The sequence below is a fragment of the Tasmannia lanceolata genome, unplaced genomic scaffold (assembly GCF_043159265.1).
Source record: "Tasmannia lanceolata isolate RefF3 unplaced genomic scaffold, GAP_Taslan_0.1 ptg000037l, whole genome shotgun sequence".
Taxonomy (NCBI): Eukaryota; Viridiplantae; Streptophyta; class Magnoliopsida; order Canellales; family Winteraceae; genus Tasmannia; species Tasmannia lanceolata.
In genome coordinates this window covers 6,159,294-6,223,091 of record NW_027518714.1, presented here as the reverse complement: position 1 = coordinate 6,223,091, position 63,798 = coordinate 6,159,294, and the positions used below count along the sequence as shown (strand labels likewise).

The window sequence follows — 63,798 nt, the reverse complement described above, 5'->3', positions numbered from 1 at the left end:
TCACCTGAAATTTCATGATTTTGGCTAAACTTTCGTTTTCGGTGAGGACCGAAATTACCTCCGAAACCGAAATCTAAAACCTTGCTTGTGACCCATCCTTTTAGGTTCGCCGTACATGTGGATCTTTATACTTCAACAGAAATGATACATTAGCCCATGTTTCTTCCCCGGGCCACCTCCTTGTATTGTAAAAAGAGTATTAAAAATTAAAAACTACACTAGAGGGGCTGGCACGAGGAAGAAAAGGGGAGCGAATATATCACTTCCCTAATGATATATGCACCTATACCAGACCCCACTCATAAGTGGGTGGCGGTATCATTCCCAAAGAGGTTTGAAGAATAATTTCTCCAATTTTTTTTTTTAATTTTCAGAAGTAGACACGAATTTGATGAATAATTTCGTCAATTACTCATGTATTATTCTGTAAATCTCATGAGAAATCCAAACATTTTGAAAAAGGTATTATAATAAGATTGAACTAATAGTTTAATTTGAAAACACATGCACTCAAGTACTCAGCCACCGTCCCACGCTTTAGAAAACATAAACATCCACGAAGTAGATATATGTATATGTGGTGTAAATAGGTAAATACATGCATGCATATTTTCCGACATTTTCCCAAACTCTGTCTTAAATATTTCTCTATTTTTTAGTAATTACCTTACCGAATTATTCCCGAATCCCAACTTTGTAGACTGTAGTTACGGTGATTTGGGCCATTTGATTTGGGGACCACCTTCTTAATAAGTTATTTTCTAAAACCACACCAATTGGTAGTCCATCTACTAGTGAGTTGCTGGCAAATTGAGAGCTAAGAAAAGCTGAGCAAAGCAAAAGTACCCATCCACATTCAATTGATAAGTATAGTAGCGATTAGGGCTCCACATGGTTTAGTCCGGTTCAGTCTAGGGTGGTTTTTTAAACCGAACCGATCCCATCGGTTTGGAGGAAATCTAAACCATAACCGAACCGATGGGGGGGCATAACTGAACCAAACCGAACCGATTTTAAGCGGTTCGGTTTGGTTCGGTTCGGTTCACGGTTTATCTGGTTTTTTGTTCAGCTTTAATACGTATCCAAAGCAAGTAGTTAAATAAGTTTGTCTGTTAAAAAAAACAGGTTTATCTATCAAAAAAAAAAAGGGTTTATCTGGTAGGGTTGATACCCTTAGGGTGATTACAGTGACTAAATTACCCATAGACTACCAAAATGGCAAAAATGCCCTCTAATGAGAAGACGGAAGAAAGGAGGTGCAATTTTGAGTTAAAGAGAAAGGGGGGGAGTTGCCAAAATCGGGTGTCTACAATTTCCCATCGGTTCGCTTCAGTCCATTTTTGGATTAAAACTCAAAAAACGTCAACTGAACCGACCATGGAATCGGTTTGGTAAAAGTCTTAACTGTGATCGAACCAATGCCTAGAAAAACCAAACCAAAGGCCCAGTCCGGTTCGGTTTATCTGTTGGCCGGTTTTTTGTTCAGCCCTAGTAGCTATTGAGGTTGTGTTTATGCGGAGCAATATTTAAGTAATTTTTTATTATTGTAGGCCTGTTTAAATTGCAAGAATTTTTTGGGAAGTTTGGAAAGGAAAACTATTTCTAAAATTTCTTACTTTTTTGACATGCGAAAAAAGCAAACTTGGACCACTTCATACAATTTTTGCTTAGAGGGACCTTCTATTTAACGATAATATCCCTCTAAAGTAATCATAGTCATAACTATATCATTTCCCCATAAATAGTGAAAAAAACATTTTCTTAAAAAAATTCCATTAGAAATGTTTTTCATGCACTCCAAAAAGAACCGTAAAGAATGAAAAAAAAATTGGAGAATGGCATCGCTAACTCAAGCCTCTTTCGTGATAGGAATAGTGTTTTGTATTCTGATTGTAATATCTTTCTCATTCTAATAAACACGTAGGGCCCCCCACCAAACCCTAGCTTACCTAAAAAAAGCTATTCTCCTCAGCTCGTTTCCTTAATTGGTTTAAAATGTGGAGAATGAAAACGTTGAATAACACGCCATAGGCAGTTTAGAATGTCCAATGACCATAATTATGGAGCTATGAATTCATCCATGTGATGTCCCACCTGATCAACAGAGGAAACCTCGCTAGTACTTTCTTTTCTTTTTTTTTGATTGGCAAGCTGGGGTTAGGCAGGACCCCCACCCGATATATTAAAACAGAAATGAGAGTTACAAGGGGGGCCACAAGGGCAGCATAAACACAAAAGGAGAACCAACAAAAGAGAACGAAGAACAAGCTTGGGGGAACTGTTACAGGCGCAGATAATGGGATCCTTTTCCATCTTCATCAATAATGTTGGAAAGCTCATAAGTGGATCTCGAACCAGGCACATTCCAACATTTTATAGGACAATTCCTCTTTGAGAAGTAATCAACAGTAGAGTTTGCCTCCCTCCAGATGTGGGTTATCTTGTGACGGATGAAAGCACATAGAGCAGATTTAATTCTTCTGGTTCTCATTGTCTGTCTCCATGGGATTGCCGAGGAACCATTTAAGATATCAACTGCGAACTTGGAATCAGATTCCACCCAGATATTTCTTGCATTGAGGGTAGAAGCCAGTTGAATACTTTTTTCAATAGCAGAGTTCAAGCTCGTAGATTTCTTCTTTGTTCACATTTTGCAAGAAAAGAGAAATGCAGGTGCCTGAATTGTCTCGAATCAGCCCATCGATACCTCCTCCATCATCATCCAGAGGAGCATCCACATTAATTTTTAGTTCATCAAGACAGGGGGAATCCAGGAACATCATTTTTTACTCAGGTGAGGGAGATTTAATCTACACCCGAATAAGGATGCTATTTTTTTAATTTTCTGCATAATCTGTATCAGTAATATTCAGAGAATTGATTTTAAGCTTGGCTTCGAAGAGAATAGATGATGAGGGATTTATGCTTTCTTGTACCTTCAAAGATTCGAGAGTTTCTTTCTGTCCAAATTTTGGAATGCCATTGGAAAAGAAGAATTTAAGCACAATAGAGGATTGACTATTCCCACGACATTTCTTCTTGAGCCAATTTGCTTCTTCGATCAGAGAGTTCTTTAGGTTTCTGTGATGCCCAGCTCTCCAGAGAATTTGTCTCCAAACCCAAGCAGAATACCTGCATTTAAAGAACAGGTGGTTCACTGATTCAGTGGCCGTATTACATAGAACACAAGAGGAATCATATTGGGTGCCTCTGCTGAATATTCGATCTCTAGTGTTCATCTTATTAAGGAGAGCCTTGCATGATGTGACGGCATATTTAGGGACATGACCTTTGAACCACACAATATCAGTCCAGGGATGATTTGAGTTGTGGACTCGAATAGAATTTCAGGCACTTTTGGTGCTAAAAGCTCCATCTGTAGAGGGGATCCAGATAGGATAGTTTTTATTATCCCCATCTGTGATTATAAGTTGGAGAAGCTTAAATTCATCTTTAAGAGTCTTTTTTTTATGGGCATCTTTAAGAGACTATTTGCGCATAGAGTTTGCAGAGGCTAGGGACGATGCAGTACGAGCTCTCGAGAATAGGGAAGAAACGATGCCTTTGGGGTGCCAAGGCTGATTCCAGAGGTCGCTAGTACTTTCTCCACAAAGGGCATGCAACAAAAGCAGGGTTGGGCATATAAGGTATTTCTGTAAATAGTCTGGGACGGTTTGGGTATATAAGAAATTCAAAGCATGGCAAGTGGGCACCCCGTCAATTCCCAATTCCCACTCCATGCCATTTAAAATAATTTTCTACGTATCGCATGTCTTTTGACTGACGATTAAAAAATAAACTGTTGAAAACTCGCACCATCCTGTAGGATGACTCCCACCACTTCTAGCGTGAATTGTGCCAGACTTTAACGCTTTTTGACATTGATCCACGTTAAAGGGTGCGAATTTATCATCGCCCAAACTTTTTTTAACAACATTGTTCAACGAGAGCTCCTTCGAAGACACATCACCGTGTCACGTCTGCCACGACACCCCTCGCCCCCCAACCATCTACTCATATTTTGAAGATTGTTCTCATTAAAAAAACACCCTTAACATTCAATAAAATGACAAATATATCCTCACTTTGGTGTACCAAGGCAACTCAGGAGACTGATTGAGATCAACCCACGGATTTAAATATCAGGATATATATATGTACATACATATTAGTATCGACACCCCTCCGATATGTCGAAATATAGGGAATATTTTTAAAATATTTGATTTCTCAAGTTCTAGAGTCTCTTCTTCTCACTATCCTCATAATCAATTGAAGTCATGTAGACTTGATTATGTTCATCTGCCCAGGATACATTCTTTATTTTTTTTATTTTTTGGGATCCTATGCGTTTGTTTGATTGTCCTCCTTTTCCGAGGAGGATTCTAATGAGGAAATCTCTTCAGGGTCAGAGAAGTCTTTTGATCCAATCTCCTCTTCACTCTCTTCATTATCTATCTTTGCATCTGAGTCCTGATTATCACTGTCTTAGATGGCTTCCAAGTTCAGGTCTTTAAGAATGTTGAATGAATTTTCTGCCTTAGATCCAAAGGAGTATGATACGTTTTAGACAATTAATATTGTGACCACATTTAAGACACGCACTAGATTAGACCTAGCAAACGGGTGGGTCGGGCCGGGTCAACCCGCGGGTGATGTGGGTGCGCGTCACACGGGTCGGGTCAGGAGATGACCGGCATTTTTGCGGGTTAGAATTTTGGTGACCCGCACGGCCCGCGGGTGGGCGGGTCAACCCGCGGGTCACCCGCAAATTCAAACAGTTGTTTATTTTGAAAAATGTTATCATTGGATTTTGATGAGGGTGGTATGGCCGGCACCGTGGGATGATCCAAACCGTCCATTAGATGGCCCACAGCCTAAATAGGTTGTGCCCCAAAAATCATTTCAATAGGTTGATCCTATCCCTCCGATCTATAGAGGGTTAGGATCAAGTGATCAACCCTCTAACATTCAAATCGGAGGGTTGGGATCAACCTATGGTGCTAGCCATAACCTATTTATATTCTATGGTGCCAGCCATAACCTATTTAGGCATCAAACCCTTAAAAATAGATTAGCATGAAGCCATCTAACTAGATTAGCATAACAAAATCACCACCCTTAAAAAAGCCAAGTGACTTGCGGGTGCCCGCGGGTTGACCCGAACCGACCCGTGTTTTTGCTGGTAGGGTCACCCGCGGGTTAGTTTTGACGGGTCACTAAAACTCAGACCCGTGCCCGCAAATTTGCGGGTGGGTCGGGTCGACCTGCGGGCACGGGTCGCTTTTGCCAGGTCTACACTAGATGCTCTTTTTTACTGCTATTGTTTTTCTTCACCGAAGGTGTAAGATGCAGTTTTTGGGTCCTGTACTTGGCAGTATCTGAAATCGTGGCTATTGATCTCGTGCAACATATACAGGGACACATGATCTTTTTCTTATCGATAATGGACATCCAATGGGGCCATTGTTAAAATGGGATGAAAGGGCGCCCCCATTGGTTGTATAATCAATGTTCTTTGACTTTTGACTTTTAGAGATTATAAATGCACATTGGTGATGTTCAACCAATGTGGGCGCCCCTTCATCCCTTTTTGCAGTTGCGCCCTTGACTTTAGCATCCCTTTTAAAAGAAATGCAAAAATCAATGATTTATCTTTTATGGGCTTTTCGAAAAAGTAGAAGAGGAGTGTTGCGTTGAACCATTAAAAATCAGAGACAGAGAAACTCGGACAGAAATCAATGGCGGTAACCTGTAAGTTATTCCAAATGGATTAGTCTCAACTTGGAAATTGGAACTTGGAAGTTGAAGGGTGGTTTCCGGGTCAAATAACAGCGGCTACCTGATAAGCTTAGTTTGGAATTTGTAAACACAAGTCAAATATTGTTTTTGAACTATTGTCGTTGCAGTACAACATGGAATGTAAAGTACAACATGGCCTGTTATTCTTGCCTTGGGATCTTTTTTGCTCAGAATATGAACTCCCAATTTAATAAGTGTTTCCCAAATCATATTTAATCATAGAAAAAAAAGGTTTGGCACAATATCAACGATGGAAATTTTTTTGAAAGGTTAAAGTTCTTGGCTATTTCGTAAATTTCTATGACTAACCAAACCTTTTTTTTTTTTTTTTTAATGGCAACTACCTCAACGTTTCTTAGGCCAGTTGGTTTTCAATTTCGAGAATTGATTTAATATAGTTTATTATTACATTGGGTCAAAACCTGAGTCCCTGTCTATCTCTATCTCGCTTTTAGTACAACAAGAATACAAGATCTCGTGGTTCCCACGTTGCCGCCGCATGGAGGGGCAAGATGGTCCACGTTGCTTCCACATGGAGGGGAAGATTGTTGAGGTCCCAAGCAAAAGCAAATAGTCCCACATCAGTAAAGTGATGGGCATGGGGCTGGGTTATAAGGGAATGGGCTCCCTCCCTCTAACAGCTAGCTTTTAAGGGTGAGTTCTACCCAGTTAAATTCCCTACAGTTTTGTAGGGATTTCTCATGCTCTCTCAACTTGTGCCTCATGAGTTATCTCTCCTCCATCCTTTTCAGTTCATCTTTTAGGGCACGTTTGCTACCATGAATTTTTCTCATGATAAATTGGGGTTTCGAAATGGAGACAAGGGTGAAGTGACTAAGGAAACTAGTGTCTCCGGTGATGAGAAGCGGCAAAAAATCAATAAACCAAAAACTATACTCAAAATCCGATCGATTGTTTCCTGATTTTTCCGCTTCCCTAATTTTTAGCCATTTCACCCTCATCTCCATTTGGAGACCCCATATTTATCATGAAAAAAAATTCATGGTACCAATAGGGGTGTTAATGGACCCAGACAATCCGATAGACTATCCGAATCCGAAGTTAAATGTACAGGACCTAGACACACTATTAGGATCATGGACATATATTTCGGATCCTAATCATAGGATCTTAAAATTTTGCGGCTTGGATACAGACAACTAATAAAAGCCTTCATGACCATCCTAAATCTGAAATTATTTATATTATTTTACGAAAATATCCTCCAATTTTATAACATCAAGTATTATTTAAAGGGTATTTTAGTAATAATAACCCATATCCATTTTTTCGAGTGATTTCTGTTTTCAGTACTTTGTCATTATCTGTCTCAAGTCTTGAGTCACTCTCTTCTCTTCCTTCTCAAACCATTGACTTTAAGTCCCTAATCTGCTGCATTGTCGCCGCTGCAACTCGCGCTCGCCCTCATTCAATAATTTTTACTGTGTACAACGTAAGTAAGATCTACTATGACACTCCGATGGACGGTCCGATTTAAAATGGATCATGACCGAGACATGGGTAGTAGGATCCGGAGAACACTCCGAATCCGATCAGACCGATAAGGGATTTGAATGGATTGTGACCTAGACGTAGGTGGATCCGATCTGAAGCGGATCCGTTGACACCCCTACTAGCCAGCAATCTAGTGACGTGAGCAATCCATTAAGTATAAGGAAATCATTAAAAAGTGGATTTTTCTTTAATATTCTCATTACAGGTCCCTTTTAGGTCCTAGTCTAGTTCTCCATATCATTTTCCTGTTGGGAAAATACTGAACTATACAGGCTTACAAGTTACACCATATAAAATCTCATATTTAGAGACTTTGGAAAATAAAGACGAAATCCCACGCTGTGACAGAGTTTTTATATGGTGCCCAACCGTCAAGTACAGTCAAAACGGTACAACCCTTGATATTTGATCCAATAGCAGCCCACTTTTTAAGAAGCTGATGTTGGATCAAATATCAAGGTTGGCACTTTTGAGGTACCACCTTCATGGGACTTGACGGTCGGGCATTATATAATTTCTCCGTTGTGACAAATGCCGGAGAAGACTCGGAAATGAGCTCGAATCCCTATGAAATGCAAAAAATGCTGTGTAAATGGTCGTCAATTTCGCGTTCAGTTCTATTTTCCAAAAGAAATCCCGTTTTTGGAAGTGTTTTCCAGTAGTGTGGTATAAAACCATCCTTCTATAAAATTATAAGATGATGGGGCTGTTAAATCAAAATTTGAAAGAAAAACCGTGTCATGACTCACAAATTACAAACAAAACAAATTATCACTTTGAAGAATTTCTGTGAAAAACAAAAATTATATGCCTTGTCATCATTAGAAGTGCCGAAACTCCTTAGGTACTATTCGGTTTTTTATTTTAAGAATTGATTTTGAGTCGAAAACTGATAGTTGAGCTCAAAATAGCCTTCAATTTTGAGCTCAACAAAATCACATTTGGACTAAAAATCAATTCTCAAAATCCAAAACAAACGGAGCTCGGGACATAATTTGTCCTTTGTTTTCGGTCTTCTACGCCCCACATGACAAAATTAAGAGAAGACAGTGACTACGCAAATAATCCCTCTGGAGATCAATGGTAACAAGCAATTTGTGGGTCCCACAACAGACATGGATGCAAAATCAAGAATCTTGTAGAGCATCATTAGCAGAAACGAGCAGCATGTTCTTTGAAGATATTTTCTTATGATTTAAATGAATAAGACAAAATCTGCTGAAAAAGTGAGCTGTGTGGCTGGTGTCAGGTGCAACAGCCCATCCGTGAAATGCCTTCTACGATGGATGCTAGCAAATCCCTTTACCAAAAATAGTTTTTACTAAACAAAGAGGTAACGCAAACGGCAAACCTAGACAATTTATTTATCGACAATTTATTTTTCGTGGAAAAATAAATTAACGAAAAACATTTTATAGCTTCCAAAAGGACATGGTTGTTAAGCTCCTTCCTAACAGAAAGTTTGTGGGTGTTAAAAAAATAATATTTTCACAGAAAAATATTCCAGCCAAAATAAAATTCCAAGGTCCAGTAGGTTTACAGTTCTCTTTGGAAAATAAGAAAAAAAATTATTTTAAAAAACCATGAAAATGAGTTTTTCTATATCAAACTGAAAAAATTATTTTCCATAGAAAAATCCAAATAAAAGTTTCCTGCATTCAAATAACATAATCCATTATTGGGGGCTCACCAGTAGGGGTGCAACTTGGGTTGGGTTGGGTTGAACCCGAACCCGACAGGTTGAACCGGATTTTTGGGCGGGTTGGGTTGGCCAATTTCAGGTTGGGTTCGGGTCCGGGGTGGGATTTGGCAACCCGACTTAAATTCGGGTTGGGTTGGGTTGGGGACCAGGCTACCTGACCCGACCCGTGAACCCGCCAAAGATAAACACAGTTTGTCAGTATACATGTTTTTTTGGTAGTTTTTGACCTTTTGTTGACTTTTTTGTTTTTTCTTTCCATCCTTACAATTATAATACTTATTTAATATTTCCTATTAACTTATATCCAAAAAGTAAAGGCAAACAACAAACTAAAGTAAAAAGTAAACTGCTGATTGTCATGGTCAACCCGACCCAACTTGGGAAATTGGGTCGGGTCGGTTCGGGTTAGGAAAAAATTAATTTGGGTTGGGTTGGGTTAGGATTGGGGGTTGAAGTTTTCGGGTTAGGTTGGGTTAGGATTGGGGGTTGAAGTTTTCGGGTTGGGTTGGGTCGGTCCAACCCGAGTTGCACCCCTGCTCACTGGTGTCTCCTGTATGTGATAGGATCCATTATTAAAAGGACCGCAGATCAATTAGTCAAGACATGCCATTGAGAATACTTTGATTGGATGAATGACCCTACACCCTCTATCATCAAGCTACTTTTAAGATTCAATTAAGAAAAGCTAAAGGTGTTAAATTTTATGGGAAGTTATATATTCGCTCCCCTTTTTTCCCTGGCCAACACCCTTGAGTGTATTTATGACTACTCGTTTACATTAGACGAGGGTGGCCCAGGATAGAAAGGGGGGTGAATATGTCATTTCCCACGCCCCCTTTAGTGATTGGGAGCGAATAGTGATTTCCCACCCCTTTGGTGTACTTACGACTACTCTGAGACGATGAGAGGAGCCGAGGAGGGGTGAGAGGAGCTGAGGAGGGGTGGCCCAGGAAAGAAAAGGCGGCGAGTATGTCATTTCCCATATTTTATCCAGCTCAACGGAAAGGCAAACGGTACGGGCGTGTACGGGAACTTTTTCCGAATTTATTGACGTGGCAGATATGATTTGTGCATATTTTTTAGAGTTTTTATAGGGTGCCCGACGGTCAAAATCTCAAGGGCCAGGTGGCTTCGAATTTTGATCGGGTCAAAACATACCTTTTTTAGGTGTTTTGACCGGATCAAAGGTGACCACCTAAAATCTCTATTTTTTAACTCAATAGAAAAGGAGTCCAATAATAGGTTAATGTGTTGAGATTAGCAGAATAAACACGGGTCATGGAGAAGTACATATCACAGTCATATTCAACAAAAGAAAATATTAGTCTTCCAATCAGAAAATTATAATTAAACCAGTCTTTGTCGACTGCCGCTTTACTGTTTTTGTTCTCTTCCTTGAAATAGAACATTTCAAAGGAGTTTAAAGTTTAAGCTCACATTTCTCATTTGAACGAGTCTCATAGTCTCTGATACCTTCATCAGAACTTCCAGCTTGGTTTCACCAAGTAGAATTGAAGACACAGATGGAAGCAGTTGTTCCGATTTCGAAGAGATTTTCAATTCTTCTTCTCATCTGTCTGACGTTTAATTGTATTGGAAAGCTCAGAACCGAAGCTCAGCTTTTGCCTGATCAAGAAGGTACTCTATTTTTTGCTGAAGTCGTTTTAGTTCCTCTGTTTTTCTAATGGATGAGATGAAATTGACAAAAATTCATATTTCTGCTCAGCTTGTTTTTATATTTCTCTTGAATTGTTGAAATTACTTTGTTTTAGATAAATATGATTTTGGAGATTAATGTTTTGCTTGCCTGTGGTCCAGCTAAAATGTGTAAAATATTCGAGTCTATTGTTGAGCATAATGGAATGTTATTCGTGGAACTATTTTCAGCTTCTCTTGACGAACTTCGCTTGAAATTCATCGGATTTGCATGGTTCTTCTTTCTCCTTTATTTTCATGACTTCATTTCGGTGAAAGAATTCTCTGAACTTGTAGAAACTAAACTGTTTTAGCTACAGATGTTAGCGAAATCGCCAAATCTTCACTTGGTTTTTTTTTTGCTTGACTCCATGAAAATTCTTTTGAAACTGCTTGAATTGCCTCGTTCTGTGTGAGCATCCAGCGGAAGTCCATCAAAAGTTTAGTACGTTAATTGAAGAAATGGCCGAAATTTGGCAGAAGATGTTGTGTTGAGCATGCTTCAAAAAAGATATAATCCGAAATCATTCACGTTTCTCTTCTTCTTCTTTTTTCAGCTGCGGAACCCTGTTTCTTTGACGTGGTTTTTGGAATAAATATGCTCTCTGACCATATCATTTTTAAATAACCTGAGTTATGTTGTAACAAGTTCTAAAAATTCTTGCAATTGCCGATCACGTGATCACAGTCACGTGCTAGAAACAACTAAAAGGCAAATTTAAAGTCAAAGTCTTTAGAAAAAAGAAATAAAATCTTTCAATTAGTAATGGAGAAATGGTATTTTGACGAGGGCACTCCTCACTTTATAAAAAGTATGGTATGGCCTGCACCATAGGATGATCCAAACCGTCCATTAGATGTTTAGGTTGTGGTCCAAAAATCATTTCTATAGAGGTTGATCCTAACCCTCCGATCTATAGAGGGTTAGGATCAACCCTCTAACATACAGATCGGAGGGTTCGGATCAACCTATGGAAATGATTTTTGGGGCACAACCTATTTAGGCTGTGGCCCATCTAATGGACGGTTTGGATCACCCTATGGTGCCGTCCACACCGTACCTTTAATAAAGTGAGGAGTGGCCTCATCAAAATATTGTAGTGATGATAACATTTCCCTATTTGTAATCCCATGTTTTTAATCATGGCACATACGCGCAGAGAACAGGAAATAAAATATTAGCCACACACAATGAAGATAAGAAGTTCATGTTGTAATGAGGGATTATTTTCCACTATAAGTAACAAAACTAAGGGTTTACTAGAAGATAATCACCAATCCCTTAAGACAATCATTACATGCTCAATGCTCACAACCTACAATATCAAACCCCAAGAGCACCCGGAATTCAAGTAAAACTACAATCACATTCCACTTATTCAAGCTCTTTCTCTGTTTTAATAGTTGCGGCACTTAAGGTCATAGCTACGAAGTTAAGAAAGACCGGCTGGAATTTCGATGTAAATCCTTGCAATAAGACGAGAGAAGAATGGGTCACCCCAACCCCCCCAACCGTGTCGGGCCAAAGAGAGGGGACGACCAACAATGTCACCTGTGACTGTACTTACAACAGCTCCACTGTCTGCCATGTCATCAGCGTGTATGGCCTTATTGCCCTTCCCATGCCTCTTCTCACCTATTTAGGGCAGTGATAATTCACCCCCTTGAAAGAAGAATACACCCCCTTTTTAACAGAAATCGTTAAGCGTTAACTCAAGAAGCATTAAAACTTAACGATTTCTGTTAAAGAGTGTGTGTTCTTCTTTCGAGGGGGGTGAATTTATCGCTGCCCCTATTTATTTATATTTATGTTTCTTGTCTTTTATTTGAATTTCAGTCAGCTTAAGCGTCAGAACTTAACTGGAGTCCTGCCAGAAGAATTCGCAAATCTTACCTTCCTACGAGTGCTGTAAGTGTGATTAACTCATGTTTGGCTTCCTAGTCAGTATTCAGATTGACAAATAGCCTTTTAATTAGAGATTTACATGTTGATTACGATCATATATGCACTTTTTCGTTGAATAGTGGTTTGTAGAACCCTTATTTTTCAATGTGGGCATTGTGTTATCTAATTATCTGAGAAAAGCTAAAATGATTCAGACCCTGTTCGTTTGAGAGTCTGAGAATTTCAAGTTTTATTGAGAGGGACCTTCAATATATAATGGCATCCCTCTAAATAAGACACAATTAGATCATTTTCACCTAAATAATGGAGACGGAAAAAAAAAAACTTCCCAAGAATTTTTTTTCACAAGAAATGCTTTTCCTGCAATCCAAATGGGGCCCACTATAGGATTTCACGGGGTCTAACAATGGAAGCCTGTATAATTGGGAAATGATATATATGTTCTTCCCTTTTCTTCATGTGGCCACCCACTTCTAGTCTTCTAAGTATAATAAGTGGTTGGCCCGAGGAAGAAAGGGAGAGAATATATCATTTCCAATATGATTTAGTTTTTGTCTTTGAAAGAGGGCTTACACTATATAAAAACTCTGATTTAGTATTGTATGGTGTAAGCCCTTACGGTCCCGTATTTTTTAAAATGTATTGTATGGACTACAGTATAAGATGATCCAAACTGTCCATGTGTTGGAGCACAACGTAAATAGGTTGTGCTCGAAAAATCATTTCTACAGGATAAACCCAACGCTCCGATCGATATAGAGGACTGCATATTATGGAAACCTCTATAGATCAAAGTGCTAGGATCATCCTATTGAAATGATTTTTGGGGCACAACCTATTGACGTTGGGTTCCATCACATGGACGGTTTGGATCATCCTATAATGGAGTGTGTACAGTACTTTTTTAAAAAATACGGTACAATAAGGCTTACACCATATAAATGAACCTTTTACCTGACCTCTCTACAAAGCCCTTTCGAAATCGGCCTTACAGAGGGCGAGTCTAATCGTTTCTTTTGTCCATCAGAGACCTTACTCGCAACTATCTCAATGGCACTATCCCTGCAAGTTGGGGCTCTCTTCCTCTCACTGATCTGTAAGTTAATCTTCTTCCTTAATACCATCCATAAACATCTTCTAATTAAACTATTGAATCCTTTTAACAGACTTGCATACCTGAACTTGTTTATATAGGTCCCTTGTGGGAAATCGCATATCTGGACCGATTCCAGAGGAACTTGGAAACATTACCACGCTTACGTCACTGTATGTTGTTCAAAACTTATCACAAAAGTGGACAGATTAATGCCCTTTAATTACGATTATTTATGGTAATTAACTTTTTCAGGGTCATTGAAGATAATGAACTCCGGGGATCTCTGCCTCCACAGCTTGGCAACTTGATCACATTGAGAAGATTGTAAGACTCTGTTTTCACACTGCCCTCTTTTCTTTATTAATAGTAAACCCAAATATCATATGGAATCGTGTAAAAATCGTGTAAAATTACAGAATCATATGGAATCATATACTAATGATAGAATTATAAGATGAAACCTCAGGAAATACTAGAATAAGCACGAATACGCACTTAAAAGACCATCAAATTTGCGAGACATCAAATCCACATTGGTTTAACAACATCGATTACTTACTGACATGTGTTTTCGTGAAGTGATAGAGGATGGACGATCCTTTTTGAAAATGATTCAAACTAGTGCAAGTTCAACTGATATGTTAACAAAGTCGGTCAACCAAGAAAAGTTCATTTGGTATAGAGCTTATCTTTGCCTTGATGTTGCTTGACAATAGCATGTGGGTGGCGATCTCTTGGATATGGTTTCTAGTAAAATGTGCAATGTGTCTTTAAGTGGACGAATGTTAGAACTTACAAAGTGAAGACTTATAAAGAGTCTTCTCCTTGAATTAAGGGCAACTTCCTTTTGTTTTTTGTTTCTTAATGGGGCCCTATTTGGGTTGTTGCAACCACTAGGTCACACACACAGACACACACTCTTTCTCCTCTTGCTTAAAAACTCCACGAAGAAAACAATGGGAGAGGAGATATTGGTGTTGGGGTTTCCACGCAAAAGCAAAACATCCCGCATCAGAAAAGTGAATGGATGTGGATGGATTAGAAGGACTTGAGCACCCTCCCCTTAACGGCTAGCTTTTGAGGTTGAGTTCTACCCGGGTCCCAAGTGGTATCAGAGCCGGGGCGGGGTAACCCCGGTGTACCCTCGAGGATGGAGAAAATACCTTGGGGAAGATCTCGGTAACCACAGTGTACCTTCGATGATGGTGAGATCCCCTCGGAGTTCCCACGTTGCCGCTTCGTGGAGGGGCGAGATTATCCACGTTGCTTCCGCATGGAGGGAGAGATTGTTGAGGTTCCACGCAAAAGCAAAACATCTCACATCAGAAAAGTGAATGGATGTGGATGGACTTATAAGGACTTGGGCACGCTCCCCTTAACGGCTAGCTTTTAAGGGTGAGTTCTACCCGGGTCCTTATTGTGATTTTTTCTTGGGTTCTCGGGTTTCTTGTGTTCGTGGAATTCCTCCATGGACGGAGTTATACTTGTTGCCATTGATACTGATAGTAAAGAAGGAGAGATTTGCACCCTTAGACGTAGGTCACTGACCGAACCATGTAAATTTCTCATAGTTTCTCTGCTATTTCTCTTTTCTATTTTTAGTCGGTGTTTCTATGTATTTTTCTTCACAGCTATCTGGTCATGATTAATTATTGTTGAGTGGCTTGGACTATATGTTTGGTGTATGGACTACATATTGTACATGCATCCTAAAATGATAGGTAGTTACTTTTACTTATTATCATTTTTCTCAGTTTATCCGAACCAAATCCAATTAAATTCCCTTTTCATCTATGCAGCCTTGCCTCTGCGAATAACTTCACTGGAGCATTGCCGGTGACATTTGGAAAGCTCGTAAACTTGACAGATTTGTATGTTAATTCTACATATTGAGGGTGTTTTTCATTTTAGTAGAAAGAGCAACACTAGTATCACCTGCTCAAGTGAAAAAAAGTTGTTGGACCCGTACCACATCACAAGGAGTCCAATTTCACTTGCGCCAATGGCGGCACAAGTGAGACGGCTTTTCTCATTTGTGCAAGTGTCTCTAGTTGAACTCCTTTAGAAGTAATACTTGCTAAAATTCAGTTTCTACGTGTAGTAGGATAGATGGAAGTAGCCTCTCTGGTCCGATTCCTGATTTCATTGGGAACTGGACAAAACTCAATAGATTGTAAGTACTTTATTAATTTGTTATTAACAGAATGATTAATGCTACAGAAAAAATTTCTATGAACTGTAAAGTCTGAACTTTGAAAATTTGCAGAGATATGCAAGGCACGTCTATGCAGGGACCTATTCCTTCTAGCATCGGTCTCTTGACAAATTTAACTGAACTGTGAGGCATCTTCAATGTTCTTTTTGAATTGCTTAAGCTAGTTCGGTGACATTTCTTGAGATTTATAACCATTGGTGTAGAATGATACGGATCTAAAAGTTATTACATTGGCATATTTTTATTTTCAGGAGGATAACTGATTTGAGTGGATCGAGTATGGGTTTCCCTCAGCTGGAGAATATGACGGGAATGGAAAAATTGTGAGTTGAATGGATATGCTACTCCTTGTGGCACAAGCGTATCAATCTATCAGTTGTTTCATATGTTCATGAAGTCCGCTGCTTGTTGATGTTGCAGGGTACTGAGAAATTGTTTGATTTCCGATGAAATCCCATCATATATTGGGACCATGATGAGTCTAAAATCCCTGTAAGTTACTTCAAATGAAGCTTTTACTGATATTGTACTTCTGTCATCCATAGCTGAGTGGGGACGGTGTGAGGTGTACAAATTCTTAAATTTGGATGGTTTACTTTGAATATTAAGTGATTTTTTTGAATAGTTTACTAAGTGAATATTTGAATGATTTTTTTTGAATATTTAGTGATTTTCTTTATCACTCTGAATATTAAGTGATAAACACATGTTCCTTTAACCGGTTAATTTTGTTGGTTTTTTTTTAGATAAATCTGCGATTTCATCTGGCAACTTCACAAATCGTTTCACCAATTTCATGACTGATGCATCCCAAATTCACGATGCTTCCAACCAAATTCAAGTTCTTCCAAAATCTTTAATACACTTTCCAAGTACAATTTCATGTTCTTAAGTTCTTTAAAATTAACTAAATAATCTCATTATTTCAAAAAATTGATCATAAGGTGGTTGCAGAAAGCTCAAAATCCGCCCTGGAGATTTGATCATCTTTTTTATGAGATTTGATCATCTTTTTTATGAGACTTGGTCCTTTATTCACGTTCGTCGATCTGCTAACAAAGTGGCCGATTGCCTCGCGAGAGATGGAGTATCAAAGGAGGCTTTATCTCTTTTCGATGCTCTTCCCCCTTAATTCTTTTTTGTTGTATCTTCTCTCATTTTCCTTTTTTTTTCTTTTGCTTTGTATCTTGACCATCTCGGTCTTTTCTTTTAATATATTTTGCTACAATTTTCAAAAAAAAAATTCATCTTCCAAACAAATAGAAGAGGGCTAGAAATAAATGTGGTGTGTGTGTGTGTGTGTGTGTGTGTGTGTGTGTATATATATATATATATATATATATTTGAAATTGTTGTTGTTTCATGAAATTGATGTTTCATTGTCACGAAATTGATTGAGCATTTCTTGAAATTGGTCCAAACTTCAGTAAATCGCTGCCTTATATTCATCAAGACATGAACTTAATTGGTCGAGCGGTAAATTGGAAATAGAAACATCGGCTCCATGGATAGACATGAGAGTCATGGCCTGCATTCGTCCCACTGTTTTATGATTTGAAAGAAACAGGAGAAAATTGCAAAGCTATAGTAATCCATGGGCAGACTCATAGTGATCTCTAATTTTCCTTTTACCGGGTTTGTTTATCTTGACGTGAATTGGCTGACCCATCGTACTTCCTAAAAGGGAAATCTTTTTTAGGTACATATTCTTTACAAGTTATAGCAATAATTAAGGGTGTCAATTTTGGCTCGGGCTCGGAAGCTCGCTCGAGCTCGGCTCGAAAAAAGCTCGGCTCGAGCTCGGCTCGAATCCTTAACGAGCCGAGCCGAGCCCGAGTTAGGCCAGGCTCGGCTCGGCTCGGCTCGTTAAGGCTCGTTAAGAATTTAATATATTTACATATATATATATATATATATATATATATATATTATATATTAATATATACACTAAAAGGGTTGTCTAGGGAGTGAAAGGGGGAGGCAAAATATGTCACTTCTTTTTTGGAACCCCATTTGTTACTTGGACCACCCCCCTAGTGTAAAAAGAGTAGTAAAAAAACACTAGATAAGGCTGTCCAGGGAAGATGAGGGGTGTAAAATTAATATAATTCGAGCTCGATAAGGCCCGCTCGCGAGCCTGGCTGAGCCTGACCGAACCGAGCCGAGCCGAGCCTGGTTCGAGCCCGAGCCGAGCCTGGCCAAGCTCGGCTCGGCTCGGCTCGTTTACACCCCTAGCAATAATTGATAACTCAGCAGAGTTATTTTGTACTCCAGGTTATAGCAAAATTCTATCAATTAATTATTATTTTTTTTTTTTGAGGTTTTTAGTCAATTGAGTTCAATCTATGTTTTGGCCAAAAAAAAAATCTTATAGTTACTCCCTAAGTCAACATTTTAAGAGTTTCTAAGGCTTGGGCGTGTGGTACATAAGTCTAGCACCACTCAAAAGCTTTTGAGTAGACCTATTGATTTTGAGTATTTTTTCTTCAGGTTTTCATGACACAGTTTAAACTTTGCAAGAAGATTTGAAGAAATTTAGAATGTATTTGCTTAAGGTTCTAAAGGAAGCGATTCATGGTTATGTTATAAACTTATTCTACATGATTATGTGATTGTTGGTTGTGATTTATTAGATGTATGCTTCTCCTTTTTTGAACAGTCGGATGTATGCGTCTTTTTTGTTATTTACTGTGATTCTCATGATCTTACAGTACATATTAGTAGTATAATGCATGCCTGATCAGTGGAAGTTATGTTCTTTATATTTATTGTTGCTTTTGATACTTATTTTCTAGAAACTTTTACTATATTAAAGCAAAATCTTGAATGATTCAGCTGAATACCTGATTAAGCTTTTTACTTTTTTCATGCTTGCATTTTCTTTTCGGAGCCAATGTTGCCTAGTTTTGTTCTTATGGTTGTCTTCTCTTGCAGAGACCTTAGCTTTAACAATTTGACAGGACGAATCCCAAGCAACTTTGAAAGGCTGTCAGCGCTGGATTTTATGTAAGAAATTGTATATTGATTATACTATCTTTATATTCACACTCTCACTTGACACTTCAAAGAAATTGATCATTTTTCTTTGGATGAGGATTTGTGACTCCATATTAATACTCTAGATAGTTTGTTCTTCCCAAGGTGGATGTGATATTGTCTTTGGTGTAGGTTTCTTACAAACAACATGCTGACTGGAGACATACCAGCTTGGATCTTGAGAAGCAACAAGAACTTGTATGTATTTCTTTGCTGAAAGTGTCAAATTATATTCCATTTGGCGACTTCTGTATATTTTCCATTTCCTTTTCTTGTTATTCCATGCAAGTGAATAAGTTCAGGTTAAACTCTCTTCTTGAGGTAACAGTCATTTTTCCATCAAGACATTCATAACAATGATGCAATGCCATCCCGTCTTGCAGGGACCTATCTAACAATAATTTCTCAGGGACTCCACCGTCCAGTTGTCCACAACAGAATGTGTAAGAACACTCATTTTCCGTGCCTTGTTTCCATTCACCATCCTTGTTCTTCATGTTCCCCTTTTATGGATCTCTCTTTATTATCCCTTGCAGGAATTTGGTTGGCAGCTATTCATCTATAGAAGATAACTCGTAAGCTCCTGCCACTCTGTATTCTGATCTGTTGAGGCTGTATATCACTGCTTATTTAGACCTACAACCAGGAAACAAAAGAATGCATGAATCTAAAATTTCTAAACACCTTTTTTCGTAGAATCAATCCATGCTTCAGGAGGAATTTCCCCTGTGATGGCAAAGCACAAAGTAAGTTCAGGATTCTGCAACTGGGACTTTGCTCTGTGAGACTCTTGGCGTTTTAATTTCAATTCGTAGGATCTAACGAAGGGTCCTAGTGGATTTATTTCTGTGTTTTGACTTTTGAATCCACAGGCAACTAAATCTGTGAGTGACATAATATTTGCAGATTATGAGTTATTTATAAATTGTGGTGGCGAGAAATTGACTGTAGGCGAGCATGAATATGAAGGTGACTCAATAGCAACAGGCCTATCCACATTCTACAACGCCGGGAGATGGGCATATAGCAGTACTGGAGACTTCCTAGGCAATGATGTTGCAGAATACATAACAAAAAACGTGTCCATGATGATCACATCCAATCCAGAGTTGTACATGACAGCTCGCCTTGCCCCTCTCTCCCTCAAATACTATGGGCATTGCTTACAAGATGGCAATTATACAGTTGGACTCCACTTTGCCGAGATAATGTTCACAGATAACCAAACATTTAGCAGTGTTGGGAAGCGCATATTTGACGTATCTGTTCAGGTGATTGGTCTCTTGAATCAAGATCTTCTATATTTATAATGGGTCTACCCTGATTTGATCTAAAAATAGAAAAAATGGATCCATCTGTGGGTGATTGCTTCAAAAACTGCATCTTTCCAATTTCTTTTTCTTTTTTTGAAAAAGAATTGGTTGTTCGTCTTGTTGCAAATGCACTTAACATGTCATCTTTTTCTGTGTTTTCTTGGGACAATAATGGGTTTCAATGTAAGGTTCTTGTATGATGGATGCACATATATTTTTTCCGATAAAAACATGAGAAGGCGAAGATAGTAGTGGTGCCACTTGTTCAATGATCCGAAGTGTGTATCTGTTAGTCCTTAGTATGGATGCCACGCATCAAACTTGACTCCCATTGGATGATTTTTGCCCTTCGATTTGTGGCCATTAGAATCTTCCGATTAGGGCAGATTTTGATGCATGGCCCATCCATAGCAAGGCGCGTAGCACAAGTGGACCCCATTCGTACTTCTACTCACTCATATTTGTCCTTGAAAAATATGTGCATCCATCACATTAGAAGCCTTAAATGTGAGGCTTTGTGGGCCTTTACAGGATTTCCGCATATGTGAAGAAACAGGCCTTGACTAGGAAAATTTTCAGAACAATTATCTATTCATCCTTACTTTGCCCATGTAAAGAAAGAAGCCAAGCTTGCAAGAAAGCAATTTTCCCTTATGTATATATGTATGTGTTGGTGCACATAAGATTTCATTTCCACAAGATTTGAAGCCTTCACAATACACTACTTCTCTCTTCATCATTAAAAAAAAAAAAAGCGTACATCCTCTCTCTTTCTATTCCTTTTTCTTACCGATGTTTAGATTCCAGTTTTTATACAGGTAATCTAATTTTTGGACTTAATTCTTGTATTGTTTCTTTGACTTCTGCAGGGACAAAATGTTTTGAAGGATTTCAATATTGAAGATAGCGCGGGTGGGCCTGGTCGGGGAATTGTTATGAATTTTACTGCTATCGTGAAAGATCACACTTTAGAAATCGACTTATATTGGGCTGGGAAAGGGACAACTGCCATCCCTGATAGAGGTGTATATGGACCCCTTGTTTCAGCTATTACAGTGACACCAAGTAAGATCTTCTCCATGTTTATAGATTTTTCTATTCTTCACATCGTGTCTCTTGTCATGATTTTTGATACTTTTTTCTATAGACTTTGATCCTGATACAGGCAAGAGTGGGCTATCTGTTGGAGCTATTTTTGGTATTGTAGCTGCATCCTGTGTGTTCATCATCATTTTGGTTTTGATAATTCTTTGGAAAAAAGGTTGCTTGGGAGGACAAGATAAAGACAGAGGTGAGATAGTGAGTTAACTTGTTCTTTTATATTATTATACATTTGCTTTCTATAAAATTCTACTTCCCGTCATGCTCCAGCAGCTGATTCTTGTGAGTTCTAAAACCAAAACCGAAATTTAAAATTTTCTGCCGAAATTATAAGATTTGCACTGAAATTTCCACCGAAACCGAAATTGCAACCACCGAAATTTTCACCAAATTTTCAAACCTTGATTCTTTTTCCTTCTCTCATTCTTCAAATTTGCAATTCAATGAGTTAAATAAGAATAGAAGTAACACATAAACGAGTATAGTGTTGCAATATATGCATTCATTGAGATATATAACTAATATATAGATGTACCAGCACAGTAGATGTAACTTATGGTTTATCGTGATTCCAATTTTAACAGATGTGCTCCAGGAAGTCTTCAATAAGGCATTCCTCTTCCATGGATTATATTTAATAATCTTCAAATTTCATGGTATGTTTTATCTTTTGGCAGAATTTCAAGGTCTAGAGTTACAAACAGGTTACTTCAGCTTAAAACAGATTAAAGCTGCCACCAAGAACTTTGATCCTGCAAATAAGATAGGTGAAGGCGGGTTTGGGCCAGTATACAAGGTAATATTGATGGATTTTAAAATTTGATTCATATAATTTCATGTTGGCTTGTCACCCTCGTGTTACTTGTCTTCTTAATCTTTCTCAGATTCATATTCACCGTAAAATCTGATGCCAACATTCACCTTGCATGTTCCTAGGGTACCCTACCAGATGGTTCCATAATTGCTGTGAAGCAGCTCTCTTCTAAGTCAAAACAAGGGAACCGTGAATTCGTAAATGAGATAGGCATGATTTCTGCTTTACAACACCCAAATCTTGTGAAGCTATTTGGATGTTGTATTGAAGGAAACCAATTGTTGCTAATATATGAATTCATGGAAAATAATAGTCTTGCCCGTGCACTATTTGGTAAGTAATTATTGCTGTTGATGCTTGTATCTGGCCAATTATTTATAGGACAAGAAGAGTTAATAAGAATGGAAACATGTGTAGGTTCTGAGGAATATCGGTTGAATTTGGACTGGCCGACAAGGCATAAGATTTGTCTGGGCATAGCAAGGGGTTTGGCTTATCTTCACGAAGAGTCAAGGCTAAAGATTGTTCACAGAGACATCAAGGCAACCAATGTTCTTCTTGATAAGAATCTCGATGCTAAGATATCTGACTTTGGTTTGGCTAAACTTGATGAAGAAGAGAATACACATATCAGCACTCGAATAGCTGGAACCATGTGAGTTATTTTCACTTTGTTTCCCGCCTTTCTTTTCTTTTTCCCAGAAATACTGAAAATGAAAGATTTAACTTAATCGAACTAATTGAAAACTAGAAAAAGAAAAAAAAAATCACATGGCTAATTTTTTTTTTTTAAGATAATATCTTTTTGGCGGAGACCACCTATGTGAAGCCAGAAGAACTCAAGAAAGTGGGTGTCGACACATGGCCAAGTGTGGCCCCCTGTGACCCCTAAAAATTGTACTAGATTCTCCTGTGGAGCCGCATGTTTTTCTTTTAAATGGTAAAGACGCATGTATTATTAGGGATAAGTTTGTCAATTGGGACAAATTTTACTTGGTCAAACTGTCACCAAAGTGTTATTCCTTATAATATTGGTTTTCTAGAAATAAAAAGGGCCTGAGGGGAGGGGGGGGGGTTGGTTGTTTACACTTCAATTGGTGGAAGCTTTGAAGGAGTTAGTTTGGCTTATTTAGGAAGAGTCCTTGGAGATATATGTTCCAATTTAATTGATTGGAGTTAGGTAGTTTAGAGTTATGTTAGGATAGGAATCTAAGATATAGGAGTTTCTATTATTGAGTATTGTTATTTTTATTTGAGTTATCATGTGAATTTTTGGGATTCCTAATTAGAAGGAGACCAGCACGAATAATTTGGAAGCTCCTATATGACATGGGGATCTATAAATTGTAAGGCCTTGGACCATCCTTTGAGATATAATGAATCGAATAAAATTATATTAAGATTGCTTGCTAGCAGCTATGGGGATCTACAAACTGTAACGCCTTGGTCCATTCTTGTAGATATAATGAATTCAATAAAATTATATTAAGCTTTCTTGCATGCAGCCATGGATGTGATGTCCATAGGTTGATGCTCCTAGGTGTGATGCCTTTATCTTCCTAGGTGTGATGCCTAGGTTCTCCCTGGTGTGAGGCCTTGGGTCTTAGATGGTGTGCCTCCACACTTACTATCTCTTCGTAGCAAGTCATCTTCTTTGACTCTCATCTCTCATTTTCTTATCTCTAGTCTACTACTACACTTTTACTTTTCTTTGATATAGTTAATGAACCTACTGATTTCTGGAGGCACCAAGTTCCATTTGAATTAACGTTTCTCATGATCTAACTTATAGATTGAGGTTAAGTTTGGGATTCTTTTAGGGCATATAGTCAACATTGTATAGTAAAATCTCAATTTGATCTAATGATCAGATCTTGATTTAGGGCTGGATCATTCCCTGAATTTAATCAAACCTGCAAAGCTTAAAAAACACCCATATTTGATCTTTACATGGTCCGATCGATTCCAATTTCCTACATTGCCTTTAATAACAGTTCCCTACCAGATAACCAAATTTTGAAGAGATCCAATGGTCAGATCTTCTACGATTGCCTGGTTCACTTTCTAATTTTAACAGTTCACCCCTTGGCACCCTATCTGGCTCCTCCTCCAGCAGCCTGTCCTTCCATAGAATGGCTTACATCACTCTTTCAAGTTTCAACTAATCTCCATATGCTACTTAATGAATTGTTACGTTCCCGTAAATTAATGACCAAATCATGCAGTATTGGAAAATTAAAAAACACATAAAACTTATTACAGTTGGCCTTTTTTCAAGCATTTACTAATGATGTTGAATGGCTACATAATGATTCAGTACACAATGTATGGCTTTAGTTGTTAGATCTAATAATGTTTGTGTTGGACTGATTTTTCAGAGGATATATGGCTCCTGAATATGCGATGAGGGGTTACTTGACTGACAAAGCAGATGTTTATAGCTTCGGGATTGTTGCGTTGGAGATCGTTAGTGGAAAAAGCAACACAAATTACAGACCAAAGGAGGAGTTTGTTTATCTTCTTGATTGGGTAAAATGAGAATTCTCACATAAAACATGAATCATTTTGACAAAATTTTGAAGGGTTATCTTGAACTATCCATAGATTCTTTGGCTCTTTCCAAAATGACTTCAATATCCTTATTGCTGCTAGATTTGGCTCAGTGACTGCCAGGTCAGGGTCATCTCAAGCACCTGCAAGTTGGGTCACATATCTCTTCAGAGCAGGAGTGTGAATCGCAGGCAATGTTTAGCAATCATGATTTTTTTTTCTGTGGAATATTTGTTTACTCAATGGTGAGGGGAAATATCTAAGAGGGTGAGGAGAGCATGAGGAAAGTATGAAAAACAAGGAAAAAAAACTTTACACAAAATATGATTTTTTTCCCTTGTTGTTTCAGCCTTTTCTGACCCTCTACTCATTCATGCGTTCTCAATCCTCTCCTTCTCGCACCCTCCTTACCTTTCTCTCACCACATTATAAACTAATTTTCCATTGAAAAAAAAAATCATGGTTGCCAAACATGGCTGCAGTGCAGATGAGCTTGCTAATTACAGAGGGAGTGTGTGAAGGAGCAATTGGTTTTTTTTTGTGCTTAATTTATCATCTATAATTTCTGGTTCTTGTTTCTAGTAGGAAAATAATCATAAGATGATAGTTTCCATTTTTCTCTGTATGAAATTGCAGGCTTATGTCCTACAAGAGAAGGGTACTCTTCTAGAACTTGTTGACCCCAGCTTGGGATCAGACTACTCAAAGGAAGAGGCATTGAGGATGCTGAATTTGGGTCTCCTATGTGCCAGCCCATCTCCTACCCTCAGGCCTAAAATGTCTACAGTTGTGAGCATGCTTGAAGGGCAGACTACTGTGGGGCCCCCAATAGTAAAGCCCAGTTCGTCAAATGAGGCATGGAGATTCAAGGCCTTTGAGAAACTCTCTCAGGACAGCCAAACACACAGCATGTCAATGGAAGGGCCATGGATAGATTCTTCAGTGTCTCTCCATAGTAAAGAGGAAGACACTGGTGTTCATACCTCGAAAACTATGGTTATCCCTAATCTCATTGATGTTGATGCAACCGAGTAATATTCAGATGAGTTACACACAAAAGATTATTAAAAAAAATTAATATGGCTACATCACCTTTCTGTTTAAAGTATTTACTGATTGAACATGTCTTGCTTCTCACCCCTGCCTCGAACGTTTGAGATTATAGGAGAGATCCGGATAGCTTGAATTTTCTTTTTTGTAGATGTGTTTGTGAAGAGTTTATATTTCCTGTTGGTTAACTTTGCGTTTATTCTTTGATGTAAATGTCTTTTACTGGATGTATATGAGGTTTTGCAGTTTGATTTTAGCAGGATCTTGGTAATTCCCTTGAGCAGTACACCTTAACAAAATGAAAAGGAGTCCCTCTATATCAACTATTGAGGGTTTTTATACGGCCCGTGGAAGGAAAAATATGAGCATACAGTACAAGTTGGGCACTTGCTTAATGATCCAAACCAGTCATTTCCTAGGTCTTCCTAAGCTGGGATTGAACCTCTGACCTCCAGGTTGGAGAACAAAGGCTTGACCATTTTAGCTTATCCTTGTGATAACTGTTCTCCCCTCTCTAGTGTTTCTTACCTCGTCCTTAACCCTAAGCCCAAATTGTGGACAATGTATGTAAGACCTAAGACATTGACTATCCAATTCAAAATGGATCATGACCCAGAAAACAATCTATCATGACCCAGACATAGGTGGATCTGATCTGAAGTGGATCCATTGACACTCAGACTTATAGGCTTATAGCATTGCACTTCTATTGCAGTCCTCTAATTTGTGGGAAATAGGTGAGAAAATAAGAATGCTCTCTTCCTTCGTCAAGAACCTCTACAAATTGGACCTTAGGATCAATGAGCTGGTCAGAATTACCCCTTAGAATTCTTAGATCAGCACAATCAGTTGCTTAGATCAAATGTATGATCCCATTTACTCTAAAATGGCTCTCACTTTTTGTGTGCGGGCACACAACCCAAGTGCTTGTCCTCGCTAAAAAACGTAGATTTTATACTGGCAAATTATATATTCGGTCCCTTTGCTTCCCCATGTAATGTACAAGAGGAGTCATAAATACACTAGACGGTGGTGGCCTGGGGAAGAAAGTAGGGAGAATATATCAGTTCCGGGGCCCACGTTTTCCAAAAAGGATAAAATTTCCGCGCTTCGAAGCGTGTCCATGGAAGGAGAAAAGCATGGCGTGCAAAGCGACGCAAAATCGCGCGAGTGATGACTTCCTAATTCTCTTCTCTCCAGAACTAAAATCATTTGCCGAATGAAAACCCTAACCCTACCTGGAGATCTACACATAATCTTCAATGGAAGAAACGATTCTCGACGAAGCTTATAGCTCTGATCTGTTCCTCGACGCCCTAGACGAGTTCCCTCCCTTGGATCAAGAAGAATCAGAACAAACAGTCGATTTCTCGCCGATTTCACGTCTCGAATCCGTCAAAATCAAAGCAGACATTACAATCGAACCTTCTGATTCGCCGAAGACATCTTTACCGAGCAGTCTACGACGGAGATCTTCAATCCGATTCAGTCGAGAAGTTTCCGGCACCGATTCGAAGGATTTGAGCAGCGATTCTCCCTCATTTTCAGAAATTAGTCAGGTATGTGAAGCAATTACTCCTAAGGAGAAAAGAAATAAGATCTTATCTGCTTTAAAGGATCATGAAAGGCCACGAGAACGTTCCAATTCTATGCGAATTAGGTCAAATTCGGATAGATTTAGTGTTGGAAATGACCTGAATCAGGAGAGTTCTTGTATTTCATCTGTGACGAATGAGAAAAGTGATAAATTGGTGGCAGTTGATTCTCCTTCAGGAGACGTAGACGGATCGAATTTTCTGGCTTTACTTGCAGGATTAGTGATTAAAGCGATTGGATTTCAGTTCAATTTGTTGATTAGCTTTCTCAGTTTTCCTATCTGGCTATTGTATTTCTCTTTCATGTTCGTGATTAATCCTTTCCAAACATTAAAGCGGGGAAAAGAACTTATTTTTGAAAAGGTATCAAGGATATGCGGTTTTTTGTGCGCAAGGATTAGTCCATTGATATATGAGAAGCTAAAGGGTCAGCAATCGATTGCGAAATATGTGATGAGATTCGGTTGGGGATTTTTGTGGGCATTCTACGTTTGTTTCGTGTTGTTTGGTTTTCTGGTGTCGGCATTTTTAATAAGTGGCCTTATGATGCGATTCTTTGTGGAGGAGCCGATTCGGATGAAGGAGACCCTGAATTTTGATTACACCAAGCCAAATCCGGTTGCTCTGGTGCCCATTGTGTCATGTGATGGTGTCTTTTGTGGTATAGGATGTAAAGAAAAGATTGATGTTGGAAAGACTCTAGGTTCTCACGTGATTCCTTCTAATCACAAGTTGCAGCTTACTGTCTCATTGATTTTGCCCGAGTCTGACTACAACAGGAAGCTTGGGGTCTTCCAGGTATGTGTTTGTTTGTATCTTTTGGGGCCTTTGTGTATACTTCAATTAGTGGCAAATGCATTTTTTATTGCTATCATGATTTTGTTTTTTTCCCATCATTGGTTCTAGTTTGTGCATTTTAACTACCATTCGGACATTGATATTTGTTATAGTTTGGGGGTAATCCTGAATGCTCAGAATTTTATTTTTTTTGCAAATTATGGCTTTGATATTAAGCATAGATGGGTGGAAGAAAATACTACTGAATTCTTGAATATAACACGTGAAAAATTAGTCAGTGGTGTCAATTAAGGCAGAAAATTTAAGTTCAAAAGTTGAATCAGCTCGGATTATTTCCAATGTACCTTTATGCGTATATTATCATCCTTCATATCCTCATTTTCTGTTGAAATTTTTCTCAGATTTGTTTTCTTTCTATCATTGCTGCGGCATCGGATAGTCCTCAAAATTCTTTCCGAACGACAACCCATGAAATGGTTGATAGTTTGATTTATCTAATCGCTTTTCACAGGAAGAAACACAAATATAAAATATCCTTTCATTCCTCTCATTCTAAATGCTCCATAATTTATATGATATAACAAACGCTTTGAATTTTCAGCAGACACGTGTTGACACCGACACATCTGTCGACACTCCTTTCGATACTTGTAAACATACTTCTAGAACTAATAGATTTAATTTGGGAGCGTCAAGACATTATTGTGTCATGCCCAGTGAAATATTGTTTGTTATTGGATATAGTGTTTACTTGCCCTTGCAAACACACGCGCGTGCACACTTCTTCCAATATTATATTCATTGCATAGTTTCCAGGTCGGGAAATGGAAGCGTGGAATGGAAACGTGAAACACTTGAAAAAAATTAAAGGAGAAACGTGAAACGCGATTTTTTGAAAACTTTTTCACTAGATGGGGTTGTCCCCAGTAAACAAAAGGGGCGATTACTTTATGCGGGTAAGTGATATATTCACCCCATTTTCTTACTTGGAACAACCTCCTTTAGTGCATTTATGACTCATCTTTTACACTAGATGGGGATGTCCCCAGTATTTTGATATCTGCACAAACCATCTTGTCTTTTTTAATATTTGAAGAGCTGTCAGGGCGGTGATAAATTCACCTCCTTCTATTATAATATTCAACCCCTATTTTCAAAATGGATTGTACAGCCCACAGGTTATTACATTTCCCAAAAAAAAGCTCTCCCAAGCCGATTAAAAAAAGAAAAGACAGCTGTACAAATATCAAAATATGGTTGTGATGTGTAGTCCCTTTTATTTACTGCGGACAGCTCCATCCAATGTAAAAGAGGAGCCATAAATACACTAAAGGGGGCTGTTCCAAGTTAAAAAATTGGGCGAATATATATCACTTACCTACATAAAGCACTTGCCCTTTTGTTTACTAGGGACAGCCCCATCTAGTTTAAAAAAGAGTCATAAAGACACTAAAGGGGGCTGTTCCAAGTAAAAAATGGGGCAAAATATCACTTACCTATATGATGTCTCTTGTTAACAAAACCCTAATCGTGCCACCTCTCTCCCAAACGCTTCTGTCTCTCTCTTACTACGGCCGCCTCCGGAAAACAGAAGAAGAAGGGAAAGATGACCTCACTCTCTCTCTCTCTCTCTCTCTCTCTCTCTCTCTCTCTCTCTCTCTCCTCCGTTTCACAGGCGTTTCCACCACGTTTCCCATCCGTTTCACCTTTTTTTTCATCTCGTATCGTTTCCGTTTCGGATTCGGAAACGCGTTTCCGTGGCACTTTGCCCCAACGTTTCCTGCAACTATGATTCATTGTATCCTATTGGTCTATCTTTCTCAATGCATGTTGGAGACTGAATATAATTATATTAGATTAATGAATGCATTGTTATTTGATTATCTCATGTTTCTTTGAGACTTATAGTTGCTTAATCCCAAGATTTATTAGTGTGTTAAATGAATTTCATAATTGTTTTATTGTAAATTTTGGACACCTCGTATCCGTGTAGACAATCGACACCCCGTGTCCACATATCAGAGCCCATAATACTGCAACTGGAATAAGCCATCATAAAATTCTACCCTTATTGCTGGGAGTCCAACCACTTTGTAACTCAACTACCTTACCTAGAAACACTTAATTGACGCCAAAGCATGGGTGAGGAAAGCATAGACTTAGAAAAGAAAAAGATATGGATTTAGGGTTTTGGGGGGCAGCAAGAGATTTTCTAAAGTGACTCGTGCCAAGTTGATGGAGTAAAAAGAGGTAGAGGCAGACCGAAAACAACTTGGGTAGAAACACTGAGGAATGACTTGAGGGCTAGGAACATAACAGAGAACATGACCTTGGATAGGAGAGAATGGAAGAAAATGATCCATGTAGACGAACCCAACTAGTGTCAGGATTAGACATGGTCAATTTGAGCGAGGTAGATCCTTTCACCTTCTTCATGAAAATTTTCTATAGGATTCATTAGCCGACCCCAACTAGTTTGGGAAAAAGGCTTGGTTGCGTTGGGTTGGGTTGAGTTGAGTTGAGTTGAGTTGAGTTGGGGGCAGGAAGAGATTGAGATGGATGGGTAAGTCTTAGATGAGATGGATAGATCTAGGAATGGAATGTCTAAGAAGGGGATTAAAAGTGTTGATTTGGATGAGGATGATAGATTTGGATATAGAAAATCTTGATATGGATAGACTAGGAAACCTTGCACTCGCATCAATGATCAAGGGGAATTCTTGCAGTTCTTATTTTCCTTGTCTGTGTTAGAGATACTTATGTTTTATCCTTTATTAATTTTTACATACCAGATTGCCTTCCTTTTGTTACTGTGTATTTATTATTTCCTATTGGCAATCATTTTGCTAAAGATTTTTTATAGTTTTTCATAGAGAAATGGTTGCAACTCATAACTGTAATGATGTTACTGCTTTCAGGTCAGGGTAGAGTTCCTGTCCGCAAATGGCAAAGTCACTGCCAGTTCGATCCAGCCATGCATGCTGCATTTTAAAAGCCCACCTATTCGCTATGTGGAGACCTTCCTTAAAAGTGGTTCTATCCTTACTGGTTATTCATCAGAGTCCCAAATTCTCAGCATAAGAATGACAGCGTTTACTGAAGGGACTGAGCCAACTGCATGCTTGAGGGTCATCCTCGAACACCGAGCAGAATACAGGCCTGGTGCTGGTATACCTGAAATTTATGATGCATCTTTAGTGCTCGAGTCTGAGCTCCCTTTGTTTAAAAGGATTATATGGTACTGGAAGAAGACAATATTTATTTGGAACAGTATAGGGTTATTCGTGACAGAATTGCTGTTGATCCTGATCTGTTGTAGACCTATTATTGTTCCGAGAGCAAGGCCTAGGGACGGAGCAAGGCCTAGGGACGGTTCTGCTAACAGAACATAGCATCTGATGTTTGAACCAGAAGCTCTAATTCAACATAGGGCATGACCCCCTCTGTACACATTATCGCCTGATTCAAAGGAAGGCTGCGACCCAAGGTCTTTTCCAGGCACTTGATGATAAAAGTGGTGGATAAAATGTACTCTGAGGTGCACTCAATACTGTCTTACACGAATGAGTCATATTTGGTATGGTGCTCTAACTTCTTATTATAGATCCCACTGGGTAAAGTGTTTGAAAATGCCAAATAACTTTTATAATATGAAGATTAAATATATTGCAAAATTTTGAAAACATGCCTTCACAGAATCAGCCACAGTCGGTTTTGTAATATTTTTTTATGTTACTATTTAAAGTAGGTATTTTCAGTCAACTGGAAAATAAATCAACGTCTTTGAGGATCACAATGTAATGGACTTTTTGCAGACCAACTCTGAACATTTGAAAAATTCCCATGATATTCTGATAAAATCTGCATATTGCTATGTAACATTTTATTGTAGCAAACCCATTATTTTATTTTTCAGAGGTAAGTCCGTTAATTTTATGAGCTGTTGTATGGTAAGTGCGCATGTTTTTTGATGGAAATACTGTTAGAATGGATAAGGTAAGAGGAAGAAGAAGAGTGAGGGAGAAGATGAGAGATTCTCCACTTAGGAGCTCACATGTAATGTGATGTATATATAGGAGCCCAAATAGGGTTACATGGTACAAATACTATAATACTCCTCAACAATACATAATGACCAAAATACTCTTCAACACTCCCCCTCAAGCTGGAGTGTATATACCGTACAACTCCAACTTGTTACAAATAAAACTACAATAAACAACTATAATACCCATACAACAAAAAAGCAATAATCCCATACACATGCCAACTTGGTACAACACTCCCTCTCAAGCTGGTGTGGTGAATACGTAGTGAAAAATATAACAAAAAAAGACAAGGGCCACCATGAGTGCAACGGCGAGATCAACTGCAACCAAAACAACGGTCTTCAGAACAACTGCCTCCAGAGCGATCATCAGATAGCTAGCTTGAGGGAGAGTGTTGTATGGGTATTATAGTTGTTTATTGTAGTTTTCTTTGTTTTGCCTGTTTGTGTGTGTGTTTGGATGGATGGATTTACAAATGGCATTTACAAAAGAGATTTGGGGTGCAAAAGGGATTCCTCAGATGGGATGTAGATTTGGGAATGGAGATTTGAGGTTTTAGGGTTATGGATTGGAGATTAGGGATTTGGATGGAGAGATGGGGGAATAAAAAGGAGGAAGATACAGCAACAAAAGTGTTGAAGGTGATGGTGGATTAGGGGTTTTGGGTTTGGACTTGGGGTTTTGAATGGATAATATGGAAGAATAGGTGGTGGAGGAAGATGGGATTGGGGATTTGGATTAGGGGTTGTGGATGGAGATTTGGGGATTTGGGGTTTTGGATAGAGAGGAGTTGGAGGGAACAAAAGGAGGAGGGTATGGCAACTACTAAAAGGGGTGGAGGTTTGTTGTTTATGGCAACCCAAAAGTGGGTTGAGGGTGTACGGTAAGGGTGGAGGAGGGAGGAGGGTTTACGGCAAGGTGGAGGGAGTAGTAGGGGTTACGGCAAGAGTGAGTGGGTGGGTGGGGGGTAGTGTGTTACGGCAAGGGTTAGGGAGAGGCGTGAGAAGATGGGGAGTCTCCATGTTAGGAGAGACTCTTCTTTCTTTCTTTCTTTCCTTTTTTTTTTTTTGTATTTTTCGAGGATCAGATTTGGAGCTCTGTACCATGTGAGAATGGAGAGGCGTGAGAGGAAGAGGAAGAAGAGTAAGGGAGAAGATGAGAGATTCTCCAATTATAGGAGCTCCCATGTAATATGATGTATATATAGGAGCCCAAATAGGGTTACATGGTACAAAGACTATAATACCCCTCAACAATACAGAATGACCAAAACACTCTTCAACATGTACAATACTGTGAGGTACAAGTGGTGTCACCCATTTGATGATACAAACCATTCTTCTGCTAGGCCCCACTATGGGTGGGCCATGCCCCAAATTTCTTTCCTGTATGCCTATCCTCATTCCCCACCCTCTGATTTCTAGAGACTTGCGTATGAGTTTTTGTTTTGCTTTGTTTATTTAAAGGGAAAAAATCAGAGGGTTAGGATCTATGAAGCACGGGTACGGGGTGCGGGTACGACACGACACGGGTACGTGGGTACGTGATTTGCCAAAAAAACCGGGTGCGAGTACGTTCGGGTACGCCGAATATAATAATATATTTTATTATTTTATTATATATTTATAAAAATTAAAAAATAATAATTGTAGAGCAATCAAATAACAATAACATCACCAAAATGGAAATTTCTAATATTACTCTTCATTTCATAAGTGATTAAGTTCCATATTTCATAACAAGAGGCATCATTCATTAGAAAAAAAAGTCTGTCACCAGTGTGTTGACCAGTGTGTTGACCAGTGCCTGACAAGATGGATAATTTTTAGAGAACAAATTATGAGATTTTTTTTACCGGACTTTTGGGATTTAATAATGTTTGGACAAAATAGATTTTATGAATTTTTAAAATTTGAAAAATACCCCACCGTTTGGAAGTTAAGAAAGTTAAAATTTTGACCCGACCCTTTTTCTTTGAATTTTGTACTAGAACTGGAGAGTTGACTTTTTTTCCTTTTAGATTTGGGTGTTGAAACTATTTTTAATAAATCCAAAAGGGGGGTATTCCGTTATTTACATGTAAATCTTAAGTAAATGGACATTTACTTAAATGGTTTACATGTAAATACCGAGTACAGGAAAGTAAAGAGAAGTACAGGAGAGGAAAGAGAAGCAGCAGGAAGAAGCAGGACGTGTCGGGTACGCGTGGTGCGCACCCGACACGCAAAATTAGTTTTTTTTTTTACAAAAAAGGGGGCGTACCCGGACGTACCCGCACCCCATACGTGTCGCGTGCGGGTGCGGGAGCCCCGGGAGAGTACCCGTGCTTCCTAGGTTAGGATCATTTGATGTGCAGGTTTTTTGGGCCATGGCCCATCCTCAGCATTGCCTTGCAAGTGAATGTTTCCGATGAAGTGATTCCCACCTGTACTTTTCACTGGTAATGTATTCCCTAAGGAAATATGATTGCAGTTACCTTCTTACAGCTCTACCTTTCTAATATTTTTCTTCTTCTTATGGGCGATTCTGCAGTACGTCATATATGTAACTTACTGTGCCTGAATTTATAAACTGCTCGACATGTTTAACTAAATTAAACATATGCAGTTATGCACTTTATTTCATATTGTGTAGCATTTGGATATTTCAGTAGCCAGAATAATATTTCATCCCCAGATTTATTAACAATTAGTGGTAATCACTCCATTCTCAAAATAAATTGATGTGGTCATCATCGAAATATTTTGTTTGGTTCAAGAAATCAGTTTATGAATGTCTTCTCCTTACATTTGGTGAGGTATTTGTAATTTTGAATACTTACCAGTTGACACACATCAATGCTTGCCTATGTTAAGTTAGTTATTGAATTGCTCTTATGGTTTGTTGTAGGTAAGTCCAACTCATGAGGAGCAGATTTTTTGCTGGCACCACACAAGATGCCTCTGATCAATTTTGGTATGGCTGGCTAAGATGAACTCGACATAGTGAATTTCCATATGCCTTCTTTGATTTATTGAAGCTTGGGAGTCACCTTCATTTCATCTAATTTAGGAGGAATATTAATTTTCTCCCGATTTGAGCAAAAAAGTGATGGCAAACTAATAGCATGCTTAACGAAAAAAAATTCAAATCTAAAAGTTAGATATGCTCCAGATTTTTGCACATGACCAAAGTAGCCCTAGTTCTAGTGTTTTCCTTCTATGTTTACTTAAATTTGGGTTGAAGAGAATTCTAAGGTTGGTGCTTGGTTTATTGTTATTAAGAACTTTTGTGTTGTTCGAGAAAAGGTGTACCCGCAACTATCTCCATACAAGGTCATGTTTGTGACATCCATGTTATAGGTGGAAAATAGTGGTTATTTTTGTTTTACCCAGGAAGTTGGACAAGGGTCGATCCGTAGCACTTGTCAGGGATCTGTTGGGCCCCCGGTCACATGGGTTCGACTATTTTTGGCCCGAGGGGAAAACAAAGATAAAGTAATGGTGGCAGGGTTCCCGATCTGCGTCTGTAAAGTTAGTTTGTGTGTGTGCACGCTCGCGCTCGCCTAATACAAGATGGGAGAAATAATTTATAAAAGAGTTATTTATTAAAGTTTAAATAGAAAATTAACTACGAATTACATTTTCTCAACAAATTAGTCGTCGTTGAGAGCAATATTTACAAATCCTAGTAGACTTGATGTGGTGTGGCTGAATACTTGGTTGATGCAGTTATAAGTTGTTATGCGTTACTTTCTCTTGGATTTCCCTATGGTGAAAAAGGGCTACTTAGAGGGAGCCGACCTCATAAAACAGGATATAATTTCGGAGAATGAGAACTGTCATTTCATTCATGAGCAAAGAGATCAAATACAATGCTATTCTCCAACTAACTCAACTCCTACCACAACTCAATACATGATTCCACGTACAAACTGGACTCCATAACTGACATCAACACTCACTCAAAACTAACTCCATGATTTACATGCAACTGACCCCAAAGACACATACACCAAACCACCCCAATACTGGAACAAAAAGGTAAATAACTAACACACTCCTGTACTTAACACTCCCCACCAGTTCAAGCAACCTTGCCCTCAAGGTTTGAATGGGGATACCTCTTCAACAAGTCTTCATGGCGCTCCCAAGTAGAGTCTTCAACTTCAGCTCCTCGTCATTTCACTAACACTTAGGTTATGGCTCGATTCCCACGTTTCACAACTCACGATCTAAGATGGTTTCAGGTTGAGGTTGGGTTAACCCTTCATCGGTGACCGGAGGTAATTGCAGTGAGATTCTCCTTGAGAAGCTTTAGGATGAGCTCTCTCCTTTTTAATAGGTTTTCGACAGCTTGAACGGTCAGTGGTTGGATAAGGGATGTTTCCAGATGTTGCTGCATTTTATATCCATTGTTGGATCAGTAAAACCCTTGGAATGATACCCATCAATATTAGCCCAAAATATTTTCAGTTCCTCATTTGATGAATGTTTTTTGTTCTTCTCTTTTTTATCTATTTTCTTTCAACATTTTATATGGGAATCTCTCTGAAGCTAAAACTGTGGGCTGACAAGACCATAAAAGACCATGGGAAAATCCTACATTAAATGATGCAAATAGAAAATGCCGAAATGGAACTTTCTGTGGAATTGTGAGCAATGAACATGAAAATGCAGTTTTTATAGGTTTAACAAGCTAAACATTCTGTGTCAAGATCAACTTAGGCATCAGCTAACTTCTAGTTGATGGGAACCATGCTATGAGAAAGAGTCTTCTTCTGGCTACTGAAGTTTACAATTTACCAATGCTAATGGTGTCAAGTGGCATATGCATCTGAACTGTTAAGTATGCTCGACTTTTGTTGTATTACAAGTATTTTGATCATTATTGCACTTATGTAACAAGAGTTGTTTTAGTAGTTCCTGATATGTCTTGTAATGCATACAAACAAATGAATGAATCAAACTAATGTTGTTTTTACTGTGTATGTGTTCTAGGTTTCTGTATTATGCCATCTCATTGCCTCCTTTATTTTTTCTTTTCCTAAACCATACGTTGCAGATAATCACCTTCTCTGTTTTTACCATATGCTTCAGTTTTTTTTTTTTTCTTATGTTCTTTTATTACCTCAATGTCATGGACTTTGACCCAGTTTTAGTGTAGGGTCTGCAATCTGTCTCCACATCCATACAATCAGATATTTATTCGAATTTATGTTCTGCATATCCTTGTTCCCTATTGTCGGCCAGTCTTTTTGTTTAAAGTACACTACAATTTCATTGTATTGGAGCAAGAAAACTAATTTAGTTCACAATCTCAAATCCATAGTATAAGAACTGGTTAGCTAAAGTCCAGATGATTCATGAAACACTAGCCCAAGTCTAGCGATGTGTTACAGACGTGCTGTACATGATTCATTGATGCAATAGGGTGAAGCTTGGATCATGCATTACCCCGGGCCTTCAAAAGGGGTGACTAAATGGGGGATCTAAATTGTCCGAGGAGTCTAACCTGAGGTTTTTGTATGTGTGTATGTATTTTTGTTGGAACATGATACAGAAACAAAGAAATGCTTATAATAGTGTCTCCGTTACTTGATGAAACGAGCTTGTCTCGATCACTGAGTTGTAGTGAATGATCCTATTTGTGATGGAGAAAACTGCCAATAAACCAGCTTGTGTTGTTGCTATGCCAACTTCAAATATGAAAGGAGAGCAGTGGCAGAACCAATGTTTCTTAGGTGATTATGGGATATACAATTAGGTGGTAACTCATGGAGGATTAAATAAACTATTTTTACTATTGGACTCTATGAGGTGATAGCCATTCTGGCTTTTGGTATTGTGCCAAGTAGGTTCACAATTTTGGGCATGCCACGTAGATCCTCTTCTTGAAAATATAGTCTTCAAGGAATTAAACGTGTCAGTTGAAAATTGTACACAAATGATTCTTAGTGGTATCCAAAGAGGCCCTACTAGAATTTTATGAAATGAAATGCCCTTTCTAATGTTCGAACAGGTAAGTAATTCCAGCAGGGTAGGATTCGAGTAGCTTTGCTCGTGTTGATGTTCTATTATTAGGAAGAAAGATAGATGTGTTGATCAATGGCTAGTATCATTTGATCGTGCAGACCAAAGGCATTTGAGAGCCCAGATTGGCAGTGGTTCACTAGATCAACGGTCCTTATCCAGACCATGTTTCTTATAGACTAGGACAACTCATGTCATGTTGGAAGCTGCTTATAATGGTGTTGTAATCTATTAGCACCCAACCTTGACAAGTCCTCCCTCCATCATTTCAACCATTTTCATAATTTGGAGTATTCAGTAAGGGAAGTGGTATCTACACTCTGATTTACTTTTGCTACTTAGAACATCCTTTAACGGTATCTTGTCATTAAGAGAGAGAGAAGCAGATGTCATTTCCCTTCTTAAGAAGTTGAAAGGTAAAATAGGTAGAATACAATATTCGAGCAGGATACAAGCCAAAGGAGGAAAAACAGTCTATAAAGACTGCATTACGTTAATACGAATATCTTTCGCCTGACATGGGAGATGGATTATCCTTTCACCAGAGAACACACAGATGATGGGACCCATTGCCTCTACGAATCAAATGGCAAAGGACAATCAGTAACCCTCTGAGGCGAAGGACATTAGTGTTGCTCAGGTTATATTTTCTATCTACATTACGACAGAATATAAGTGTCCTTTATCCAAAAACATAATATAACTATATAAGTGAGAAGATAAAAAGATATTTCAATTTGAGCCACTTCTCCCTATGCTTTTCAAGAAAGAGCCGCTCTTGGTAATTTCACGCAACGGTTTGTCTGTGAAACGGATAAGGTTGTAGGCCCAGGCACCAAACACTGCCCCACAAATGGGCCCCACAATGTATACCCATATGCTCTGGTAACGGTTTGCAACAATTGCGGGCCCCAAGCTCCTTGCCGGATTCATTGACGCCCCAGATATAGGCCTGTCAAAAAACAATAACTCAATAATTCAATAAATAAATAAATAAGATCATTTGATTTTCCCAATCCCTATATCATGGGACCCACACAATTTGTGGATTCCATCCCGGGGAATAATATATTTACCCCCTTTTCTTCCTCGGGCCACCCCTTTCGTAGTGTATAAACTCAGGGGTGCAGCTCGGGTCGGGTCAGGTTGAGGACAACCTGAACCCGACCCGAGCAACCACTTACTCAATCCGAACCCGACCCGAGTTCCAAACCAACAAGATTCAACCAAACCCGACCCGAGTTCAACCCGACCCAACTTGAGATTTTAAGCTTATTTAATAAAAAAATTATTAATAATGTCAGGTTTCGCTTGGGACGGGTTGCCCAAGCCCTCAACCCGAACCCGACCCAAACTCAACCCGGGTTGAGAAAACTCAGCCTGAACCCGAACTCGAACTCAACCCAACTTGACTTTTTCTCGGGTTGAACCCGACCCAAGTTGCACCCCTGCTAAAAAAGAGTAGGCATAGATAAAAGAGGGGGTGGACGGAGGAAGAAAAGGGTGAGAATATATCACTTCCCTTCGATCTCATCCCTTGAGCTGGGTGCATGGGACAGTGGCCCAAGTGACCGTTTTTTATTAGTAAGTTATATGGTACTTTTTCAGAAGCCCCACCCTTATTTCAGAGGCCCACTCATCATATAATTTGTCTTAGTAAGAAAAGAAAGTACCCTGCGAGAAGGACGTTTAACAGGACGGTGGCTCCCACGGCCAACCCAGCAAGTTCTCCAATCTGTCATCATTTGTCAAATGAAACAGAAAAAAACGTCAAAATCTCCAAAAAGGTTTGATACGTCTTCTTAATTTCTTATCCACACTACCACTCCTATTAAAAACTGGTAAAAAGTAGATAGCTTCTCGGAATTAATAACAGCATTTTAATAGCTAACCGACGGAAAGTGGAAGATAAAGAGATGAGCTATTCAATACAGAGGGAGTGGTAAGTGTAGTTTCAAGTTTCAACTTTGAATCCATTGGCAATTCCTACTAAAGGGGTTGGACTAAGTTGGGACATAGAAAACACTAATTAGGAGCTGTTCGGATTTCGAGAAAAGATGATTATGAAAATTAATATTTTCCAAGGAAAAAAAATCAGGGTTTAGTAGGTTTGCAGTCCATTGAAATTTTTTTATTCTGAAAAAAAAAAACTCCACCGAAAATGAGTTTACCAAACGCTGGAAAATTAATTTTTTAACAAATTGCAAAATTTACTGGACCTTGGAATTTTTTTCCCCATAATTCCAAAAGAAGAATGATCCTGTGTATGTTCCAAAGTCAGTGTATAAACCATCATCACCGTCCAATCAGGGTGCATGCCCCTCAATCAATGGCCCATATTCCAAACTTTGCATAAGCTCATATTGTAACTTTCGAGATCAGATGGCTAGGATCATCCAATGGGTGCAATTTTGCATCAATTGGAATGGCATTGGATCCATGGATATGAATGCTATGAGGCAGTCGATATGGCTTCTGAACAATCATGAATTGCAACATTTGGTAAATGGAAGAAATATATCCACCCCCTTTTCATACTTGAGAACACCCCCCATCTGATGTCAAAGAGTAGTCATAACTCATAAATACCTTAGAGGGTGCTGTCCCAAGTAAAAAAAAGGGTTGAGTACGTCATTTCCCTAGGTAAATGGTGTAAATTGAGTATGTCTTTGACGAGAAACTCACAGCTCTGTTATCGGTGGCGACACCGGAAATGACAAACATAAGGTAGAAGGTGATGATGAATTCAAGAACGAGAGACTGCATGTTTGATCCGCCCGGAATTGTCCCTGGAAAATGCTCGTGTATTCCCCCAAACAACAAGCGAAGCGTTCCATTTGCAAGGGTTGATCCCAGGACCTGAGCTGAAATGTAAGCTGGTACCTGTAAAAATTCACATGAAATTTTCATTTCAAAATTTGTAATTAACAATTACACAGAATTTTCACATGTCCAAAAATTTATGAACATGTCTCGAATTTTTGCCGTATTAATTAGATACCTAAAATTTGGTATCAAAGCGGCCACCACATTAGGTGTTCGAGACACATAAGGGCAACTCCTGTCAAGGACTCCCTGAAAAGGGCTAGAGAGAGTAGGTTGTCGGAGAAGAGGAAAGTGAAAAGGGCCACATAAAAAAAACTGCCAAAGAGTGAAAGCCAGCCAAAGAGTGAAAGCCACCACACTGTCGGCATATTGGTTAGGCTGAGGCACCTAACACCGTCATATGTCTATTTATTGGACAGCCCGGGCCCTCGCTCGTAGGTCTATTTTTTGGACCGCCTGGCCTGGTCCTTAAAGCCTTGCTTCGAGGCGGATTCAAATGATTTATATAAAGAGGGATTTGCTGGCGTCCATAGTAAAAGGCAATTCGCAAAGATGGTCTGTTGTCAGAGCAGACAAGAGCCTCAATTTTCAGCAAATTTTGTCATCATTCACGAGGTGGAGGCTCAATTTTCTAGCAGATTTTGTCATCATTGATGAGGGGCTGCTCAGACCATTTGCGAAATGTAACAAATCCCAAGAAACTTTGGTGTATAGAACATAGACAGAATCATTGGTCAACAGAAAGAATTACCTGTTTCCATGGAAATCTTCTACAAGTAGCAAAGGCAATGGTTACAGCAGGGTTGAAATGGGCACCGGAGATGTGACCAACTGAATAAACCATGACCATCACGACGAGGCCCCACACGATTGATACACCCGGAAAGGTTATTGAGCCTTTGCTAAGATTAACCACCACCGACGCACACCCCGCAAACATCACAAAATATGTCCCAAAAACTTCAGCGATTAACTACACAAAATTAACAAATGTGTTACCTTCATCTCAAAAAGGCCATAATCAGAAAATAAAGAGTTAGGTTTTTTGACATATTTTGCTACATGATTGATATTCGAAACGCCCCTGTTTTGATATTGGTAGCCTCTGTTCCTTACACTTCTGCTATTGAGAGAAGGGTAAAAATAAAAGAGGTCAGCCTATATCACAAGAGAGGAGTTCGAGTATTAGTTCCCTAGTATATAATTGGGGGGCTTATAAAGTATATTAATCAGTTCTCAATAAACCATTTACAAACTTCAAATAAAATTAAGGTCGTATTCTACTGATAGGAACTTGATTGGCTCAAAACAGATATTTTTTAGTGATATTTCATGAAAACAATAACAAATCAAACACCATTTTTCTTTCCTTCCCAATATATTTTAACAAAAGTCATGAGGAAATGAAAAGAAAAATGAAGGAAGAGTTACCTTCTGAAGGAAAGACACAGAAATTCCACAGGTCAAGGCTCTTATGCCATTAAAATCAGAAACAGGAGAATTCCCATTTTCCATACGAACAGCCTCGTTATCTCCTTCCTCCATTGATTTTACGTGATTTCCGTTAGGCCCAGAAATCTCAGGCATCTCACCAAAACCAATAAGAGCAGAGGACTAGAGGAGAAAATTTTCGAGTGGTGCTCCTACTAATGGAAGAACTGATGAAAAAAGCCTAAAAAAAAACACTAAATATCACCTTCTCAACGAAACTCAAAAACCCAAATTAGATAACTTGAAGAAACAGATAAACCAAAGCTCTCTCTCTCTCTCTCTCTCTCTCTCTCTCTCTCTCTCTCTCGGTTGCAAAGAGATGTATAAACGAGTGGTATCACAAAGAGATTTAAAATCTATAAATAGGCTACGAAGTCGTTGAAAAGTGTGAAGGAAGAGGAGCATTGAAAGCTGCCCCAACAACCCACCGGATATATCTAGAGTAAGGCTATAAAGATTAATTAATTGAATATTGTATTCTGTGATTTATTTTTTCTTTTCTGACCTTTCTTATGGGAAAAAATAGCTCAGTTTTTCGTATATAAATAGGGAGTCTTCTACTGAATAGTTTTTACATAATTTCTCCTACTCAAAATGGAAACCTTTGATTTTTACTCTCTCATGAGGCATCGAGTCTTGTGTATGAGATCAAGACTAATGTTTCTTGGCGGAACACTAGATGAGGCTTGGTCTAATCTTCATAGATCAAGGGCTAGGATTATTCGATCAAGGTGTTTTCAATGGTATTTTGGCAGCTTTATAATTGCGTCTCGGATCAAAAGATCTGATCACGTAAAATGAGGCAAAAGTGGGCCCCAAAAAAACGTCTTTTAGGAAGATGGTAAAAAATTCTTTTTTAACATTGATGCGAGAGAAAGGATAATTTTTTGCCCTGATTAATTAATATGTGATTTGCATTGTAAACGTCGTCCACAAGTTATTATATGAGTAGGTGCATCTTGTCAAGGAAAAATTGAGCAGACAAAAGCACGTGTAAGTGCCATTTGTTCAATAAACCCTACCATTTATGTGTTAGTCAATGCTACGGGCCTCATTACAAGAACAAACAATAAGGCCATGGAGTTTTTAGACTTTGAGAATTGATTTTGAGTTCAGAACTGATTATTGGACTAGAAATTAAACAACGTTTTGAGTCTATTAATCAGTTTTGGACTCAAAATCAACTCTGAAAAAGGTGAGTGATAATTTCGCCTCCTTTCCTCTCCATGTCCACCCCCTCTAGTGTATTTATGACTACTCTTTTTACACTACAAGGGGTCCCGTGGAGAATTAAAAGGGGTGAATATATCATTTCCCTTCTCAAAATCCAAAATTGGGTCATTGAACAAGTGGCTTCTACTTATACTTTCCCTTGCTTGTATTTTCTTATGAATTTATATTAAAAATGCATCGTATAACATCTCTTTAAAATATTGTTGGTCTTTGGAGACTTGGTAATTTTGGATTTGCTAGGAAATTTTAGGGAAAGCCATTTTGCCGATCAGAACTGTGACCTCAGATGAATTAAATGAATAAGACAAATGCTACTAAAAAGTGAGCTTCTGTGGCTCTTCTCTCCTGCAAAAGTGAGCCGTGAAATGGCTTTCCATGAAACTGCCTTGCAAATCCCTAATAATTTGTATCGATCGAAGATTAAAAGAACCACTTACTTTAACCCTTTTGGTTAAACTGGTCTTAGTACCATATACGCTGCATTATATAGAGATTAGTGCGGTAGATTTGGTGGACTACTTTTGGAAAAAAAATTTCTCTCATCTAACTGTGATATATAAATACATTGGTTGAGGACGGATCCTTTCAGAATATTCAAATATCTTAATAGTAATGTTTTTTTAACCAGATGGATTAGATTTATTGCTTAGGTATGAATGTATGAACATCATTTTTATCGTGGTCACATTTTAGAAATGGAATTGGCCAAACTAGTGGTGACCCTCCAAACCAAATGGAGTTTCTTGTGTGCTCGGCAAGATTGATATAATAATAAATAAATAAATAAATAATAAATAAAAAACTAAAGTTGATTAAGGCCCTGTTCGTTTTGGATCTTGAGAATTGATTTTGAGTCCAAAAGTGATTCTTTGGCTCAAAAGTAAGACCCTGTTTGTTTTGGACTTTGAGGACCAATTGTATAGGGGTGTTCATTATTCGGTTAAAACCGAATAACCGAACCGAACCGAATTGGTTCGGTCGGTTCGGTTCGGTTTTTTTCCATTTCGGTTCGGTTTCGGTTTTTATTTTTGGCAATTCGGTTATTCGGTTTCGGTTTCGGTTATCTCCAAAAACAATTCGGTTAACCGAAATAACCGAATTAATGATAAAAATCATTATTTTTTCAAAAAAAGATGTGATATGGGCACTCCAAAGGATGATCAAAACCGTCCATTTGATTGATCATGACTTAATTAGGCTATGCTCAAAAAATCATTTCGATTGGATCATCCTAGCCCTCCGATCGAAACAAAGATTTTGCTTTTTTCCCTCTTTTTCTCCCACTATTCGGCTATTCGGTTTATTCGGTTATAACCGAATAACCGAATTTTTAATCGGTTCGGTTTCGGTTCGGTTTTTTTAAATTTCGGTTCGGTTTCGGTTACCAAAATTTGATAACCGAAATTATTTCGGTTATCAAATTTCGGTTATTTCGGTTCGGTTATAACCGAATAACCACCCCTACAATTGTAGGTCCAAAACTGATTATTGAACTCAAAATTAAGCGAATTTGAGGACCAATTGTGGGTCCAAAACTTATTATTGAACTAAAAAACAAACAGTGCCTAAATAAATTTAAGTCCAATTATCAGTTTTGGACTTAAAATCAATCTTAAAAATTGAGAACATGTGGGGCCTGATGTGGTTCTAAGAATGATTATTCTATTTCATACGTAAATATGATGGGCTGTTGATGTAAGCGGGATTTGTTTGACAAAAAAGCTAAAAATAGAAAGTAGAAAGCAAAATTGGAGCCTACTATCAAAACCGAATCAGCCTACATCATCACTCCTAAATTTTTGGCCGTGCAACCAGAAAAAATGGCAGTTGATGGGGGCGTTAGGATCTAGGAAATAGATAATATAGAAAATAAAATTCCAATGTCAAGTGGGTTTGCAATTTTCCTTGAAAATGAGGAAAAGTTTGTAATTAAATTGGGAAAAACCATGATAAAAAAGTTAACGAAACCCTAATATTCATTTTTCATGGAAAAAATCTCCATTAAAATTTTTTCATACATCCAATCAAGTTGTTTCTTCTGTAAGGAAAATCTATTAAAAAAAATATAATAAAATTTAATTTGGACCGGGGAGGAATTACAATACCACCTATATATTCTGCTCTTTAATTCAGAAATCCAAATCAAATTCCAGGGTATTCTGGTCATTTGAGAGAGAGAGCCTATCAAATACCGTGCGGCGTGCATCACGCTAACTAACCCGTAAGGGTCAAATCGATTTGTTATGGTGGACTGTGGAGGGAACATAAACCGTTTAAACAGAATGCTAGCGTCACATGCGTTTATAAAAGTGCTCCATGCCAGGAACACTCAACACAAGGATTGCACATTTTTGCTGATGAGCAAGTGGCGCTAGCAGTGCTCAACAAAGCAAAATCTGAATTGAAGAAATGCAGTTGTCCTACCTATCCATGCGATTCTAGGATTGTTGCTCATTCACTCGGATCATAATTATTAGATGAGGATAGCAAGCCCCGGTTTATTTTATCCATGGATAAGCTTGCTATCCTCCTTCTTCACGTTGAGAATGAACCCAATGGTATGGTATACTATCGAAGCAGGGTAACCCATCTCAAGATTCAGGGTAGTCAATCCTAAGAACAACTTATCCTAGGCTTTCAATGCCCGAGGAAAACATCATTATGAGCCATGGGCAATCCAAGGTGAGGCCGGCGAGGTTGATGGTCCAAATTGATAAGTAACATGCACAATAAGTTTTGCACAATACTAAGATGAACTCTCAATACACACATTCTGCTGATCGGAGGGTTAGGATGATCCTATGGAGATGATTTTTCAGGCACGGCCTATCTAAGCCGGGGCCCCACAACATTTTTTTTTTAAAATACATACCTATAAACATTATGCGTTGAACTATTCCTCTTATTTATGATTGATTGATTATTTCAAACTATTTCTTCAATTCCTGAAAATTTGTTTTCAAATGTATAGATGTTTAGATATGGTGGGTTATCAACCTTACTTAGACAAGGTTCATTTGTCTTAATTTATTATTTAAGTCATCAAAGCAAGCAATTATCTAGCATCACCGTTCACCCTTCATTTTATTTTCCATTTCCAGACACTACATTGACTGAGACATCAATTTTAATATTATTTGGAGAAACTTATTTATAAAAATCTAAAGCCTGCTCCCTGATATATCATCCTCTCCCCTTCGAGTGTGTCACCTTGCAACCTAAGTTTAAATTCTCCTTCTTCTACCAAAAAAAATAAAAGGAATTGATATTTGCACTCCCTGATATATGATCATCTCCCCTTCGAGTGTGAATATAACCTACCAAAATAAAAATCTCCTTAGTCACTTCCACTAATTGTGGTGCCCTCACTCGACAAGTGTCTTCACAATCATTCAACACATCAGCCTTCTACATAACTTTCTTCAACGTTTACATCATTTTCTTTTCGATGGAACGAGTCAACAATGAAGACTCCATTGCTACAGAGGCCCCACCCGCATGCAAATTAGGAGTTGAGTAATGTGACTGGACCCTACTTTACAGCATCAACGAATGGACTTTGATATTTCTTGGGTCAGATGTCCCGGCGAATATCATTCCCTACCATTTTTCTATGAATTTGTCAATTGAAAATGATATTTCCACCCCCTTTTAGAAGGGTCGTATAATCCCCGGGCAAAATCGTTATGCGCAGCAGAATCGAATTGTATAGAACACCAATTATATTTTAATTTTGCCCTTACCCAGAATTTCTAGGAACTAGATTATATTTTGGTGATAAAATAAACAGATAAAAATCATACCTTGGAAAAAGTTACCACGAAGAAGATTGTCTGTTTGATCTACTCCCCGAATCGCCACGAACGAACTTTTCGCCGCGGACACCGCAAGTTGATCCGATGTGATCTTCCAAATCAGCCCTTTTTAATTTGGGAATCTTAAATATGAATGGAGCCTTTATTTTTTATTTCAATCTAGATCTTTTAATGGGAACTAGTATTGAACTTGAGAATAACCAGAGAGAGAGATGGACGCTTTTATTATTGTATAGAGGAACAAAAAATTTCACTCTACCAAAAAATATTATTCGACGTTCTAATCTTTGTAGGGTTTTTATAGAAATTATATTTCTTGAATTTTTTAAATCCTAAAATCTCTCACATTTTATTTTATTTTATTTAAAATAGAAAACAAGTTTATAAAACCTACTTTTTGCAATTCTACTTTTTGTAAAAGCTGGAATAAGAGTCCCAAATATGGTAGACTCTATAAACTCATTCCAAAAATCTCTCTCTTGCTGTTTTCCTTCTCTAAATAGACTTTCTATTTAAATAACTTTAATGTGGGTCACATGGGACGAAATTTACATGCATAGCACTTAATCTAACAATCTCCTACTTGCCCTCAACATGTAATTTGTCCAATATAGTTAAATCCAAAATTTAAATCTTTTAAATAATTCTCATCTAATGGGAATAAAGCTCCATCCTATATTACCCCTTTCGGTTAACACTTAACCAATTTGGTATTCCAAATATGTCCCATAGTTTACATACATTATGATATATATTCCGTTTGTATCAAAACAAATTTATCTGTGCAATCAAATAAATGCGGAACCATATCTAATAGATACGATTGGTCATTCGAGAGTTGAGTTGGATCGTTGCATGGATTCAACGGTCGATCCTGCAGAACCCAATAAAGGGTCCCACTGCGATCTTTTTCTGTAGTTCGAAAACCACAATCGCATTGAGTCAATGGCCTCCATCGAGACGTAACCCTGAAGATGACCGTCAAATCATCTTACCCCTAATCACATCTGATATGTGCAAGTCCTTTCTCCATTCTCTATCTACCGAGTTGGGTCCTATAGGGGGTGGACATATACTATGCCCTGGGCCCACTCTAGGTATACCTTTCAGTCAAGCAGCTTAGGCCCGCAAATGCATTTGTTAAACCATTCAAAATATTTTCATAAAAATATTTGATAAAACATTTATCAAATCCACCTGCCCATGTATTTTATAGGCCTACTGCTCTGACCAAAACTGTAAATGGTACCCTCATATATATGAGGCGAAGAATTCCTTGTCGGGTATCACTATTAGTCTCATAGGTTTGTCAACGATTCCAGTAACACCTTCAAATGGTTCCTAAGAGAACCATTGTTAGATGGACCAAGATAACGGGCCGGGCCTACAGACCAATAAGATCCCTCAGGTCAAAGGACATGTAAAGAGTCCTGTCTGGTGGAATAGCCTTACTATCTCCTATCCACAACCTATTCCAATGAGATCCAGTTCAGAGCGCGATCTCAATCGTCACTCCCACTCTTCTTGCTTAGGGTCCACTACCCAAGTAACTGTGATAAGTCACCCCACGACACGTGCATGTCAGCAAGACTGGTGCTAGTTGTGTACAGGAGGAGATGTCCAATCTCCACCCCAACCAGGAACTTTTAAGGTTTGCAAAGAACCGGAATTTCGTATCTCCCTAGGATCTTTGAATCCTTGAGCATGGTATTCCTACTTTGCTCCCTAAGGACTAATATGTTTAAAAACAAGCACATCTCACATATTAACAAAATAGCACCCAAAGTTGTCATGATATAATCCTTTATTAATGATAAATGCAAGGTACACTGGAATTTAAAGTAATCTCTCACTGACTTTAGATCCAGTCGTGCATATACCTAAGACCCATTCCCTCTACATGCTTGTCAAACACTTTTTGACTAAGGGACTTTGTGAAAGAGCCTGCCACATTATCCGCTGAAGCCACATTTGTTATGGCAACATCTCCTCTGTCTATGATCTCCCATATCACATGATACTTCCGAAGGACGTGCTTAGACTTCTGATGAGACCTTAGTTCCTTTGCTTGAGCAATAGCCCAGCTGTTATCACAATACAGCGTAATTAGTCTCTCAACAGAGGGAACGACGCCAAAGTCATCCAAAAACTTCCACAGCCATACTGCCTCTTTCGCCGCTTCACTAGCAGCGATATATTCTGCTTCAGTGGTAGAATCTATTGTGGTGTCTTGTTTACAACTCCTCCAAGATATCGCTCCACTAGCCAAAGTAAAAACAAAGCTTGAAGAAAACTTCATGTCATCAACGTCAAACTGAAAGTCCGCATCGGTAAAGCCAAAAACGACTAACTCGTCTGCTCCATAAACCAAACAATAATGTTTGGTTCTCCTAAGATATTTAAAAATATGTTTAACCGCCATCCAATGCTCAGGACCTGGGTCTGACCGATATTTGCTAATCACACTTACAGAATGACATATATCTGGCTTTGTACATAATATGGTGTACATAAGACTTCCCACAGTCGAAGCATAGGAAACTTTATTCATGATTTGCTTCTCCTCAGATGTCTTTGGAGACATCTTCTTGGATAGCCTGATTCCATGCCTGAAAGAGATTAATCCCTTCTTGGAATCTGTCATATTAAACATTGCCAATATCTTATCAACGTAAGCCTCCTGTGATAGCCCAAGCTTCCTACCTTTTTGGTCCCTAAACAATTTAAGTCCTAATATATAAGAAGCTTCACCCAGATCTTTCATTGCAAATGTACTAGAAAGCCATAACTTTGTGTTAGATAACATTTCTACATCATTCCCAATGAATAGAATGTCATCCACGTATAGAACCAAAAAGGTTACGGCACTCCCATTGACCTTCTTATATACACAAGCCTCATCAACATTTTGAGAGAAGCCAAACTCTTTGACCGCTTGATCAAAACAATTATTCCAACTACGAGATGCTTGCTTTAATCCATAAATGGATCTCTGCAACTTGCACACTTTCTGATTATCCTCTCCAACAGCCTCAAAACCCTCTGGCTGGACCATATAAATATCTTCTTGAACAGTTCCATTCAAGAAGGCAGTTTTGACGTCCATCTGTCAGATCTCAAAATCATAATGTGCAGCGATAGCTAACAAAATCGTGATGGACTTTAACATAGCTACAGGCAAGAAGGTTTCCTCATAATCAATTCTAGCCTTTTGAGTATAACCCTTTGCCACAAGTCGTGCCTTGTAGGTCTCCACCTTTCCATCAGGGCCTTTCTTCCTCTTGAAGATCCATTTGCATCCAATGGGCTCAATACCCTCTGGTGGATCGACTAGAGTCCAGACCTTGTTGGAATACATAGAGTCCATTTCGGATTTTACAGCATCTAACAATTTGCTCGCATCGATGTCTAACATCGCTTCATTATAGTTAAGAGGATCTGTTTCTTCTATGTTTGGATTAATTTCCTCACCCAGATAGAGATATCTACTGGGTCTTCTGATCTTCCTAATACTATGTCGAAGTAGGCTCATTAGATTCTTGCTCAGTTTCCTCATATCTCTCTATTGGATTATCAGATTGCTCTTTCAAGGTAATCCTCTTCATCTCACTTGCATCTAGGATGAACTCTTCTTCCAAAAATGTGGCATTCCGGCTTACAACACAAGTTTGTTCGCCAAAGTTATAAAACCAATAACCCTTTGTTTCCTTAGGATATCAAATAAAAAGACACGTTTCGGTTTGAGTCTCTAACTTGTCAGCACTTTTCTTTTTAACATGGGAAGGACAACCCCATATCCTCATGTAATTCAATGACCTATCATGGTTCTGATCATGCTACAAACTCCCCAAAACATTGTTTGAAAAATCCATGCCTGGGTTACAGGTTTTTCAAACTTGTTTGAGATGAAAATCAAAAACCCGTTTTTATTTTCGCATCAAAATTTCAGCAATTCCAGCAAATTACATGCAACTTCAAAAAATCATATCTCCTAATCCGCCCGTTGGATTTTGATGATTCTTGATGCGTTGGATTTGTATTCAAGCGTACTATCCAACCATGTAAAGAGATCATCCGAAAAAATCCAGCAAGTAGATCAGATCCACTGTTTTCTAAAAACACTCATACTTCTATTCACACAAAGACTAGGAACCTTGGATAGCCGGGATAAACGTCTGGGTTCACAGCGGGTAACCGCATGATCTATCTTTGGTTCGTTAGCCTCCTAATCTATTCCCAAGTTACTCTGATACCACTTGTTAGAATGGTCGTATAACCTCCGGGCAAAATCGTTACGCGCAACAGAATCGAATCGCATAGAACACCAATTATACTTCAATTTTGCCCTTAGCCCAGGATTTCTAGGAATTAGATTATATTTCGATGATAAAATAAACAGATAAAAATCATGCATTTGAAGAAGTTACCACGAAGAAGATCGTCTGCTTGATCTACTCCCCGAATTGCCGCGGACACCACATGTTGATCTGATGGGATCCTTTTAATCTTCACATAAAAGATATAACAATATTTGTTCTATCTTAAGAACTGATCCAAATCAGCCCTTTTGAATTTGGGAATCTTAAATATGGGATGGAGCCTTTCTTTTTTATTTCAATCTAGATCTTTTAATGGAACTAGTATTGAACTTGAGAAGAACGAGAGAGAGAGAGAGAGAGAGAGAGAGAGAGAGAGAGAGAGAGAGAGAGAGAGAGAGAGAGAGAGGGACATTTTTATTATTGTATAGAGGAACAAAAAATTTCACTCTACCAAAAATTATTATTCGAAGTTCCAATCTTTGTAGGGTTTTTATAGAAATTCTATTTCTTGAATTTTTAAATCCTAAAATCTTTCACCTTTTATTTTATTTAAAATAGAAAACAAGTTTATAAAACCCACTTTTTGCAATTCCAAACGTCCAACTCTTTGTTGGACGTTTTCTACTTTTTGTAAATGCTGGAATAAGAGTCCCAAATATGGTAGACTCTATAAACTCATTCCAAAAATCTCTCTCTTGCTGTTTTCTGTCTCTAAATAGATTTTCTATTTAAATAACTTTAATGTGAGCCACATGGGACGAAATTAACATACGTAGTGCACTTAATCTAACACTGTGCATATAACCTACCAAAATAAAAATCTCCTTAGTCACTTCCACTAATTGTGGTGCTTGTGGTGCCCCCACACATACTCACAATCATTCAACACATCAGCCTTCTACATAACTTTCTTCAACGTTTTACATCATTTTCTTTTCTATGGAACGAGTCAACAATCAAGACTCCATTGCTAGAGAGGCCCCACCCGCATGCAAATTAGGAGTTGAGTAATGTGAGTGGACCCTACTTTACAGCATCAAGGAATGGACTTTGATATTTCTTGGGTCAGATGTCCCGGCGAATTTCATTCCCTACCATTTTTCTATGAATTTGTCAATTGAAAATGATATTTCCACCTCCTTTTATTTCTATTTTCCTAAGCATGGCATTCTTTTCAGGAAAGTAAAACATAAGCGACGAGAAATGGTCAATTTTTGAGAAAAAAAACAAATAAAAAGGGGTGGAAATATCACAGCCCTTTGTCGTCAAAATATTATTATTGCCTGCTCCCTAGCTAAACTACAGCTAAATATATAATTGTAAAGAGGAAATATAAGAAGAGTTCCAACGTTACCATTCGTTCTTTTATTTAGATTTAGACAAAGCGCGTGTTGAAAAAAGCTCTCGATTTCTATAAAATATTTTGATAGTCCCACCACCCCATTATATCTTCCGTCTTTGACAATCTTGTTTTGGTCGTGTTACCTTAAACCTCTCGTGTTTACACGGGTTTCATATTGGAGTATGATAAACAACATTACAGTCGAGAGAGAATGGGAAGCAATATAGCCATTTGGTCAAATTGCACTAGCTTTCTCGAAGATGTTTCAAAGAAAAAAACGGGTGTCTTTATAAGCGTGAGTTGTGGAAGATGTTTCAAAGAATGGGAGGCAATACAACCAGAACTTTTTATATAAAAAAGAAGGGCGAGGCCCACGGGAAGCCTGTTCTCATTATCTTTAGCCTTGGATAAGGGAATGATCTACCAAAGTAGGTTATTCGTGAATGTTTGTACCAACTTTCACTTTTTCCCGTGATACTATGGAAGGGATAAACTCAAAAATCACAGTGAATTTATCTGCACTCATTTTCTTCTTAACCGTCCATGTGAAGGTCATCGATTGGACGAGAAGATCATGAGGTCATTATGATTTGGTTTTTGGCACTGAAGGAAAATGTTTACTTTTCCTATCATTTCCATTTGTCGCCCACTTACATCATATAATTCCTTTTCTTTCTGTGGATTAAATTGTACAGACATCAATCCACTATACATGTGGCCCATGTGAGCGTTGATCTAGACATTTGGATTAATTGGCAACCACCAGTCCAAGTCCCAAAGGTCTCTTCCACAACATCAAGGGTGCAAACAATCAGCCGATCAACTTTTTGCTGAAACCCCAAGTCCCAAAACATTAGGTTAAATGGTGGGACCTACGCCATCAAAACATTAGGTAAAATGGTGGGACAGACCTCAGCAAAACATGGGGTGAAAATGATCGGCCCCCACCCTATGCATGGGTTTGAGTTGAGTTGGTTTGACTCACCCTACGTACCGTTAGTGTGTCACGGATAGTTTGTTCTTTTTACAAGGTAATTTTCGTCTTTTCAATTCACTAGCAAAACTGCAAATTGGTCTAATACTTAGTATTGAAATCGCCTAAGCACAGTTGTCGCTAACTAGTAGGAAGCTCCCACTCGTAATCTCATCAATCTCAATCTAAATCATAGTTAGCAAAACATGTTTCATCAAAAAAAGGGGACGGCAAAAATTCGAGTTTAATATGGTTCCGGTTCAAAAAAAACGTAGTCAAAAAATGGAAACACAAGAGAATGAGTTTAGAACTTTGTCATTTACAAAATATGGTGGGGTAAAATCGGAAAGTTGCCCCAAAAAAACGTGTTTAAAACACATTTTAAACGTGTTTAAAACGTTTGCCTAAAAAAAATTGAGTTTTATTCGTTGTGAAAGTTTTAAACGGCACACCAATAAAATGCGTTTTTTTCAAAAAAAAAAAGTTTAAAACGGAGTTTTACTAACGATGATCTAAACCTAGAAGAAAAGGCCAGGAGAAACCTCAAGGCTCAAGCCACCAACCTCATTGGCCCCTCGCTTAGGAAATACCAGATCGTAAAAGTGACGTGACCTCTTCGTCAAGCCTTGTTATATATGAATACACCAGGAAATGTAACACGGTGCTTTTTATAAAAGTATCCTTGGATTCTTAGATGATACAATAAATGCCCATCTCCATCTTAAACTAAAGTACAAACCCTTCATAGGATTTATCGATTTGCTTGTTTATCCTTGTTCTTTCTCTCCTTCCTCTCTTTCAATTCTAACCAACATCATTTAATGAGTTATTATTGCATTAAGCTGGAGTGGGTGAACAACTTAGCCAATTGGTTCACAAAAACAATGGTACTCTGTTCTGTTGAAATTTTCTTATCATCCTGTGCTTGGAACTTGGAAGCAGGGTATTTTTATGAGTTAAGGCCATATTTGGCAACCATAGATTTTTTTTAAGGAATATTAGTGTACCATTTGTTCAGACAGGGTTAGGCATGAGTGAGGAAATGGTGCAGAGTGGCTGAAAAATAAGGAAAATAAAAACTCTATTTTGAGTGGACTTTTACTTTTCTCTGTTTTTCAGCTAGGCTCTGTTCACTTGTGTTCCCTAGAAAGCAAATCCCTGAAAAACAGCCTCTTTTTTCCTTGACAAGACATAATTCTGGTGTTCACTTGCTTTCCAGTGAAAAGAGAATTACACATGTGGAATTTCTGCATTAAGTCAAAAAATGACATGGAAAAGCCCATCCCCCCCCCCCCCCCTAGGGATTTCATTTCCGACCAAAAACACATGGATTTCGTTTGCGAGGAAAACTAATGCAAAACGAAGGGCAAGCAATTTTCCTGGAAACCTTTTCTCGCACAAGTGAACAATCCAAAAACAGTCTAGGGAAACCTTTTCCTGCACAGATTCCTTGTATTTCTTTTCCTAATGACACGTCAGATTCTTGGAAAACATTTTCTTTTCCTTTCCCGGGAAAACATGTGAATAGAGGACTTCTCTCCCTCTCCTACCCTATTTGTCCTTGTCCCACCACTTGATAAAATAATATTCCTTAGAAAAAAACTTTCATATATATAGCTGCCAAACATGGTCTAACAATAAAAGTTTGAATTGTCACGGAACACGGTCCACCCAAACTTTTTCCCTCACAATTGGTTCACCAATTTGCTTGCTAAAATCTGTGGACACGTGACAAGTAGCGGTTCGTCATTACTCCTTCAGATGGCTCGTACCGTCACATTATTATTTTTCAGTATCGCTAGGAAGACACATTTGTGTCACCGACTCGAGGGTTTCCTTGCAATCCTCTCAGGATTCATCTTCTCAAGTACGCAATTTCTTAGGACAAGAGTACTCTCATCTTTTGGTTAAATGACAAATGTATCCCTAACCTTAAAAGTAGGCCCACTATGACTTACTCTCCAGCAAGACAGGAAATGATGAGATTTTATATGGTGTAAGGCCTTAAAACAATACGGTAGGGGTATTGCCAGTCTGCCCTTGATATTTGATCCAACAGCAGCTCACTTTTTGAGCTTTTTGGAGGAACTGTCGTTGGATCAAATGTCAAGGGTGGTACTTCCACCATACAAAGGCCTTATTGTCGTAAGGCCTTACACCATATAACCACTGCTTATTAGTCTCCTTAATCAATGTACCCTTGGATGGTCTCTTTATCTCTCTAGTTTTGTCACACCAAAACATAAAGCCGGGCTGCAATAAATGGCTGTGATCTCCTCCGGGGGTGTGTTTAGTAGAAGTAGAACTAAAATGAGATTATTTTGGGATTGATCCTTAGCTCAATGGTCAAGGCTTCATTCTTCAAAATAGAGGTGAGAGGTTCAATCACAGCATACCTACCAAAAAATGAGATCATTTTCCAAATAAAAACAATGGCTATCACATGGACAGTTCAAATCAATGGTTATCATTAAAAAAAGCAATGGCTATTACATGGATGGCCTAGATCAAGAATCCACTATGACAAAATGGTCTCTATACCAATACAAAGAGGGTCTCATATCCCATTTTATGGGAGCACCATTATCATTAATGGATTCATCGATGTTTAGATGAATGGAATTGGAAAAACAAAAACATAAAAAGAAAGTTGTTTTCTTTAGTCCTCGGTCTTACTCATTGGCCAAGGTCATGATGTATGCCCCGACCCAAAAATTTCTTTTTTGCCATTGATCGTAAAATTAAAGATTGTATATCTGGTGTAAGCCTGTATAGTCCAGTACTTTTCAAAAAGGACGGTACGGCTTACACCATAGGATGATCTAACGGTCCATTTGATGGGCAATAACCTAAATAGGTTGTTACCAAAAAAATCATCTCTATAGGGTCATCCTAGCTCTCTGATCTAGCCTATATAGATCAAATGGACGGTTTGGATGATCCTAAGGTGTGATCTGTACAGTATTCTTTGAAAAATAATGGATTATCTAACACCCATATAAAAACTCCGAAAAAGTAATTTTGAGAATGTTACGAACCCGAATCGGTTCGTAACGTGATTGATCTTCTTAGAGGGAAGATCGGCCTCTTGATCCACTTCGAGAAAATGATCATTCCTCATTTGTGCTAAAAAAACACAATTCTAAGATAATTTCTTTATTCATTGATTTCCATTACAATAACATGTGCTTATATAAAACACTCCAAGATAAACATAGAAAGATCTAATAAGATCTTATGATAAATATAAAAATAACTAAATAAATATTATACTAATCTAAATTAGTATTGTAATCTATCAAGCTACTAAATATATCAGATTTTACTATATATGATCTTATTCTCTAAAATAAGAAAGTAAGGCATGTATCAGAGAAAATGTCGAAATGATATTCTTCCCCCCCCCCCGACGGCTGGCTAACGTTAAACGTTAGGATATAACGTATATGCCACTTTCCCACCATTTGACCGTCTCTCTCTCTCTCTCTCTCTCCACACACACACACAACAGGAACCGTTGGTGGGCCCAACAGAAACCGTTGGTGGAATGGTGGGACTATCTTTGAACAACGTAGGCCCCGCCCATACCACACCATAGGATAATCCAAACCGTCCATTTGATGGACCATAAATTTGCACCCCATGTAGGATGATTCGCACCCGTGTAAGGTGAACTGACATAAAAAAGCATCGAACACCAACAGACTTTAACGCATTTTTACGTCAATTCACACTCAAAGGTGTGAATCATCCTACACGGGTGCGAATTTATGGTCACCCTTAACTAACAGGTACTACTGTAAGTCAGTAACGGTCGTCTTGCCTCTTCACTTTATTATAAGCATGGTTTTAAATTTCGACCGAAATCCAAAATTCGGATTTCGTTGGAGACCGACACCGAAATTGACCAAAACCGAAACGGTCATTTATTTCGGTCGAAATTTCGGTTTTTTCAAAATTTGACCCAAAAAAACTATTTTTTAAATATTAATTTAATATTTTACCGAAATTTTGACCGAAATTTAATATTAAATAAAATAATCATTTCAGGTTATGTACCAGATTTCGACCGAAATTTTGAAATTCCTTGGTCTGAAACCGGTACCGAAACCGAAATTTTAAACCTTGATTATAAGTCACCGTAACAAAGAAATACCAGCTTCGGTTCCGAGCCAGTATTCATGACCGTTACACCGAACCAAAATTCAAACTGCTTGCCGTTGGAAAGAACACCCCTAAAAGGGTATAACCCATCAACATTGTTCTGTCCGAACCACGAACACCGTCCTTTCCACACAAAACTCTCCTTGTCTCCTCCTTTCTATGACCAAGGAAACCCAAAAATGGTTTCAAAGATCATCAAGGAAACTCCCACCAAACTCACCAAAGATCGCCGCCCGAGATATCACCGGAAAAAGACCCCACTGAAGAAAGTCATCAAAGCATCATCGATCGTTATCTCAACGATCAATAGATCGATCTGTAAGTGCCAAAGTCGCATTCTCAAACTCTTCACCACTCTCAGCACCCCAATTCGCCGTAAAAATGGGTATCGCCGCTTAAAGAAGATCCCTAAAGATGACTCTCCGGCATCGGCATGGCCAATTTCCGGTAAACTCCTGCCTCCGGCAGTGTTCCCAGAAAAGAAGACTGTCTTTCTAGACCTCGATGAGACGCTCATTCATTCCAAATCCGACCCTCCACCGGAAAAATTCGATTTCATCGTTCGCCCTAAAATCAACGGTGAGATCTTGAATTTCTATGTTTTGAAGAGGCCGGGCGTAGATGAGCTACTTGAAGAGATGGGGAAGCGTTTTGAGATTGTGGTATTCACAGCGGGGTTAAGGGAGTACGCGTCTTTGGTACTTGATAGGTTGGATTCTGAAGGGGTGATTTCTCATAGGTTGTATAGGGATTCTTGTAAGGAAATGGAAGGGAGATTTGTGAAGGATTTGTCTGAAATGGGGAGGGATTTGAAAAGGGTCGTTATTGTTGATGATAATCCGAGCGCGTATGTTTTTCAGCCTGAAAATGCGGTTCCTATGAGGCAGTTCATTGATGATTTGGGGGATAGGGAGCTTTGGAGAGTGATGAAGTTTTTGGAGTTCGCTGATTGTTTTGAAGATATGAGGGATGCTGTGGGACTTTTTGTCTCTGACGGGAACTTCGTGTTCTAGATTTGATTTATTTGAACTTGTTAATCTTCTGGTTAATTCTCAATTCAATCGATCATTCCCTCTCTCTCTCAACACATACACCAGATTGAAATATAGAACTGCTTTGTGTCTTCTTGTTGTACACTGAATGTTAGAGCTGATAATAATGGAAGAACCTACAACTCTACTATTCTGATTTGAATCCATTTTGAGAATGGGTGCCTTTGGCTTCAATTCTGATTTTATTTCTTGATTTTGATTTTGATTTTGCCTTTGGCTACAATTCTGATTTTGTTTCTTGATTTTGAATTTAATTTTGATTTCTAATTCTGCTATTTTCTTGATTCTAATTCTAAAGATTTTTTTTTTCATTTGGAAGATCACCGAATTTAACAGTTAATTTAGGGCGATGATTTTTTCGCCCCCTGTGGGCCGCATTATGCGGCGAAAAAATCATCTCCCTTGATTTAACACCTCTCTCTCTCTCTCTCTCTCTCTCTCTCTCTGTATAATTAATGATCTTAGACAGTCGATCAATTGGAGTTTTGTCCATTCAGTCTAACCCTCCATTTGAGAGCCATCAAGTGGAAGACTGGCTGGGATCAAATCATATTGGTGGGATGGGACCCACCATGCTGAAGTGGGAACGCCTCCATTGTATGAGGTCACGCCTTACCCTGTTTGTTTTGGATTTTGAGACTCGAAATAGATTCTCAAAATCCAAAGCAAAACATAAAACACGGGGTAACTTCTTTTTTTCAATGAAAAATAGTAAAGTTATTTTGAGGAGTGGATTTCACCTCCGTGTCCCGCCTAAGCTGAAATCAGCCCATTCACTTTTCCAGGAATGGCTAAGATTACTCCCAAGTATAAAACCTTTTCTTTATTGTCAGGCATTCACAGGAAAGTAAATGGGCTGATTTGGAGCTACTGAGTGTGTGGAGGTGAAGCAACCTCTGTTTTGAAGAGAAAGGGCAGTGATAAATCGACCCCAGATATCTTAAATCGACTCCCTATGTGTCTCTCTCACCTCTCCAGGTATCTTAAATTGACTCCCTATGTGTTTCCCTCTCTCTCTCTCTCTCTCTGTAGAGAGAGACAAATAGAGAGTCGATTTATCACTCCCCAAGAGAAATTATATGATGAGTCTGGCGCACATGATTGTATTGGTAGTATGATGGAAGTACCACTCTTGATATTTGATCCAACTGCAGGTCAATTTTTAAGAAGCTGCAGTTTGATCAAATATCAAGGGCAATTTTGAAATCAAGCTTGTCCGCCCGCCCATCATATAAAATCTCCGATTTTGAATTGCTTCTAAAACAAACAAAAAAGGGACTTTTTTTCTCTTTTTTTAATGGTAAGGTGGGGTTTAGCGGAGGGAACAAAACAGGGACTTTGTATGCATGTTCGGTGGACCTTGGATCTCTAGTTAGCATTCCTTCAAGGTGAAATCAAGGACCATGAAAATCTTACTAGGCCCTGTTCATTTTGGATTTTGAGAAGTGATTTGAGTCCAAAATTGATTATTCGACTAAAAAAAATCAATTTTGGACTCAAAATCAAGGGAAGTGTGACCCCTTCGCAATCATGGATACAGAAATGCCAAAAAATACATCTAAAAATGGGAAATGACACATGCGCCCCTTTTCATAACTTGGGACACCCTACGTGGCAATCAGGTCACTACATTCCTTCAAATGTGAAGTACATCAGAACCTTTGCAATCATAGATACACTTAGCTGGGTGTCCCAAGTATTGAAAAGGGGCACATTTATCATTTCCCTTAAAAATTTGTCATTTACAAAATATTATGAGGGTAAAGCTGGAAAGTTGGCCAAAAAATTGTCTTTAATACGTTCAAAATGTGTTTTAAACATTTTCCTAAAAAATGGATTTTTCAGTGTAGGAGTTTTAAACGGAGTTTTGCCAACTATAATCAACCTCCGTTTTTTACTTGGGACAGCCACCTCCATTGAATCTATGACTGCACAGGGGTTGTTGTACTTCACACGGGATGGATTCAACATGCCTGATTGCTAAGTACACCGGAGCTGGTTGTCCCATGTAAAGAAAAGGAGCGAATTTATCATTTCCCTTCTTTTTACACTATTGTTTCTCCAATCCAATTTCTCTAGCGTCTATTGTCTGATTTGGATTTTGTATCCAAGATTGATTGGACTAAAAATTATTTTTAATTAATGTATTCACTTTTCGACTCAAAATTCAAAACTAATAATGCATTAGAATAGGTGACATGGAGACATCGTAATGTTAAACTCCAATGTCCACTATACAAAAGCATGATGCAGTTTTTAGTTATTGGGAATATGGAAGAACCTTGAATTTTTCTTTCCAATCTATAAACAAATCTTTAGAGTTCCTCTACTCTTTTGGAACATTCAATCTCATCAAATTGGCAGAGCAAAAAGATTCTTTTGATGATGCAACAGATTTTGCATCCAATGAAATTCATAGACATAGAAAGTGAATTAGTGTAGAAAGCAGCACATTTAGATTGTTTTTTTTTCTTTCAGATCATATTTAGAGTGGTAATACGGCAACCAGGACTACACCTTTGATTGTGAGATGCAATTTCTTGTTGATTGTGAATCACTGAAATATGTTAGGTACCTAACTGATATGCCAAAACCCCTAAAGCCGAGGGAAAAAGTTAGATTAAGACATTTAAACATGTCTTGTACCAGGTTGAGTCCCACCTACTCCCATACCCAAATATCCCTGCCTCAAACTAACATTCCACCGCCCTTCAGCATCCTCCATCCTTGATGCAGTTTTCACTTTGGCTTTTTTTCTTTTTTTTTTAACTCTCTTAGCAGCCCTTTCTCTACAAGTAGCCCCCCCACTCTATGTTAACTTTATCATATATTTTGTTTACAAGGTGACTTTTTTTCACGCACTACTCTCCACATTCTGTCACTTCCTGGCCAAAATCATTGTTTTATACTTTTATCGAAAGCAATAAGCCAAAAGCCCAAGGAATGATGAAATCCCCTTAAAACCATTTAGTGCGTGTTTGGCGTACCGTTTAAAACACCGTTTGGGAGTGTTTGGGTGCGCAGCCACCGTTTGAAACGCCGTTTTAAACCCTTAAAACGGCGTTTTGTAAACGGTGGGAGCGAGGTCTGTTTGCAAAACGCCGTTTTGAATGGAGTTTTTAGGCTGTGGGTTTTTACGTGTTTGCCCTCACCAAAACCCATTTTTACATGATGATGCTTTCATGAGTTCGGTTCAGGACCGCATTCGTGATGAATTATGAGCTATTTAAATTACTCATTGTGCCACTTTTTAAATTTATTTTTTGTGAACAATAGTATAACTATTTATGACAATGATGTTTAATTTTAATTGTGTTTGAATGAGATCCTAATGACCTTTTAATATTGGGCATAATGAGAGAGTAGTTGAGTTACATTGAGGCCAACAAAACAATGCCTTTTTTATCATTTTACCACTAAAACTTTGTTTTGGGGCTTTTGCAACCAAACACACAATACATCCGTTTGCTGTTTAAAAAGCCGTTTTGATCTGGCCAACCAAACATTAAAACGCCGTTTGGCAAAACGTTGTTTTGAACTAAAACGTCGTTTTGCAAAACGGCGTTTCAAACGGTACGTCAAACACAATGGTAAAGCCCTTAAACCATTTAGAATTGTAACACTTTGATACTAAATGCATTAGGTTAGGCCCTCAAACCATTTAGAATTGTAACACTTTGATACTAGTCACAGGGCTCTGGTCAGATACATCACAAAATACCAATCTAGAGTAGCCCCCTCATTAGAATAGAATTAACGTAATTTTGAGTAATTCATTAATTCTGAGTCCAATAATCTGTTTTGGATTCACAGATCAGTTCTAAAAATCCAAAACAAACATGGCCAGAGTACTTAAACACAATGTACATGACATTTGAAGTTCTAATTGGATCATTAATAAATTTATTTCCTATATGTTTAAAATTAGTTAATTTATGATGTATTGAATTCTGAACCACGGTCGAAACGGTTTGACCAAACCGGGTCCTTATCCGGTTCGATCACCGGTAGACCGGTCTGCCGAAAGTCGCATATTGCCCTCCTTGTTCGCCGACTGTGAGTGGGTATAGTCGTAATTTTCACTACTACTTTTTTATACCTTATATGTTAAGAAAACCCTAGCCTGGGTCTCTCCCTCTGGGCTCACGAGAAGAACAAAAAAATACAGTGCATCTACAATGGTATGGAGAATAAAGTTTGTCTCCTTTCAATAGATCTTTCTTTGTACTGACTGAAAATTTAAAAAATTCTTGATTAGATTTTAATGAATTCGTTTTGCAGACCTTCAAAAGGAGAAACGGAGGCCGAAACAAACATGGCAGAGGCCATGTCAAC

At 38.4% G+C, this 63,798-nt stretch overlaps 6 protein-coding genes across 8 annotated transcripts in view; 4 read left to right on the top strand and 2 right to left on the bottom strand.

Annotated features, from left to right (window-relative positions):
* Positions 1-10,466: 10,466 nt before the first annotated feature.
* Positions 10,467-26,051, top strand: LOC143860049 (putative LRR receptor-like serine/threonine-protein kinase At1g53430). The gene is made up of 24 exons (XM_077370558.1): positions 10,467-10,657; positions 12,119-12,314; positions 12,552-12,623; positions 13,648-13,716; positions 13,815-13,886; positions 13,969-14,040; positions 15,516-15,587; positions 15,818-15,889; positions 15,983-16,054; positions 16,183-16,254; positions 16,352-16,423; positions 18,866-18,937; positions 19,100-19,165; positions 19,351-19,410; positions 19,504-19,542; positions 19,664-19,713; positions 19,874-20,238; positions 21,150-21,345; positions 21,428-21,571; positions 22,059-22,177; positions 22,318-22,528; positions 22,613-22,850; positions 24,574-24,724; positions 25,382-26,051. The coding sequence occupies exons 1-24, from the start codon at positions 10,543-10,545 to the stop codon at positions 25,778-25,780; spliced, it is 3,066 nt and encodes a 1,021-aa protein (XP_077226673.1). The 5' UTR covers positions 10,467-10,542; the 3' UTR covers positions 25,781-26,051.
* Positions 26,052-26,836: 785 nt separating this feature from the next.
* On the top strand, positions 26,837-35,482 carry LOC143862222 (seipin-2-like). Of its 3 annotated transcripts, XR_013240223.1 has the most exons (4): positions 26,837-28,188; positions 31,107-31,765; positions 34,594-34,677; positions 35,127-35,482. XR_013240223.1 is itself a non-coding variant. In XM_077373229.1 (2 exons), the coding sequence occupies exons 1-2, from the start codon at positions 27,058-27,060 to the stop codon at positions 31,578-31,580; spliced, it is 1,605 nt and encodes a 534-aa protein (XP_077229344.1). In that variant the 5' UTR covers positions 26,837-27,057; the 3' UTR covers positions 31,581-31,768. The 3 variants fall into 3 exon arrangements, 1 of the variants encoding a protein (XP_077229344.1); XR_013240222.1 differs by lacking the exon at positions 34,594-34,677; XM_077373229.1 differs by lacking the exons at positions 34,594-34,677; positions 35,127-35,482 and having other exon boundaries at positions 31,107-31,768.
* A 3,133-nt stretch (positions 35,483-38,615) lies between these two features.
* Positions 38,616-42,846, bottom strand: LOC143862224 (aquaporin NIP1-1-like). Its single transcript, XM_077373230.1, has 5 exons — positions 42,506-42,846; positions 41,826-42,047; positions 40,934-41,131; positions 39,922-39,983; positions 38,616-39,200 (listed from the first exon to the last, which is right to left on the bottom strand). The coding sequence occupies exons 1-5, from the start codon at positions 42,659-42,661 to the stop codon at positions 38,981-38,983; spliced, it is 858 nt and encodes a 285-aa protein (XP_077229345.1). The 5' UTR covers positions 42,662-42,846; the 3' UTR covers positions 38,616-38,980.
* Positions 42,847-50,722: 7,876 nt separating this feature from the next.
* Positions 50,723-51,169, bottom strand: LOC143860336 (putative mitochondrial protein AtMg00820). The gene has a single exon (XM_077370925.1). The coding sequence runs from the start codon at positions 51,167-51,169 to the stop codon at positions 50,723-50,725; it is 447 nt and encodes a 148-aa protein (XP_077227040.1).
* A 7,356-nt stretch (positions 51,170-58,525) lies between these two features.
* LOC143862451 (Haloacid dehalogenase-like hydrolase (HAD) superfamily protein) lies at positions 58,526-59,605 on the top strand. The gene has a single exon (XM_077373503.1). The coding sequence runs from the start codon at positions 58,591-58,593 to the stop codon at positions 59,422-59,424; it is 834 nt and encodes a 277-aa protein (XP_077229618.1). The 5' UTR covers positions 58,526-58,590; the 3' UTR covers positions 59,425-59,605.
* A 3,965-nt stretch (positions 59,606-63,570) lies between these two features.
* Positions 63,571-63,798, top strand: part of LOC143861845 (small ribosomal subunit protein eS26y-like) — a 1,239-nt gene continuing 1,011 nt past the window's right edge. Inside the window, exons 1-2 of the mRNA XM_077372788.1 lie at positions 63,571-63,644; positions 63,745-63,798. The exon at positions 63,745-63,798 is cut by the window's right edge and continues 39 nt beyond it. Coding sequence (XP_077228903.1) covers positions 63,642-63,644; positions 63,745-63,798 — 57 coding nt within the window. The 5' untranslated portion in view covers positions 63,571-63,641. The remainder of the gene's footprint in view (positions 63,645-63,744) is intronic.

Excerpts from the sequence above, each read along its gene's own strand:
- LOC143860049 (XM_077370558.1), top strand. The coding sequence starts at position 10,543 with ATGGAAGCAGTTGTTCCGATTTCGAAGAGATTTTCAATTCTTCTTCTC. Across the intron at positions 22,178-22,317 it reads GGTTTGGGCCAGTATACAAG|GGTACCCTACCAGATGGTTC; the intron begins GTAATATTGATG and ends GCATGTTCCTAG. Across the intron at positions 24,725-25,381 it reads TTGTTTATCTTCTTGATTGG|GCTTATGTCCTACAAGAGAA; the intron begins GTAAAATGAGAA and ends ATGAAATTGCAG.
- LOC143862222 (XM_077373229.1), top strand. The coding sequence starts at position 27,058 with ATGGAAGAAACGATTCTCGACGAAGCTTATAGCTCTGATCTGTTCCTC. Across the intron at positions 28,189-31,106 it reads GGAAGCTTGGGGTCTTCCAG|GTCAGGGTAGAGTTCCTGTC; the intron begins GTATGTGTTTGT and ends TACTGCTTTCAG.
- LOC143862224 (XM_077373230.1), bottom strand. The coding sequence starts at position 42,661 with ATGCCTGAGATTTCTGGGCCTAACGGAAATCACGTAAAATCAATGGAG. Across the intron at positions 41,132-41,825 it reads GAAGATTTCCATGGAAACAG|GTACCAGCTTACATTTCAGC; the intron begins GTAATTCTTTCT and ends GAATTTTTACAG. Across the intron at positions 39,984-40,933 it reads TCGCCACCGATAACAGAGCT|ATTGGAGAACTTGCTGGGTT; the intron begins GTGAGTTTCTCG and ends AAATGATGACAG.
- LOC143860336 (XM_077370925.1), bottom strand. The coding sequence starts at position 51,169 with ATGAGGAAACTGAGCAAGAATCTAATGAGCCTACTTCGACATAGTATT.
- LOC143862451 (XM_077373503.1), top strand. The coding sequence starts at position 58,591 with ATGGTTTCAAAGATCATCAAGGAAACTCCCACCAAACTCACCAAAGAT.